Raw genomic sequence first — 72,089 nt, 5'->3', positions numbered from 1 at the left:
ATGCATGCATACATGAAATATGCGCACGCATGGATCAAACTAGAACGTGTTCATTGCCATTTTAGCCCTTCCTTGGATCAAAACTCATCCTAAACATGTTCCTACCCTTCCTAGAGCATTAGATTTTCATCTAAACCCATCCCATAGCAAAACCCTAGCATTTACAAGTCTAAAAATAGATTTGTACGTTTTTAGACCCCTTAAACACAAACAGATTAACCTAGTTATTTGGCCAAGTGATTAACTTAGATAAATTATTCAGTTCTAGGTTCACATAAATAAATCATATCATTGAAATAGTGCGGAAAATAAAGAACATAACAATATGATAATCTAGGAAATCCAAACCAGTAAAAAAACTGGGGAGGATTTAACCTATCTATCCTCAAGGTAAAACAGATTCACTATGAAAGAATTGAAGTTTTACAATAGCGACTTAGACCACTAATATCCTATTGCTACCTCAAGTAGAAAACATACTACCATGACCACGTGACAGCTCCGAGTCCACGGATTACTTCTTTCTTGGATTCACAGAAACTACAAGTACACCACTTGTGTTTTCTTTAAGCTCTTTATGCATCAATTGAAATGATTACCAAGTTCTTGACATCAATCTTGATCTTGATAACCCTAAGTATGTATGAAGGCAAACACCTTTAGATCTCACAAGAGATTCATACACAGCATAAACAACAACGAAAGGTGGCTAGGGTTTTTCCTTTTATACTTAAGGCAAAATATAAAACCCTACACGTCATATGGGCTTAGGCTGAGTTGGAAAATTTTGCAGAAAAACAATCTACATGAGCTTCAATCGATCGAGTCTAATTTTTGATCGATCAAGCTTTGCAAATTTACACAATAAATCCTACAGTACACTCGATTCCAACTTTACACAAAAACACACTTTCAGCAGCCTAAATCTAAACTAAATGTTTTGATCATGGTTTGCCAACATTACACATTGAAGTTCTAATACATTAGTTCCTAATTCCTTAGAACCTAATAAGATTAAAACTAAATATTAAAGAAAACTTGAAATGAGAAAAGTTTGAAAAACTTACCAATCCGAGACGTGCATTGTCCGAGAGATGTTCCGCTGACCTGTAAAGTAGTGAAGGAGACTTGTTCAACATTGTGACAATAATCCAGCATGTGAGGTTGAAGATGTCGCTAGAAATCATGTAAGAGGTCTTCTTGGTCTTGAGAGCCATTGGAGAAGAAGAGAAAATTTTGAGGGAGGGGGATTTGGGATTTGTGAGGGGATGAAGGAAAGACAAGGAGGTAGAGGTCTTGTAGCGGAAGAGAGGAAGTCATAGAGATAGAGAGAAAGTGAAGAAATGTGGAAGATGAAGGGAATATGAAAAAAAGAAACGGTTGGTAACCATTGGAAAAATGAAAAGGTAGGAAAGGCATTTGGTGGCTAAACTACGTGTAGTTTAGGCTACATTACTAAACTACGTATAGTTTAGTCAAAAAATAAATAATAAAAATTTCACAAAGACCTCCCAAGTGGACTCTCAAGAGACAAGAAAAATGGCAAAATTTTCAAAATTATCCTAGCGAACCAAGGAACATCAGAAATTACCAAATTGCTCTCAACTGAGAAAGATACCCCTCAGTGGGTCAAGAAAGGCCAAAGTTATATAAAAGATCCAAAGGGCCCAAGAATGTCAAGAAAGCTCCTTAGTGAGTCGTAGATCACCGTGTAAACTCCCAATGAGTCATAGAATCACCAAGAAAACTCCTCAGTGAGTCTTGAACCCAAAATCATGAAGAAAACTCCTTAGTAAGTCAAGAAATCCATAAACTACAAGAAATCCTCAGAATGTTTGGAAAATCCCGCGAGTGTGTTCTTCACCGAGATCATGAGAATATTGCCATCATCATAAGGAAACATCACGCTTTGTGCACATATCCTCCAAGAATTGAATATGCAGGCACAAGTCCTAAGAACAGTAGATATCAAAAATGAAGACAACAAAACTTAAGTATATATCCTACTTGGAATTGAACATGTACACCTAGATAGAGGAATGAACCACTTAGAATAGAAGAGATTGAGACAGAGGTATTAGCCACCTAGACCATAAGAGATCGAGATAGAGATAGAAGTCACCTAGAGGCGAGAGCCACCCAAAGAAGTTCGAGGCAAAAGCCACAGATAAACACCACAAATATGTATCTTTTGAGCTCATAAGAGCACCTTATTTTTTGGTTGATGGTTGAGGTTGTTGGCCATTTTTGTTTTTCTTTTTAAGTGACTCTAGGATAGTGAGTCACTCTCCTTTTGCTTGACAACTAGCAAACCAGGTTCTTGGATAGTGAACCTATCGTTGCTCATTTCTTGAGTAACACCACGGAACTTCAGACATACGAATCCCTTGCAACTCTTCAAAGTTGCACCTCACCCCATGTATACGTGTTGTTTGCCATGTGCATAGGTTGGGCTCGAGCCATACATCAAAACAAATTTTTTGTTTCATTTTCTTTTGATTCTATTAGTGAAGCTTATGAATCAAAAGAAAGGCAACTATAGACACCTCATTTTGTGCCCTTTACGACCCAACCCTCGGTTCCCCAATAACAACATCACTCTAAGGCCCATGGTTGATTTAGGGCCTGATCTCATAAAATCTTGACTAGAGAAGTTATTTTTGGAAAATAAAACTTGCTTTTGAGAAAGAAAAGATGCAGGAAACCCTAAGTGTGTGTATGCAGAAAAGATGCGCAATTGGTTAGTCACATACTGGGAGCCGTGCATTACAAGGAGAGATTGTCACTACAGAATAAGTCTAATTGGGTATTGGGGTAAGGGTTCAACTGTAGGTTGGTATAAGGTACTGGGATTCCTTTACTTGTAACCGCTTGTTGTGATAATAGTGGAATTTTGGGAGTGGTGACCTTAAAATCACCTGATGAGGTTTTTGCCATGTTGGTTTTCCCCATTCGTAAACAAATCACCGTGTCAATTTATTTTCCGCTGCACTTAGTTTAATTGGTGATTTTTTTGTGCTACCACGCATTTGCATGTTAATTTGATTAATTAATAAACTTGGCTAATTAATCAATTAATTCATCACAAGGGGTCAATTCATTTTTGGCCTATCAAGAAGTTATAGTTTTCATTTTAACATTTCTAAAGTCAATTTAACATCTAATTGGGCCCTAAATCAACCTTGGGTCTTAGAATTTCAACATCATTAGGGAACGGGGGCCTAAGTCATAAGGGGTACAAAATGTGATGTCTACAGATGCCCCTCTTTTGACTTATGAGCTCTGCTAATGGAATCAAAAGAATAAGAGACAAAAAATTTTGTTTCAACGTACGGCTTGGGCCCAACCCATGCACATGACACACATCACGCATACATGGGGTAGGGTGCAACTTCGAAGAGTTGTATGGGATTCATATGTCCGAATTCCCACATTTGTTTCTCCAAAAATGAGCAACGATAGGTTCGCTATCCTAGAACCTGTTTTACCAATCACAAGCAAAACGCAAGTAACTCACTATCCTAGAGTCACTAAAAAAGAAAATCAAACAAAGCCAACAACCACAACCACCAACCAAACAAACAAGGATGCTCTTACGAGCTTAAAAGGATATATATTTGTGGTGTCCATCGGGGGCTCTTGCGTCAAACTTCTCCTGGTGATACGAGTCTTCACTCTCCATCTCTACCTGTTCTAGTGAGGCTCTTGCCTCGGGGTGACCATGGTCTCTATCTCTACTTCTACCTTTTCCACTGTGCCTACATATTCAATTCTCAAAGGATATGTGCACAATTTTTGTATGGTGTTCCTGCATGTTCAATTCCCAAAGGATATGTGCATGAATTCTAATTTGTATACGATTTGTGCCTGCATGTTCAATTCTTGTAGCATATGTGCACAAGTTTTGTGTTGTACCTTTCTGATTTGTATGGGGTTTCGTTCCTGCATGTTCAATTCTTGTAGGATATGTGCACAAATTCTGTATTCTGACTTTCTTATTTGTATGGGACTTCGTACCTAAATGTTCGATTCCAATAGGATATGTGCACGAATTTTGTATTCTAACTTGCTTGACTATTTCTTGGATGAAAGATCCACTAGGCATGCTGAAAGGCTTACTGGGGAGTGTGATCTACTAAGAAGTGTATTGGTAATGATTCTATCCTATCATGAAGTCTTGATGGTGTGCGGTCCACTGGGAGGGAGTAGCTTACTAGAGATTTCCTGGTGGTGTGTTGCTCATTGGGGAAAGCTTTCCTCCACTGGGGAAAAACTACCTTCTTCTCTATTATAACTCACTGGGGATTCGATACTGATTCCACTCTCGGGTGGTTTTATCAACTCTATTGGGGAAATTTCATTTTACAACTCTCAAGAGGGCCACTTCTGTGTCTCGGGCCCACGAGGGAGTCCTTCTATGATACTAAAATTTGCTTGGGATTTGTTTGATGATCTTGACTCACGGAGGAGCATTCTTGATGATTTCTAATCCACTGAGGGATATTTTTAATGCTTTCAATCCATTTGGGATGCTTCTTAAAGGTCTTTGTGTTCTTCACCTACTAAAGGCATTTCTGTCTTTCTTAGATGTATTTTTGAATTTTCCTTTGCACTTCTAGTCTCCTGGAAACTTCCTAGGGATATTTTGAAAAAAAAAATTTGCTAAGGTACATGAAGTTTAGTGAGGAGGCCTAAACTACATGTAGGTTAGGCATCAAGTATGTTCCCGCTGTTGATACCGTATTTTATCTGCCCTTGATTTGCGTGCCAGACCCCGAAAAATCCAAAAATATTATTTTCTTTCCATGGGGCCACGAGAACATCCAGAATAACGTGGTGCAACTCGTTCGAACACCAGAGCACCCAAAGTGCCATTTTTAGCTAAAATAACCAAAATGCCCTTAGTCAACCCTGAGTTGACCAAAAGTCAAACAAAGTCAAAATCCCCTCAAAACATCACTTTTCATAGTTTTACATCAAACCTGAGCTTTTCAGAGATTTTTGGCAAGTTTGACCCGGAGTTGAGTCTTAGAAAGCCCCAGAAACCCTAATTTTGATCCAGTAGTCAAAACGAGTTGAAACCAATGCAATTGTGAATATTATCAAATTCTCAGTCCAACAACTATTCATGGGTCGAAATCAGAGTTAGAATGGCCAAAATATCACGAAAACCGCATTAACGCACTAATTGATGCACCACTAACTTCTGGGTGCCATCACTTTTGATCTAACCGTTGGATTTTCAAATTCCATACCTTTTTAGAAACAGGAAGTCAATATCTTTTCAGGGGTGTCAAGATCAACCCAATCTGAGACCATTTGAAGGTGGAGGCCCCACAAGGGCTACCGCCTCGTAAAGCATGTCGGGGCTATAAAAGGCCGCAAGCACCTTCAAACCCTAAATATATATATATATATATATATATATATACTTTTCTTGGTTTTTCTCTCTACCTAGACCTTTTCTGCATACTTCTCCTCTCTTCCAAAAAACACATCAAAACCTCTTGATTCCTCCTTCTTCACCAAAAATACAAGGTATTGTTCTTACACCTAATCTTCTTCTCCTTGGTTCTACACCTTGGATTTGGAGTTTAGGGGTATGGATGTAGCTTTTTAGCTACTATCCACACCCCTAACTTTCTAAAAAAAAATTAGCATTTATCTTGCTCTTTTTGCCTTAATAACATGATTTATTGCTTTCTTTAGGATGTTCCTTGCATTATTTGTGCTTATAGCTTAATTCTACATGTTTTATGCTTTATGCCATGCCTTAGATGCTTAGATCTATCTTTTCCTTGTATTGTTGTATAGATCTACATGCTTACATGCTTAATATCACATTTTTGGTCGTGCCTTGCTTAGATCTACATGTTTACATGCATGTTTCTATGCCTCTATGTCTAGATCTATGCTTTCACATGCTCGTATGCTTGGATTTGTGTTCTTCCATGCTTTTATGCTTACATCCACATGCTTAGATGTACATTCACATGCCTACATGCATATTCCCATGCTTATATGTGTAGATCAGTGTGTTTACATGCTTAGATCAATGTTCTCTACATGCTTTATGCCATCATTTATGTGCTTAGGCCTAGACCTTTTTTGTCATGCCATATGCTATTGTAGCCCTTTTGTTCCTTTTATCACATTTTCTTGTGTTTTGGTCTACTGGTTAGGACCCTATCTAGACCCTATGGTCTTTGTCATCATCTATACACCAAGGCACACATCAAAGGGTATAGATCATCATATTTGCATGTCTATGCTTGCTTTCTTCTATGCTTTACACTTGTGCTAGCCTCTCTTGTTCTAGGCTATGCCATGCTTGACGCCCTCCACGGGCTTGATCTTGTTTGGTTACATCCGATGCCCATAAGGCCCTGTTCAAATGTAACCATTTGGAAGGCATCTTCGGATGCCAAGTTGCTCCATTCGTACCCATCCCTTTTTCGCTTTGCGCAATGCTATGCTTACCATGCTTATTTATGCCACCTGTTGGCTTTCTATGCATCTTTACATGCTCGCTTACATGTTCGTGCATGAATCTTGCTTGCTAGTGTGTCTCTCATGCTTCAACACAATAAAGTTATGGACATTCGATCCAAACCTACATTTTTCCCTCGCGGACACCACCTTTTGTTTACTTTCTTGCTTGTTTGCCTTCTCGCTTGTTCGCTTGCTTTCTTGTTTCTTTGCTTGCCATGTCTATAATGGTTACCTGCTTTATGTCTCTTTCATATGCTCTTTGCATCTTTTGCTTCCATTTCTTGTCTATTGGTTTCTTGTCTTTGCCTTTGCATGTACACACATGGAGCGGGGACACATGGAGCTAGAGCACGGTTTCCCAGGCACAAGCAAAAAGGGCGAAGAGGGAAGCATGTAGATATAAGCCAAGCAGCAATGTTTAGTAGTTTTAGAAGTCTAGCCTCTCCCACTTTTTTATGTACTCTTTTAAAACCACTTCCTCCTTCCTTTCTCTCCTAGATGAGTTGTATTAGGTATATCATGCCATGTACCATTCGTCCTCATCTCTAGAGTATTGCGACCCCTGTTTACTTTCCTACACCTATATTAAATCTGGCGACATGTCACCTTACTTTCGCCATGGAAATCTGGTACTTTGCCTGAATGCCTTAGGAAAGCATAGATCGGGACCACACTTGTTCAAAAGCCAAACCTCAAAGCCCCATGCACGCAAAGCCCCGAAAGCCAATGCCAAAATCATGTTTTCACTGCCAATCTCCAAAAATTAAGATTTTATCAAAAAAAAGGACTATCCTTGGACAAGCGTTGTGGGGTGCCTAACACCTTCCCTACACATAACCAAACTTCCGGACTCAAGAATCAAGATTTTTTTCCATCCACATTAGATTAGGAAAAATGCCCTTTTTCTTAGCTTAGGATTGATAATAAAATCAACTAGAAACAAGTGACCAATCACACCTTAGAAAAACCCAATGATTGGTGGTGACTTCACTTACCTTTGGTAATTCCCTTAAAATTTTGCCAAGATTCCTACCACACCTCCAAAGGTAGACCTACACCACACAAACCACACGCACTAGTCAATTGAGAAGGGCCTTCAATGGGCATCATGCGCGCGGGAGTGTCACCACGGCGAGTGGTCGAACGAAGGCCCACGACGACGGTTTTCCATTCCAATCAAGGTTGGGCGTCGACACCCGCCTCTTCATTTTTTTCCCCAACAGTTTCCTTTTTTTTTTCTTTCATTCTTTTCATCTTCTTCTACCAAAACCCTCTGCCTTTCTCTCATTCTCTCACCATCTGACTCTCATTCCCTCTTCAATCTCAAACTCTCTCATCTCCTCCAATGGCACCCAAATCCAAGAAGAGTTCCTACATCCTCTCCATTGACGCATTTCATCTTACCTGTTGGAATGAAGTGATAAGGCTGGCTGTGGCTCCTTCCATAAGCTAAAGATTACAGCATCATCTTTCTAAAGGTGCAAGGGCCAGATCTGTGAGTTTTTTCCACTTTTTCCATTTTCAAGTTTTTCCTTTGATCTTCCATTTTGATCTGTTTTTAAAATTTTAAATGCTTGGGTTTTGTTGTGGGATGGGTTTAAATAAAAACCTAACACTTTAGAAAGGGTAGGAACATGTTTAGGATGAGTTTTGTTTAAGAAAACTTGAAAATTTCAAAGAACAACCTTCTGTATATGTTCTTGCATGTACAGGCATGTTCTTGCATGTGTAGCCTATACTTATGCGTATGCAGACTTGTTCTTGCACATGTGTGTCTATTCTTCAATTCATGCGCATGCAGGTTCCAACTTGCGCACGTGTACAGAATCCTACGCACACAACCTCACTCCTGTGCATGCATGGTGTCAGGCAAAAACCCTAGCTTGGGCATTTGAACTCCTTTTTCATCTATGCTTCATCTATTTGCAATCTTAACATCATTCCTCACCATTTTTTGCATCCAATTATATGACCCATGTCATATCTCATCCTATTATGAATCCAATATCACTTTCCTACTATTTTCTTCACCTAACGATGAATCTAATCTCACTCTCTTTTTGCAGGTTTTACCTCTATACTCTGGCAAAGGGAGTACTAGTCGGGCACTAGTGTGGTACAGCATCCTTACTGAGGATACTCAGGGTCACATTCATGCTGCAAGCTTTGAGCCCATCATCCATTTACTGCTTGAGAGGTCTACTAGTGCCATCTTGGTCTAGACTTTGGCTGAAAGGTGGTGGGACACTACTCACACCTTTCACATTGCTAATCAGGAGATGACTATCACTCCTCATGACTTCCAATGCATGACCAGCCTGCAATTCGATGGGGCCTCAATAAGTTTGGAGGGCAAGTCGGGCACTTGACTGGGTTTAGAGCTACTTAGGAGGAGGTATGCCACAGAAACAATCCACTACACTGACTTTGAGGTAGACTTCATGTGTCATCTATAGGGGACAGCTGAGGAGTGTGCGGGGATGGCCAGGGTCTTTTTACTATACCAATTAGGGGCATACTTGTTCGCCGATGAAGGATAGACAGTGTCCTTAGGGTGGCTGGCCCTTTTTCAAGACTTTGAGAGGGCTCAGAATTCCAACTATAGGTAAGCGTGCTTGGCCTACTTTTACTCTTCCTTGGACACTCATATTTGAGGGACTCTACGCCAGCTAGTAAGGCCTTGGAAGCTCCTCGAGGTTAGTTTCCTTCCCTTTTCTCTTGTAGCTCATGTATTCTCAACCCTTGTGATTACATATATCCCTATGCCATTTAGGTTAGGACTATGTATCATATTATTACTGACTGCATTCATATCCACATCTTGCAAACTGTTATCTTGCAAAATACCATCTTACAAACTGTCATATCTATACCTTTCAAACTATACCATAACCTTTTGCAAACTTTCATCTTGCAAACTGACATATCTATATCCTACAAACTGTCATGTTCTCTTACAAACTGTACCATAACCTCTTGCAAACTGTCATCTTACAAACTATTATATCTTTTCAGCACTGGGTTATGAAGTACGGTTTTATTGCTCAGGGAACTTCGGTGGATTTGAAGAGCGTCACCTCGATCCAAGCCCACCTCGACAAGCTTTCTCCTGACGATGTAAGTTAGGAATATATTGCTTCCCATTTTTTTCCTTGCATGCTTCTTAGGATTTTCTTTCTAACCCTATGTGTTGTCACATACTATATGGAGCCCTTGGGCTAGTGTTGATCTTGTCATGGACCCAAACTTGGAGGCAATTGCCATTGTTGCTTCTAGGATCACCCAACCCCTTAAGGGTGCCAGATTGAGGGTGATTTACTTGGCAGAGAGGGTATGCTACTAGCTAGCGGGTGACCATGCACCCTAGGTTCCAATTGACCCTCCTGAGTTCATGCTTGCCCCTTGCTTCATGACAACCGCAGAGTATAACTTGTAGGGCCTGGGCATCCCCTTCATTGAGTAAGTCATGGATGAGCTAGACTATAACAAGTTTAGTGAGACTCACCTTACTGCTGCGGTATGTGTTCTTACTTCTCTCATCTCTTTTCAACCATTCATCATTTGCATCCTTGTACATTGGTGATATTCAAAGGGAACACTTGTGTCAGGTAGGCCTTACTGCTAGTGCTCCTATCGACACTTCCCATCTTCCCTAGTCAATCTATGCTTATGGCCCTGACAACTTTACTCGGGAGTGTCCTATTGGCCACAATACAAATGTCACGGGTTACCTTTTTCCTAACAGTACACGGGCAGTGAGTTCTCTTTTATTCTTCCTTTACTTTTCTTGCATTTCTAAACCCTTGTCCTAACACTGTCCTCTTTCAATTCAGCCTACCCTGCAAGAACATGAGGAGCTCGTTTGGCTTACAGGGAACCTCAAGCTGGAGGTGACCGAATATTCCAAGCAGCTGTATCGTACTAGGGATGTTGGTGATGATGATGGTGGTGGTGGTGGTGGTGGTGGTGGTGGTGATGGCGGTGATAACGATGGAGGTTTAGAGTCGACTCCAAGCCATTAGCTGAGAAAAAGGTGCTTCTGGTGATCCTACAGATAGACAGATAAATAGACAAACACAGACATAGACAACATAACATAGCATATTTTCTTTTTTGTTTTTTTTTTTATTATCCTGTGCCTTTTAGCATACATTCCTACACTTTGGATTTGATTTGAGACATTGGGTTGTATTTAAGAACATCTTTCACATTTATGCTTTTATTTGGGATATGTACTTAACTTACAAACTTGTGGAAACTTTGTGCAATTATGCTATTCTTGATCTTTGATATTTGGAAATTCTGAGCTTGAATTGTGCCTTGGGTAGTTTTTTGTTTAGGCTGTAAGGCTCACAAGAGAAGCATTTAGGAGAAAACACACTCAAAACAAGAAAAAGATGTGTCTCTGCCTTCCTTCCTACGTGCGCAAACACAGGCCTACATGCGCAGGTCTTAACCATGCATGCACAGTCTTGACTCTACGTGTGTGTACTGAGGGCCAAAAACCCTAGTTACCTCTATTCAAGTCAAAAAGAACCATTGGGGCCACCACGCCTTCACCAAACACATTCTAAACTCAAAGAACACTTCTCAAATCTTTCCAAAGGAAGAACTCTCTCCTTTAGAGATCTTGTAATGGCTCAAGAAGCTTGGTCGTAGTTTCAAAAAGGCTTTCACTCCTTTTGGTCTTTCTTGCATCTTTCCCATACCATCAAGTCAAAGTGGATGAACCTCTCTCTATATCCCTAACTTTTGCCTAGGTCCTCAACCTAGTGGGATTCCTCTAACTTTTGCATGGATTACCTTTTGGTTTTCAACCCATCGAGGCTCCTTATATCATCTTTGAATTCATTACTTTTTTTCATTTGATCTCTTTTTCTTTTGCTCTTGCTTTCTCTCCTTTTTTCTTACCTTTACCAAATATGGCCATATGAGAGGCTCCAATTGTTTCAATCAATGACTTGGAGGCCATTTGAAGTGGGTTCAAATAGCTGAGAAATGTTACAAAAGTCCAATCAAAAGAAAGAAAGACTAACCAACCACCTTGATATGCCCCAAATTTTACTTTCTACACTTTATGATTCTCATGTCTTATTTTATGAATTTAATAAAGGATTGGAATGCTCCAAATCCCCTATGGAAACGGTTTATTATCTTTTAATTTGAGCAAAGAGAAAGCCATCCATTTATTATCTTTACTTATTATCATTTTTTTTTCTTTTTTTCTTTTTCTTTTCTTTTCTTTTTCTTTTCTTTTCTTTTTTCCATGCCATGTAATTTTTCCCATGACATCCTTTTAGGAATTTTCGCCATGCCCATGGTCTTTGCCCCTATCTTTTGCCTAGATCGCTTTCGGGTTTTCAACCTAGTAGGGTTCTTTTGCCTTAATTTTTGCCTAGGCTGCCCTTTCGAGTTTTCAACCTAGCAGGCTTTTTTCTTTTTCTTTCAAACGTTGTATTTTCTGAGCCTATCCATGTTGATTGGGTGAAGCATCTCTTCCCCATCCAAATTTGTAATTCTCGTGGAACCTCTTGACATGATCTTCTTAATAATAAAAGGCTTAGACCATCTTGGCTTCATCTTTCCTCTTGGATCAAAAATTTCATCTCTAAGCACTTTTAGGACCAAGTCCCCTTCTTTAAGGTTTCTAGGTTTTACATTTTTGTTAAATGCTCTATCAATCCTGTTTTGGTATCCTTGTGCATCGTATTATGCCCTAGATCTCTTCATCTATCAAAGCCAATCGCTCATATTTTTGTTTCATCCAATCCTCCTTTAGCACTCTCAAAGATTGTATTTCCACCTTAATGGGAAGTACCACTTCATTACCATAGACCAAAAAGTATGGGGTTGCCCTAGTCAATGCATGGATAGAAGTTTTGTAACTTCATAAGGCGAATAGGAGCTTCTCAACCCAATCCTTGTATGTTACTACCATCTTGGTTAGGATGTTCTTGATGTTCTTATTGGCTGCTTCTACGGCCCCATTGGTTTATGACTAATATGGTGAAGACTTGTGATGCTCAATGTTGTATAGTTCCATGATCTTTCTAACCTCTCCCTTAAAGTAGGAACCATTATCGGAGATAATCTCATGGGGTACCCCATACCAACAAATGATGTTATCCATACCGACAAATGATGTTATCCTCTATGAATCGAGCCACATGCTTGGCTTTTAACACCAAGTAGGAGGCCGCTTCCACCCACTTGGTGAAGTTGTTAATTGCCACTAGGATGTATTCATGTCCATTTAAGGCTTTAGGGGCTATTCTACCAATCACATATATGCCTCAAATTGAGAACAACCATGGGGAGGTCATGCTATATAGCTTACTAGGTGGCACATGATTCAAATTTGCAAGTGTTTGGCAATCGTGGCAACTCTTCACAAAGTCTACACAATTAGTCTCCATTGTGTTCCAATAGTACCCTATCCTTAAGATCTTTTTGGCCAACATTCTCCCATTCATATAAGGACCATAAATCCCTCGATGGATTTCTTCAATGACTTTCTCGGCTTCTTCTTTCTTTAGACAACAAAGATGTATACCATCATAGGATCTCCTATAGAGCTAACCTCCGCATAAGATGTATTACATTTCCACCATCCTAATAAAATGACACTTTCTTGTCAGCACCATCCTGATATTCCCCCAATTCCAAGAATTTCATGATGTCATAATACCAAGGAACCCCTTCCTCTACTATATAACCAAGAGTGAAGCTTCGCCCTCTATATGTGTACCAACCCATAACTTTGTTCAATCTCTAAAAGTCGTGTCCATACTCCTTTGAGTATTTCAACCATGGAAGCTAAAGTAGCCAAGGCATCTGCAAACTGATTCTGAGCTCTAGGGATAACCGTGTATTCAATCTTGTTAAAGGTTTTGGTCAAGTCTTCTAAATACTGCTGATAAGACCTTAAGTGCTCTTCCTCCACTTTCCATAACCTAGGTTCTTGAGCTATAACCAAAGTTGAATCTCCAAAGACTTCGGCCTCTTTTACCTTCAATTCTCGAAGAGCATCCATTCTGGCAATACAAGCCTCATATTCTGCCATGTTATTGGTTTCCTCGAAGTTTAACTTAACTACCAAAGGTATGTGAGATCCCTCTAGAGTGATCAAGGGTAATCTTATCCCATTCCCATATTGGTCCATGGCTCCATCGAAATACATCTTCCATACCCCTAGCTCAATGTCCAAAATTTTCTCATCCAAAAAATCTTCTCTACCATCCTCTCCTCCCACAAGGTTCTTGGCACAAAAATCGAACACGACACTCCCTTTGATAGTTTTTCTTGCCACATACTTCAAATTGAATTCTATTAATTGGATTAACCATCTCTACAATCTTCCACTCAAGGTGGGCTTCTCAAACAAGTACTTCAATGGATCCATTCATGCTACCAATATTTGAAAAGGTAGTATAATGTGCCTTAATTTCTGTACGGCCTATACGAGAACAAAGCATGATTTTTCTATGGGTGTGTATCTAGTCTCATAATCATGGAACCTTTTGCTCAAATAGTATATGCCTTTCTCATTCTTATCATTGTCTTCTTCTGCAAGCATACTTCCAACCACGTCTTCTATGATAGACAGATATAAGAGTAATGGCTTTCTGTGCATCGGGGATATCAAGATAGGTGGATGGAGGAGATATTCCTGAATGAGCTCAAAAGCTTTCTAACATTCATCACTCCATTCATGAGGTTCATTCTTTCTTAGGAGCTTGAAGATGGGCTCACAAGTGGAAGTGAGTTTGGCAATAAACTGGCTAATGTACTGTAATCAACCTAAGAATCCCCTTATCTCTTTCTCACTCTTGAGTGGAGGCATCTCTAATATAGCTTTGATCATTGATGGGTCAACTTCTATCCTTCTATCACTTACCTAAAAGCCTAGAAATTTCCCTGTGGTTACACCAAAGGTGCATTTTTACAGGTTCAATCTCAGTCTATACTCCTTGATCCTCACAAAGAACTTCCTCAATTTAATGATGTGACCTTCTCTCTATTTGGATTTCACAATCATATCATCAACATACACTTTCTACCTCATTGTGCATCATATCATGTAATAGGGTGGTGGCCATTCTTTGGAAGTTGCTCCTGCATTCTTAAGCCTAAATGGCATTACAGTGTAACAATAAATTCCGCATTCTATGGTGAAGGTAGTGTTGGTCATATCCCTAGGAGCCATCTTGATTTGGTTATATCCCAAGAAACCATCCATAAAAGACATCAAGGAACTACCAGCTATGTTTTCCACTAAAACATCTATGTGTGGAAGAGGGAAATCATCCTTAGGGCAAGCTTTGTTCAAATCCTTAAAATCCATGCACATTCTTACCTTCCCATCTTTCTTGGGTACAGGCACAACATTGGTTATCCACTTGACCTGGTGTACAGGTTTGATAAACCCTACCTTCAATTGCTTGGTGACCTCTTCTTTGATCTTTGGAAGTCATTCAGATCTCATAAATCTCAACTTTTGCTTGACGGGTACCATGTGAGCATGAGTATTAATCGGGATCAATACTGGGCATATCTTCATAGGACCATGAAAACACTTCTTGAAATTCTATAAGCAGCTCTTTGAGATCTTTTCTTTCTTTTTTATTTAGGGTTGAGCCAATTTTAATAAAGTGTGGATTCTCATCATTGCCCAAATTAAGAGTTTCAAAAGTTAGTTCCATAGGTTCAATTTTCTTTTCCAATTGTTTATTAATTTCATTTTCAACTTCATTAGAATCATTTAAGTGCAAAATTTTAACATTATGGGACACATCAAAATAAGCCAAATCAGAATTCATCTTATTAAAAATGTTGAAAAGGACATTGGGACTTGCATTACAAACTTTCTTTCCCACATTCTTAGAAAACCCAACCCAAGTCCAATTATTAAGTTGTCCCATAGTAGGCACGATAAAGGTAGAAAGATAACTTGGTTCCTCATTGGTGATGGTGAACACGTCCCCCTCCATCTTCAGCATTGTCTCTATTGCTTCGGCATCTGTGTAGTCCTCCCAGTTGACTTCCTCTTGAACTTCCTTGATCACCACAATAGGTTTCTCCTTGAAAGTAAGCTTCTCATTAAATAATATCTCCTAACCAAGATACATTTTTCCATCCATACCTATCCAAAGTTCAAGAAAGCCATAAAAAGGGAAGTCTCCCCCTTCTTACACAAAGTTTCCGTTAAGGGTGACAAGGTTCTTCTTGATTCCATTGTAGCCTTCAAAGAATCAAAAACCTTCCTTGGTCAGTTAAGTCTTAAAATTGGGGAATTCAGCCATGCCTTTTCCTTCTTTCACAAGACCCATACCAGACATATACCCTATGTTCTTTATCATCACAATCACCTCATGGCTACAATATGGGAGCAAATCTGTAGTATATTTTTCATCCTTCAATCCATAATCAGCCATGTTCACAAACTCAAAGCCGTTTATTTAGAGCTCACTTCCTCCTTCCTCAAGTCCACAAACCGGTGCTAGGATTTCACTATCACCAAGCACTATGGCAATCCCTTCCTTCCATAGGATCTTCATCCTTTGGTGTAGGGAAAAGGAAATAGCCCAATAGGATGAAGCCATGCCTTTCCAAATAGAAGGTTGTAGTTGTGAGTGATATCCATGACATGGAATTCCACAATTATCTCCAATGGACCAATCTTGCAAGGAGCTTTGAAAGTCCCCATAACCTTTCTTAAAGTATTGTCGTATGCCCTAATAGTCAAAAGAAAGGGTATGATTGTTTCCACATCTAGGCCAATGGCAAGAGTAGTCCTAAAAGGGCATACATTCAACGCGGATCCATTATCAATCAACTCCATAGGAACCTTGGCACCCATGCATTCGATAGTGATTTGCAAAGGTCTAGTATCAGTGGCTCCTTCGAGAGGAAGCTCCTCGTCGGTAAAAGCAAAAAAAAGGATAAGATTTGGCCTCAACTCCCGTGATAAATAGTACTTCTTGTGGTGCAGTTTCTATAGGTACCTCCTTCCCATTCAAAGCATCCAAGAGAGCACTACGTTGCTTGTGAGAAGCCATAAGCAAGCCCCATACCAATACATGAGCTTGAGTTTTCTTCAATTGACTTAAAACCCGATCTTCTTCCTCTTTCTCTTCTTTCCTTTTAGGTTTTGTTGGTTTATACACTTCTGCTATATCCCTACCAAGATGATCCTTCTCTAAAAAGGATGGTTTGTATTGTTTTCCACACTAGTAATGTTGTCAACATTGTCCTCCATGACTCTTTTCTTTAGCTTAGTCATTCCTTTAGGAAGTATCCCCTATACAACCATCGCATTCTTTAAAATCTCATCTTCTTCATACCATATTCCTTGGACTTCTATGGCATTAACCTCTACAGTTTCTATTAACTTTGAACAATCCCATTCGATCTCATCTATTTGCACCCAATTCTAATATGGAGGAGGAACTCAGTGAAAATCAAGAAAAGGGTCTTCCTAATGCCAGGTTTGGTGATGATTGGGGTTTTGGAGGGTTCCATTGTCTATGAGGTCTTGTATTTCATGTTTAAGGCAGAAGCAGTTGTCGGTTTTATGGTCAGATTTCCGATGGTAGTGACAATACTCATTAAGGTTCCAAGTAGGAGGTACAAGATTAGGCATAGGAGTGGGATCTAGAGATTTGATGAATCCTTTAGAGGTCAAAATTTCATACGCTTGGGCAAAGGTCATTCCTAGGTCAGAAAATTCTTGGCGGGCTTTCTTTGTGAAGCTTGAGTAGGCTAAGGTTTATTGAGGTATGATAGCACTTACATTCACAGGATTGGGTGCTTTAGAGGCATTTGCTCCTCCTCCATATGCCTTCTTGATTGGAGGTTTGCTCTCATCCTTCTCCAATTGTTCATTGTTGATGGCATCCTCTATCCTAGTTCCACAATCACACAACTCTCCAAAAGAACTAATAGGTGATGACAAGAGCCAACTATTATATGCCAGAAGAAAATTCTTGATAATCATGTTGATTTGGTCTTTCTCATTTGGCCTATTGACAATTATTGATGCCTTTCCCTTCCGCCTTGTCATGTATTTAGAGAATGTTTCCCCTACTCCTTGCTTAGTGGTCTCTAAATCTCTTAAAGTCACATCAATCATAGTATTGAAGATGAATTTAATCCACAAACAACTCCACTAGCTCATTCCATACCTTAGTCTTGCTAAGATCCAAGCTAGTACCACCTTGATGCACCTCCTATAAGTGAGAAAGGAAATGCATGCAACGTTTGCTTCTCATCCAACCCTTTCATTTTAGCAATGCTCAGGTACCACCTAACATATTGCTTTGGATCTCCAATTTCATGAAACTTTTGCACATCAAAAATCTTGAACTTTGGAGGTAGTGCAATGGGAGTTTTGGAGCTTATGCCCCCCATGTTATAGAGACAATCATCCATCCCTTAGACCTTGTGAAAGGCTAGTTGCATCTTCTCCATCTTCTCCCTTATGGCTATGGTTTTTACCGTGAGTTTCTCAAATTGCTTGTTCCTTTCATAATCAGCCATGTATCTTTCATCCCAACCTTCTTCTTCTTCAACATTAGGAATCTCTACAGGTGCGGCCTTTTTCAACTTGGCCTCTTCTAGCTTGGTGAGGCGACTTCCCATTTTTTTGAGGGTATCACCATGTTTGCCCAAAGCCTTTAGGATCTTTTGTGCCATTGTGTCATCAATTAGGGCAGCCATTGTTTCTTGAGATACTTCCTCCTCTACTTCCTCTTGATATGTGCCCTCAATCTTGACCAAACGCTTTCCGTACTTTTCTCAGATCCAAATTGGAGTGGGGACATGTTTTCTTGACCTTAGTGGTGCAATGATGCCTGAAAATAGGTCCCACTTTCATTAAGTCCATGCCCACTAAAAGTTTACTTTTAGATTTAGATGTTCTTAGAAAGTCTTTAAGTCCATTTTAATGAAGGCTCAATTACAAAACCACTCCCTTTCCTTTCATGAACATTTCCCCTTGTTTCCTTGGGCTTTAGTCCATTTACAAAAATGCTCTTATCTCATTCTCATGTGCTTTCATTAGAATATACTTAGAGATTTTCAACCCTTTGTCTTAAACATGGGCTTACAATGTATTCATCACCTTTGGGGTCTTCTCTTTCATTATTATCATTTATTTTTCTTGAAGTAGCCCTTTAGCTAGAATATGTTGTAGCCTTCCTCTCAAGGTCTATGAAGTTCTCATCATTTTAGGCCTAGGCATGTTAGGATATGTGCCCTTTAAATCCTATTGTATGATGCTATGTATGACATTATGTTGTGATTAATAAAGTTATTTTATCATTATCTAAAATAATGGTAACATGAATATTTACACATTATCATATAGTCCATGAGATGCATAGTATGTGATTTATGTAATTTAGTCACAAAATATATAAGTCACAAGTTCTTTGTAAACTCAGAATTTTAGTTCGTAGTTGGTGATGAAATTGGGCATTTCATCTACGAAGACTATAGCATATCAACTAAGAGGATTTGTCTTGTTCATGGAAGTGGAGACTTCTAGTTAATATGTTGATATGTTTTAAGTGTTAAAACATATTGAACTAGACCGCTATGAGATTTATTATTCTACTATTGACTATCAAATGAATAATAAATCTCACGACTTCTATTTACATCAACTCTTAATCCTGAGAGAATAATGAACCTAATCATGAAGTGTAGGTTGCTTTGATATATCAAAAGTGAGATCTAAAGTCACGATCAAAACCTCAGTATGTTGGGCAGCCACATTTAGTGTTGAAGGAACACATATTCTCAAGATGGAATTCATAATCTCTTAACGGAGATATAAAGTATTCCCTTGAGATAAGTTTAATGGATTTGGTTATTCAGAGTGTTAGGCCTAACCACTTTAGTAAGGAGTTACTAAAGTATATATTTATGAAATTGGATTTCATTAATATATGATGAATAACTTAAAGGATTAAACTAGGTACTCAAGGATTAAGATATAGTAATCTTCAAAGTGGCAGTCAACATTCATGACTTTGTATTACTACGAATATTTTAATGAAGGGGTTATATGTATAATAAAGTCTTGGGATATAATTTATTAATAAGGCCTAGAGTGCAATTATATTTATATAGTGGTATTAAATATAATTAATGGTAATTTTGGACTTGTCAAGAGTTAACATAAAGGCCCAAAACCCATTGGAGCTAGTGTCTTATTTGTCCCTTTTGGTCCTACTCCAAACCACATACTAAAGCCCAATTGAAATAGCCCAAAAGGCTAGCCTAATTAGATAATCAGTTATATATAAGGAGAGAAACACATAGAATTTTAATAGAATAAAATGGTGTGTATGTGAGTGTAAGCCACTCTCTTATTCTCCCTTGAACATATACATATAAATTGATTGAGAGACCACACTTCTTAGGCATAAATGGAATTGGAGTGAAGATTAAAAGTGTTCCCAAATACTTCTAATCTTTGATTTTGAATTTCACCACCCCAAGGTATGCTCTCTTGTTCTTAAATTCTGAAATTTACATAGTACATGTTATCAATTGCGAATGAAGTAGATTCATTAATTCCCACTGCGTATGTTTTGTATGTGACACAAACTATGTTTTTCCAACATGACTCGTGTACGTGAGACATTTGGCAGAAGCTCAACTTTGCCCTTTTTCACTTATTTTTCCTCTGTTTCACTTCCCATGTGCAATCCTAACACACCTTTTTATCATTTTTACATCCGCATATTACTACATCCTCTTTTTATCTTCATTCTTGCATTAAAACATCATATTTTCAAAATTCTACTTGAATCAGGAATCTAATGTCATCTTCTTTTTTTGTAGTCATCATCCCTTTATGCTAGTAGGGGAAGCACTAATAAGGTGGTGGAGTGGTACAACCTTCTTGTCCCTAAAACTAGGGGCTATATCCCGGAGGCGGGCTTTGAGCCTATCATTGGTGTTCTTCCAGAGAATTCTACAAGTGCTACCTTGGTATAGTACCTCATTAAAAGGTGGTGGGATACTACCCATACCTTTCATATTGCTAAGCGAGAGATCACGGTGACTCCCTACGACTTTTTCTGCATGACCGACCTTAGCTTCGAAGGGGCCATAATTAGTTTGGATGGTGTGTCAGGCATCCAGCCGGGTCTTGACATGTTGGGGAGGAAGTACTCCACTAAGGCCATCCGCTACTTTGACTTGGTGTCGGATTACATGTTCCTCCCACAGAGGACCATGGAGGAGTATGTCCATATGGCTAGGGCTTTCCTTCTCCACTTGTTAGGGGCTTATCTCTTTGCCAATGGTGGGCAAACAGTGTTGTTGAGGTGGTTAACCCTCTTTTAGGACTTTGGAGAGGTACGGAGGGCCAACTGGGGGCAGACATGTCTTACCTATCTTTACTCCACTCTTAATACTCTCAGCCAGGTCACCTTGCAATAGCTTGTGGGACCTTGGAAGCTCCTTGAGGTTAGTTATCTTTTCATTCTTTGCACTTTCACTTGTAGCTTGTAGCCTTGCAAACTGTGTTATCTTGAAAAATGTCATCTTGCATCTAACATGTGGTTTGTGCTTCTTTTTGCAGCGGTGGGTTGTTAGGTATGGTCTCATAACTCCAAGCACCGACCTAGTTCTAAAGGATTCTCCTCAAGTGAAGGCCCACCTTACTAGGTCAACTTCGGATGAGGTAAGTTTAAGAGTTCTAATTGTTCATGCTTCCTCATGTATTTCCTTTAGAATACTCTTCTTCTAACCTTGTGCCATTATAGGTAAACTAGGCCCCATAGGTCAGCCAGCCACTTCTTGCTACTCAAGACTTAGAGCCTGCCGCTTTCATTACTTCGGAGATTACCCGACCCCTTTAAGAGCGGGCTTGAGGGTGCTATATTTGGCGAAAAGGGTAAGGTGCCAGTTGGTGGGTAGAGATGACCCATAAATTTCGATGGCCCTCCTGAGTTCATGCTTGCCCCACACTCCATGACTAAGGTTGAATACAACTTATGGGAGAGTGGCATTTCCTATGCTGAGCGGCTTCTTGAGGGGTTGGACTATAAGGAGTTCAACATCACTCACCTCATGCCTTCCCTTACTATTCAGGTATATACTCAACCTCTTTTTCTTCTCTTTTCTTTTTTATTTGTCATGACAGAATGTGGGAAATTGTAACAGGGGGGACCTGTTGTTAATGAACCCATTAATCCTCCATACCTCCCTTGGATGGCTTTGCTCGGGAGGTGTCATGCCCTATAATCCTAATATCATGGGCTATCCTTTCCTTCCCAACACTCGAGCGGTGAGTTCTTTTTCTCTTTTGTCCTTTCTCTTGTTGCCAAATTTTTCTTTTTGTTTTAGTAACTAATCCTTCCTTCTTTGAACTGCATCCCACAATCCAAGAGCATGAAGAGTTGGTGTGGCTGGCTGTGAATCTCAAGTTGGAGGTGACCAACTATTCAAGGGAGCTATATGGTCTTGGAGGAGTGGCCCACCCAAGCGGTGATGGTGATGATGATGATGATGACAATGATGGTGGCGAGGAGGAGGACTCGGAGGTAACTCCTAGCTACCAACCGAGGAAGAGGCGGCATCGTTGATTACCTACAATCACAACACATATAGGCATACAACATACAACTTTTTTCCTTCTTCTTTTTTGCTTTTAGTGTTTTTCTTTCCCTTTTAGCAACATTTAAATTTAGTTTGTGACAAAGGATTGTATTAATAACATCTTTTTACATTTATGCTTTTGATTGGGAACTTAGACGTAATTTAAAAGATATATCATAAATTATATGTTTCTATACAACTTTTCTTCTTTGATGCTTGCAATCTTGAACTTGGAATGTGTCTTGAATAATTCTTTAGGTTATAGAAACCCTAGGAATGCTTTGGAGTGAAAAACTCTACTCAAAATAGGGGAACATGGGCTTCTGCCAAGCATCGTGCGTACGTGGAGATGATCCTGCGTACGCATCTTTGACTTTATGTACATAGGGTTGACTCTGCATACGTGGGCCATGAATCAAAAAAAACCCTAACTAACTTACTTAAGTATAAAAGTAGCTATTTGAGTCTAAAACCCTCACCGACATATTTCCAACCCAGGGAACACTTTTTTGAGGTCCCCCAATGGTAGAAAATTCTCCTCTTAATGTCTCCACTTGGATTAGGAAGCCTGGTCCTAATTTCAAGGATTCCATCGCTCCCTACAGTCTTTCTTGCATCTTCCCCTACCATCAAATTAGGGTGGATAAGCCTCCTTTTTGTGCTACTGACTATTAGGTTCCTTTTTGGCATGTATTCTACTTCAACGAAATAGAACTATGCCCCACTATCAAGGAATTTACTGCTATCATGGGTGAACCGGAGATTGGTGACCTCATCTTCCCTACCATGGGTGAGGATCTTCCTTCCTTGCTACGAGTTGGGTTGGGTGTCCCTGCTGCCATGGCAAATAGGTGATGCGTCCTTGGCAAACTCAATCTCAGGCTGGTCTTTGATTATTTTTCCAATTTGACCATTCCTGAGGGTGAGAGGCCACGATTGTACTTCCTTCGTGCCTTTTATTTATGTGCCCTTGCAAGATATTTCTTGGTCCAAAAGTCATATTGTGTGGATCTCCGAACGTGCGTGGTGGCTTATAACTAAGGAGAGGTAACTTGGTGGGCTTGATCTTGGGGGAAACCCTTAATGCTTTGGATGCCTTTCTTAGGAAGGAAGCAATATTTTTTGTGGGAAGCCCTCTTCTTTTTCAAGTATAATCCCTAACTTTTGCCTAGGTTCTCAACCTAGTGGGATTCCTCTAATTTTACATGGATTGCCTTTCGGTTTTCAACCCATCGAATCACCTTATATCGTCTTTCATCATTGTTTTTTTATTTTTTTTTCTCACTCATGCTTTCCATTTTTCCTTTTCTCTCTCTCTCTCTCTCTCTCTCTCTCTCTCTCTCTCTCTCTCTCTCTCTCTCTCTCTCTCTCTCTCTCTCTCTCTCAGATATGGCTACAAGAGAGGTTTTGGTTGCTTCAACCCCCTACTACACCCCTCAGTACTTACCTTCCTTGGCATCTTAGAGACCGCCAGCTTCATCAAATGACAATGAGCTTTGAGGCGTACATGGAGCTTATGGGTCACCTTAAGGAGACTGGCATTCAATGGGTCGTGGAATGGTGGCATATCTTAAGCATGGTTCATAATTGATGCAAGGACCACTATGTGACTTTAGTTGGACTTTGATGCTGCTCTTACTACTCCACTTATCGTATCTCAAGGCAATTTGGAGAGCATCAAGAAGCTCCTGATGATGAAGGTGCCTTCCACACTACCATGTTCACCAATAGGATCTTGGGTAGGATCAGTGAGGCCTGGCCACATCGTAGGGTGACGAAAGACATTATTCCTCCCAAATACATCTACCCCACTGCGAGGTACAAGCAATGGTTGGAGGATGACATGAAGTGGATTCTGAATGATGAGAAAGCTTATATAAAGACTAGCAAAAAAGTAAGCAAGACTGATTGACCACCTTAAGGGGCCCCATGTTTTCCTCTCTACACTTTTATGATTCTCGTGTTTTTCTTTCAAATTCAATAAAGGATTGGAATATTCCAAATCCCTTATGAAAACAATCTTATTATCCTTTAATTGGAGCAATGAGAGAATTTCCTTTTTATTATCTTTGCTTATTGTCATCTTATTTGTTCATTTTTTTTCTTTTCTTTTCTTTTTACTTTGCCATGTAATTTTTTCCTATGACATCCTTTCAAGAATTTTCGTCATGCCCATGGTCCTTTTCCCCTAGCTTTTGCCTAGACTGCCCTTTCAGGTTTTCAATCTAATAGGGTTCTTTTGCATTAATTTTTGCCTAGGCCGCCCTTTCAGGTTTTCAATCTAAGGTTTCTCAATTTCACCTTCTTGTTGAATGCCATAGCAATCCTTTTTTAGTACCCTTGTGCATGATATTGCACCCTAGCCCTCTTCCTATCTATCAAAGCCAGTTGTTCATATCTCTCCTTAACCCAATCCTCTTCTAGGACCTTGGTTTCCACCAATACCCTCAAAGATTGTATCTCCACCTCAATAGGAAGCACCGCCTCACTACCAAAAACCAAAGAGTGCCCCAATTGATGCACGGATAGAAGTTCTATAACCCCATAAGGCAAATGGAAGCTTCTCAGCCCAATCTTTGTATGTCAGTACCATCTTGGCTAGGATGTTCTTCACATTCTTATCAACTGCTTCTACAACCCCATTAGCTTGCAGTTGATACACTAAAGACTTGTGATGCTCAATGTTGTACAACTCCATGATCCTTCGAACCTCCCCCTCAAAGTGGGAACCGTTGTCAAAAATGATCTCTTAGGGCATCCCAAACTAGCATATGATGTTGTTTTCTAAGAACCAAGCCCCATGCTTAGCCTTTAATACAAAATAGGAGGCTGCCTCCACCCACTTGGTGAAATAGTCAATTGCCACCAAAATGTATTCATGCCCATTTAAAGCCTTAGAAGCTATCCTTCCAATCACATCTATGCCCCAAACCGAGAATTTCCATGGAGAAATCATGCTATACAACTCACTAGGCAGTACATGGTTCAAGTTGGCATGCATCTGACAATCATGGCAACTTTTCACATAGTCCACACAATCGGTCTCCATTGTATTCCACAAGTACCCCATCCTTAGGATTTTCTTGGCTAACATTCTTCCATTCATATGAGGGCCACAAATTCCTTGATGAACTTCTTCCACTACTCTCTTGGCTTCCTCCTTCTTTAAGCAACGAAGGTGTATACCATCATAGGATCTTCTATAAAGTTGTCCTCCATATAGGAAGTATTGTGTTGTCATCATCCTAATGGAAGGACGTTCTCTCTTGTCAACACTATCCGGATATGCCTCTAGTTCCAAGAACTTTATGATGTCATAGTACCACGAAACTTCCTCTTCCTCTATGGTCATTACTGAAGCTTCAACCTTCCCTTTATGCACTTCCTCATAGCTTTGCTCAATTTCCAAGGGTTATGTCCATACTCCCTCTGGTATTTCAACCATGGAGGCTAAGGTAGCTAAGGCATCTGCAAATTCATTTTAAGCTCTAGGAATGATTGTGTATTCAATTCTGTCAAAGGTCTTTTTCAGATCCTCTAAGTATTGTTGATAAGGCTTCAAATGTTCCTCCTTCACCTTCCACAACTTTTGTGCTTAGACTATAACCAAAGTTGAATCTCCAAAGACTTCGGCCTCCTTTATCCCTAATTCTCAAAGAGCTTCCATTCCGACAATACAAGCCTCATATTTAGCCATGTTATTAGTTGCTTCAAAGTTCAGCTTAATTGCCAAAGGTATGTGAGATCCCAAAAGAGTACATCTTCCATGTTCCTAACTCAACACCCAAAATGTCCTCATCTAGAAAGTCTTATTTACCATCTTCTCCCTCTATAGGATTCTCGACATAGAAATCTGACACGACGCTTCCTTTGATAGTTTTCCTAGACACATACTTCAAATTGAATTCTACCAACAAGATCAACCATCTTGACAATCTTCCACTTAAAGTGGGTTTCTTAAAGAGATACTTCAATAGGTCCATTCTTGCTACCACCCATATTTGGAAAGGTAAGATGATATGTCTCAATTTCTATACAACCCAAACAAGTGCAAAGCTTGACTTTTCTATTGGAGTATACCTAGTTTGATAATTGTGGAACCACTTGCTCAAATAATATATGGCCTTCTCATTCTTGTCATCGTCTTCTTGTGCAAGCATACTTCCAACCACATCCCATATGATGGAAAGGTATAGGAGTAAGGGTTTTCCATGTTGTGGAGGCACTAAGATAGGTGGGTGGAGGAGATATTCCTTGATAAGTTCAAAGGCTTTTTGTAACTCATCATTCCATGTATGTGGTTCATTCTTCCTTAGGATTTTGAAGATGGGCTCACAAGTAGAGGTGAGCTTGGCAATGAATCGACTAATGTATTGTAATCAACCCAAGAAGCCCCTTATTTCTTTCTCACTTTTGGGTGGAGGCATCTTTAATATGGCTTTGATCTTGGATGGGTCAACTTCTATCCCTTTATCACTCACTAAGAAGCCTAGCAATTTTCCGACGATTACTCCAAAGGTCCACTTTTGTGGGTTCAATCAAGTTTATGGTATGGCTACCTCTATCCTTGGATTTCACTATCATATCATCAACATACACCTCTACTTCATTATGCATCATATCATGTAGCAAGCCCATAGCCATCCTTTGGTATGTTACCCCAGCATTCTTGAGGCCAGAGAGCATTACTGTGTAACAATAGATTCCCCATTCAGTAGTGAAAGCGGTTTTGGTCATATCTTTGGGAGCCATCTCAATTTGGTTGTACCCTAAGAAATTGTCAATGAAAGACATCAAGGCACTTCCTACCATGTTATCCACTAAGACATTAATGTAAGGGAGGGAAAAGCCATCCTTAGGGCATGCCTTGTTTAAATCCCTAAAATCCATACACATCTTCACCTTCCCATCCTTCTTAGGTACAAGCATGACATTGGCTATCCATTCGGCTTGGTGTACAAGCTTGATGAACCCTACTTTTAATTGCTTAGTGACTTCCTTTTTTTTTTTTTAAGAGCCATTCAGTCCTCATTCTTCTCAACTTTTTCTTGACGGGTACTATATGATCATTAGTATCAATGTGATATTGAGCTATCTCGGGGTCAATTCTAGGCATATCTTCATAAGACCTTGCAAACACCTCTTGAAATTCCATGAGGAGTTCTTGAAGATCTTTTCTTTCTTCTTCATTTAGAGTTAAGCCAATTTTAATTAAGCGTGAATTCTTATCATTGCCCAAATTAATAGTTTCAAGAATTGGTTCCATAGGTTAAATTTTCTTTTCCAATTGTTTATTAATTTCATTTTTCAAATTCATTTGAATCATTTAAGTGCAGAAATTCAATATTATAGGACACATCAAAGTAAGCCAAATCAGAATTCATCTTATTGAAAATATTGAGAAGTACATTGGAACTTGCATTACAAAACTCTTTCCCCATGTTTTTTGAAAACCCAACCCAAGTCTAATTATTAACAGACCCCACAATAGGCATGATGAATTTGGAAGGATCACTTTGCTTTTCATTGGTGATGGCGAATACATCCCCACTTGTCTTCATCATGGTCTTCATTGCTTCAGTATCCATATAGTTCACCCAATTGACCTCTTCTTGTATCTCCTTGATTACCACAGTAGGCTTCTCCTTAAAGGTGAGCTTTTCATTAAAGAACATTTCCCATCCTAGATACACATTTCCATCCTTGCCTACCCAAGGTTCGAGGAAGCCACAATAAAGGAAGCTTACCCCTTCCTTCATGAAGTTCCCATTAAGAATGCCAAGGTTTTTCTTGATTCCATCATAGCCTCCAAAGAATCATAAACCTTCCCTTGTCACTTGATTCTTGACGTTGGGGAACTTAACTACCAATTTTCCTTCTTTTCCAAGGCCCATACCAAGCGTGAATCTCATATTCTTCATCATTGCAATCACCTCATGACTACAATATGGGAACTAGTCAGTAGCATACCTTTCATCCTTTAACCCATAGTCAATCATATTCACGAACTTAAAGCCACTCATTTGAAGCTCGCTTCCTCCTTCCTCGAGCCCACAAACCAGTGCTAGAATCTCACCATCTCCAATCACTATGGCAATCTCTCCTTTCCATGGGATCTTCATCTTTTTGTGTAGCAAGGAAGGGATTTCCCCATTGGGGTGAAGCCAAGCCCTTCCCTAGAGAAAGTTGTAATTTGGGGTGATGTCCATGATATGAAATTCCACAATGGTTTCCATTGGCCCAATCTTGCAAGGAGCCTTGAAAGTACCCATGACCTTCCTTGAAGTGTTGTCATATACCCTTACAGTCAAGGGAGAAGGAATGATAGTCTCCTTATCTAGGCCAATAGTAAGGGCAGTCCTAAAGGGACAAACATTCAAGGCAAACCCATTGTCAACAAGCACCATTAGAAACTTGTCACCCATGCATTCAATGGAGATTTGCAAGGGTCTAGTGTAAGTAGTTCCTTCGAGAGGGAGATCTTCATCGGAAAAAGCAAAGAGAGGGTGTGAGGAACCCTCAACTCCCACAAGAGACAAAACTTCTTGTGGTGTAGTTTCTATAGGTACTTCTTTCCCATTCAAGGTGTCCAAGAGAGCCTTACAATGCTTTTGAAAGGCCATGAGCAAGCCCCATACAGACAAATGAGCTTAGGTCTTTCTTAATTGCATTAAGACCCTATCTTCTTCTTCTTTATCTTTTTTTCCTCTAGGTTCCGTGGGCTTGGACCCTTCCCCTAAATCTCTACCAAAATGATCCTTTTCCAAAAATGATGGCTTGTAGTGCTTCCCACTTCTAGTGATATTTGCTACATTGTCCTCCAAAACCCTCTTCTTCAATTTCGTCACTCCTTTGGGAAGTATTCCTCATATTGCTATCGCTCCCTTTAAGACTTCATCTTCTTCATCCCATATTCCTTGGACTTTCACGGCATTAATATTGGCATTTGTATTGACATTTGAGCAATCCCATTCAATCTCATCTACTTGCACCCAATTTTGATATAGAGGAGGAGCCCTATGGTAATCAGGCAAAGGGTTCTTTCTAATATTCGGATTGTTGATGATGTTGGGATTTAGAAGGGTTCCATTGTCTATGAGGTCTTGTATCTCATGTTTGAGGCCGAAGCAATTGTCGATTTTGTGGCCAGATTTTTTGTGGTAGTGGCAATATTCATTAAGGTTCCAAGTGGGAGGTATGGGATTAGGTATGGGTGTGGGGTCTAAAGGCTTCATGAATCCTTTAGAGGATAGGTTTTCATATGCTTGGGTGAGGGTCATTCCTAGGTTGGAGAATTATTGACAAGCTTTCTTTGGGTAGGCTAGTGTTTGTTGAGGTATGATGGCACTCACATTTACGGGATTGGGTGCTTTGCTAGTGGTTGCTCCCCCTCCATATGTTTTCTTGGTTAGAGGCTTACTTTCACCCTTCTCTAATTGTCCATTGTTTATAGCATCTTCAATTCTTGTCTAACAATCACATAGTTCTCCAAATGAGCTAATAGGTGATGACAAAAGCCTACTATTATAAGTCAGAAGCAAGTTCTTGATGATCGTGTTGATTTGGTCTTTCTCATTTGACCTATTGACCATTTTAGATGCCTTAGTCTTCCATTATATATTTGTAACATGTCTCCCCTACACCCTATTTAGTAGTCTCCAAATCCCTTAGAGTCACATCAATCATGGTGTTGAAGATGAATTGGTTCACAAACAACTCAAATGTTCATTCCACACCTTAGTTTTGCTTAGATCAAGGCTATAGTACCACCTCAATGCACCTCCCATGACTGAGAAAGGAAATGTATGCAAAGTTTTCTTCTCATCTAACCCATTCATTTTCGCAATGCTTAGGTATTTCCTCACATGTTGCTTCGGATCTCCAGTCCCATCAAACTTTTCCGCATCAGAAATCTTAAACTTGGGAGGCAATGCAATAGGAGCCTTTAAACTCATTCCTCCTATGTTATAGAGGAAATCATCCATCCCTTGCGCCTTGCGAAAGGCGAGTTGTATTTTCTCTATCTTTTCTCTCATAGCCATGGTTTCTGCAATGACCTTCTCAAATTGCTTGTTCCTTTCATACTCCACTTTGTTCCTTTCATGGATTTCTACATGTGGAGGCTTCTTGAGCTTAGACTCTTCCAACCTAGTGAGACGCCCTCCCATTCTCTTGAAGGCCTCTCCATGTTCATCCAAAGCCTTAAGGATCTTTTATGTCATTGGGTCTTTCATGGAGGTAGTCATTGTTTCTTGGGAGGTCTCTTCTTCTTGGTGTGTGTCCTAAATCTTGATCTAGCTCCTTCCTTTCTCTCGAATCCAAATGGGAATGGGGACATGTTTTCTTGACTTTGGCAGTGCAATGATGCCTAAAAAGAAGCCCCATTTTCATTAAGTTCACGTCCTAATTAAAAGGTTCCTTTTAATTTTAGATGTTCTTAGAAAATTCTTAAGTTCATTTTAATGGAGACCCAATTACAATGTCACCACCTTCCCCCTCATTGATTTTTGCCCCCTGTTTCATTGGGATTTGGTCCATTTACAATAAAGCTCTCATCTTACTCTCATGGGCTTTCATTAGAATGCACTTAGAAGTTTTCAACCCTTTGTCTCAAACATGGGCTTACAATGTATTTATCACTTTTGGGCTTTTCATTTTTATTCATTATTTCACCTTTTTTTCTTTCTTGAAACAGCCCTCTAGCTAGAATACATTGTAGCCTTCCTCTCAAAGTCTATGAAATTCTCATCATTTTGGGCCTAGGCATGCGACAAAGAGACCCAAAATTACGGAGTTCATTTTGGCTTTGAAGGATGTTGGATATTAAGTCCATAGTGTATTTGTTATCTTAGGCCCAAAGTCCTCTTTTTCAAAAGGGTTTTTTCCACTTGGGCCTATGATAGCAATTAAGCTATGGTCTTATAAACCTTTCAAGTTAAGATATGCCTTTGGATTTAGGGACAAGTCTCTTATATGTGAGAACTTTTTTTCTTTTATCCCATAACATCTTTGGGTATACCATAACTTTAGGGCCATCCCTTCCATTCTTATACCTTTTATTTGTCCTTTAGAATTAGGTGAACACATGGTATATGGTTGAGCAAACAAGAGATATATAAAAGGTATCATTTATGATGGGTCTAAGATCTCTCTAGTGTGGGTAGGGTCCCTAAGGCTAAAGGGATAGATAAGTAGGTCACCCATAACTAGGTGGGCTATGATTCCAACCAAAGGCCTAAGTAGCCCCATAGTGGATTGGTAGCAAACCTTCAACATACTCAAAGCCCATTATAGGCAATGGCACCAATTGTGATTTGGTAGGATGAACTTCGGAAAATTTAGGCTCGAATGGAGCCTTCCATTTTCCCACTCATCACCAACCAAGGATAAGGGACAAAAGAGAACAACTGATGTGTGTGCAAAAAAAGTATTGAAATAATTTTTATTAAGGTTAAGAAACAAGACACATAGGAATTAAACTCTCAGTCCCCAGCGGAGTCGCCACTATAGGAATAAAGGGGGAGTCGCCACATAGTTTTGCAATGGTCTAGGAACCATATATATAGTTGTAATACCCGGTTCCAAAAAAATAAATAAATAAATAAAAAGGAGATTTATTTTTAGGGGTAATTTAGTAATTTCTAATATTGAAGTTAGCAATATTTATACCCTAATTCTATCATGTAAACCCTAGCCACCCTAAGGATTTTGCTTTTTACGCCTAAAGATTTTCTAAGAGGAGTTGCCGTCCACCCCCCCCCCCCCCCTCCTCATCTTTTCTCCTATCTAAGAAGCCAACCAGTATATTTCCAATTAAGCAAAATTTCACCACCAAAAGCACGTCACTTTTATTCCATGATTCTTATTGAGGGCAACGTAACTAGATGTGTGTTGGCCACTATGGGCAATACTAATTTTTCATTAAGGTTCCTTATTGATAGATAAAGGATGAAGCCAATACCAATTATTTGAAGGTTTCCAAGGATTTAGTCTTTTCACATGTAAAGCATCTTTGCCTTGTTGTCTTTATGGTGTTGGGTGGAATTGAGATTTGAGGTCCAAGGATCTAAGTAACAAACTTGTTTGGAGTAAATTCTTTATTTAGTTTGCTAAAAGGTTTACATTGGATTGGTCTTGGGAAAATGCAAGGATTTTTGAATAGGCTTTGGATTGAGGTAAGTAACCTTATCCTAATTGGTTTTATTTTGTGTAATTTTAACTACTGAAAATTGTTTACAGTTGTTACAATTTTATTTCTATTGTATTATTGATTTCAAGTAAAGAATTATCACAAATATATCTGATTACTGAATATATGATGTATTTTATTTAACTGTTTTTAACTATACTGATTCAAAGTAAAGAATAAAGAATTTTCACAAATATATATGAGCATTGAATATAAGATTTATTTTAGTTAACTACTTTTTTAGCTATATTGATTTAAAGTAAAGAATATAGAAATATCACAAATATATTTGAATATTGAATATATGATTATATATATATGTATTTGAATAAGATATATTTTTGTTAGAAACTATGATTTCATATATATGATTATGGACAACCTGACTATGAATTAATTTTGATACCCAAACCAATGGGGGTTAGTCATTGGTATTCTGATATCCAAACCAATGGGGATTATTCATTGGTACTCTAATGCCCAGTCACGAGGATATAGCGTGACCATAGTCATAAGATTGTTAAGAATATGAATTTCATTTGAACATTTGAACTATTTTGAGTCCTTAAAACTACATATGTGATTTTGAAAATGTTTGAGTATTTGAACTATTTTGAGTCATTAAAATTGCTTATGTATTTTTAGAACCTATTGTAAGTTATAACTTTTGATATTTGAAAAACTGACTACTTTCTAAACCATCTATGATATATTTATAAGGTTAAAGTATGTGATCTATTTGCAACTTATTATTTTAAGACTATGAAACTTCATTAGTTATTTTTGAAAACCCATAGCATATTATGACTTTTGAAGGCTCATATTACATCTTATTACTTTACAGATCTATTGCTTGATAGAACTTATTAGGATTTTGGTTACTTATTGAGTTGTCAGCTCACCCCCCCTTTTTCCCTTCCAATTTCAGATTATGAAGAATAACAAGTTTTGGGAGTTTTGATGATTGTGTTGTGAGCGGGAAAAGAAGCTTAGTGATTTTGGGATTGGATGGTCTTCTAATAGTTTTATATTTATTGGCCAATTGGCATTATGTACATAAGGTTTGCATTTTATTCCTATTAAATTATTGGAGATCTATTCATAAAGAAATTGTTGAGGTATTTTGGATTTAATTGATTTATTTTTTTGAGGATAAATTTTAGTTGCTAAGAAGGCCTTGCACACTTGTAGGGTGCTTACTTTATAAGTGTGCGGCAATGGTCACATGCCTATCTTTATAGTTGGGTTCGGGACGTGACAATAGTGTCCCTTTGAGGAAGGACCTTTTGATCTTACTACCAGAGATATGGGTTTGGAGTTTAGGTATGCTCTTGGAAAGGTATTAGGCACCCAAGATCACCCAACCCTAAGGTTGGCCTCCCATCATTATGGCTTATACCTTAACCCTATTGAAAACTAACTCAACACTTATGTCCTAGACTCACACACATGCTAACATGCATCTAGCATACAATATGGCATATTTAATCCCAAACAAACATACTTATCTATCCACCAAACAAAAGAGAGCCAAACATACAAAAGAAACCCTAGCATTCATCTAAGACAAGGCAGCAAGCAGATCATCGAAAGCAAGCAAGTCATTTTATGAACAAGGCATTAACTTCATATCTCAAAGAAGGATTGAACAAACAACATGCATGTTCATGTGAATGCATGACTTACCTTACTTACCTCTCAGGAACACTGCACCTATGGCATTGATGAATAGGCATGTGAATGAATGGCATGGTATCAAAGCTAAGATAAACCCTAATCTAAACATGTGATAGCAAACAAGCATGTGAAAGAGGTAAACAAGAACCTATAAAGCCTAAAACATATAAAAAAGGGGGGGGCTAAAGAGAACAAACATGTGAAGGCAGAGACAAAACAAACAAACAAAAATTTAAGGTTTCTGGGCAACGGCATCACGCATGCTAGAACAGGCTTGTGTGCACATAATCAAGCTTGAGTGCACAGGCAAGATTATGCGTACGCAAGTCATTGCCCATAAAACCTAAAAATGCAAAGATAGAGCAGAACTTTAAAACGAAAATCTAACAACCTAACGTGCACAAAACATGAAAAGAACTGAGAAACTAACTTAAACAGACATACATAAACATAAACTACGTATAAAACAAGATTAAAATGTAGAAAGAAAAGTAGAAAAGAAAAAGAAATAAAGAGAAAGGGTAGACCCAATGCCTTAAACAAAAGCTTTCCAAGCTTGATTTTGACCGTTCCCCTCAGTCAAGTCTATTCACAAACCAATAAGAAAGTGATTAGCAACGTTAAACTACAAGGATTTGGGTCAGAATAGGTCACAATCAAATAAAATTGACTTGAGGGTGTTTTGTGAAAAACTCCCATTTAATTCACTAGTTTCTAGTGAATCTTGGGGCATATTTGGTAACTGTTTTCGTTTTCTATTTTTATTTTCTTGTTTTCAAAGGGAAAAAATTTTTCTATTTTCAAAATGAAAAACACATTTGGTTAGTTGTTTTGAAAAACACATTTTCCAAAAACAAAATTTAGGAAATTTGTTTGGTAGTTGTTTTTGAAAAATTTGAATTTTGTTTTCTTTGGTTAATTTTTTTTTTTAAATTATATTTTTTCTAATATAAAAACATTTTTGCTCCAAAGTATTTAAAATCCTTACACCTACTGAAATTATAAATCAGTTGTTTTGTATATAACATTCAAGAAGCCTAAAACTTTAATCGTATAAGTAAGATTGAAACTATAACAATTATCAAGTGTTATAAAAGATAATCAATAACTAAAAAGTTTACTACATGGCATCAATGCTAGGGAATCAATTTCATCCAAAATAAATAAATAAATAAATAACGTGGCATCAATGATGCCTATTATTTGCCAACATCAATCCTGCGATCTAATCCCTATAAGCTACCATAACTTCAGCGGCCTGATCAGTTAAGTCAATAGTGTGCGATGGCTCACCCGAATTATCCCTACCTTCACCTTCAACAGTAAGGTTATCAACATTGAATTGAGTAAACAAGTGATCATTTCTTGTTGCCATTCGAATGAAGTTATTAATTGTGCAACAAGCTCTCATCACATTCCCTTGTCGACATGGTTTATAACGAGGCATCATTTTTAAAACTAGAAATCGTGCCTTTAAAACACCAAAACAACTTTCAATTACATTACGAAGAGAGGAATGTCTATAATTGAATAGCTCTTTAGCACCTTCAGGACGATTCCCACCTCGAAAGTCTCGTAGATGGTATCTCTCAGTATGGTACGGAGGTAGAAACCCCAAGGTGCATGGATAACCAGGATCCACTAAATAATAGCCACCTAACAAACAAAATAATAAGATAGAGAGAAGTATGACACGGTGAATGGATTAAACTTGAAAATTGTAAATATGTAAGTGAGGCAACAATATATCTTACCAGATAGAGGCCATGGGAAATTATTTTCTAGCCTTTGAAGTGCATCTAAGAATACTCGTGAGTCATTGGCTGTACCCTCCCAACCCATGTAAACAAATGTAAACTTCATATCAAAATCACATGCACACATTATATTATGGGTGATTGTGGCCTTTCTATTCCTATAGCTGACTAGCTTTGATGTTGGAGCCCATGCACTGATATATGTTCCATCAATTGCGCCTATACATTTCTAGAAAAAATATAAACACAAGTATTAACATACACGAGCAAATAATATTTGTATGATAAAATGATCAGTAACTTGGGATTACCATGAAATATGGAAAGAATTTGGTATTGTTAGCAATACGTGGATGCACTTCATTGCTTTGAGAACCATGTATAATGAATTTTCCCATGGGGCATATTGCTCTTACAATTTCCTTAAATTGCCTGTCCACTGTCTCAGTTAAGTGTTGAAAACGATCTACTATTACCCTTATCCTCACATTATGTCCCACCATTAATAGGAACATACCAATTGCCTCCTCCATCGTGATCCAACATGAGTTTGTTAAGAACTTATGTGTTCTCAAATAGTTACAAAGACTTGTAAATGTTGGCCTATCCATGCAGAATAACTCATAACATGTTCGAGTATTGCCATTCAATATCTCTTTTATAAATGCATCACCAGTCAACATAGAGATACGTTAAGGCTCCTTAGGAATATTTTGTTTTTATTCTCAACAAACATTAGTAGGAAGAACATATCATCGTCCTCTTCCTCATTTGAAGAGGATGAACTGCTATAATAATTTGGTTCAACATTCATCCTGGAGAATTAAACAGCAAATTTGTTCTCAAATAGTGCTTTTTATTAAAATAAATAAAACATTACCAACATAAATAAATAAATAAAAGATTACCATAAAATAATAATAAACCATCATTTAACAACATTAAATAACAATAGAATAGTACCAAATCATAGTTCAAAGACATTAAAATAAACATAATCTAATAGGAAATTATTGTTTTGACATAATCCCCTACAACCTATCCAACCAAACCATCCTCCTGGCGAAACTCATGTTAACAAAGATCTCTCTATCATTAGGATCCTACTTAAACTCCTCAACAGCCTTCATAAATATTTCATCATTGACTTCTTCCATGGTCTCAAGGATATTAATGCACTTGCCTAAGGAGAAGTCATTTGTAGGCTCAATACTACTACTAACTTCATCAATGGTATACCTCTTATACCTCTTAGCCTTTGCTTTAGATGCCTCTGTCCTAGCCTTAGTGGCCTCAGCCATTGATTGTAAGGCATCATTCATTTGGGAGCTCATTAACTCTCGCTTACTCTTACTAGGACGCTCGTCACAACTATCACTAGGACGCTTGGAAGATCAGGTTGTAAAGTTAGACTCAATAATTGCCATGACAGGGTCTTGGGTAGGACTTTCTAAATTAACATGAACTCCCCCATGAATGAGTCATTCTTCCAATGCATTCTCTTCATCTGAATTAGGAGGGTCTTTGGTGGATGCACAGTGTAGGACCCTAGTAGTTGTAGACTTATTGAATATAAGTCCAAGCAAATTATAATTTGAAAGTCCTTTGGATCGAAACAACTTTGCCTTGGGATATGCCTATAAATATAAAGACATCTAGTAAGAAAAAACAAATGATGGGGGATAATGTTTCAAAATAAAACATTGTATTGTATTCAACAATATTTACCCGACAATAACTTTGCCATGACTCCTCAAGTGCATGAACAGTGTTGGTTTCAACATCCCAACCAAAACTAGTTTGATTTATGAGTGTAGAAAACCCAGGTGTAGTAAACGCATCCTATTAAACTTCCCTTTGAATTGAGTCATTGTAAAACTCCGTTTACCTAATTCATTCAATGTAGCTAACATTTTCTTCCAAGTATCGGAACTGAATTGCCCATCTGACATATTTCCCTTATTCATCTCTTTCAGCATTATATCAATAAATAATTTCTCAAGTTGTGGTGTCCAAAGGCTATCTTCATCAATTGAACTGTTTCCTTTCATCTATTATAATACAATGAAACATGAAAACAACTAAGGAACAACCTTTATATACACAACCATAAAATACAACTAAGAAATAGCTTCCAAGCTTCAAACAAACACAACTTCTAATTAATAGTGCATTTTGATCACCATGAAACCCAGCCTATCCAAAATACCATTCTCCTTATTATTAGCTAAATGGTTTACTTAATTAAGGGAATACATTCTCTGCTATATACTACAAACACAAAACAGCAACAATTGACAAGAACTATGTCGAGTGCAAGATGGAAAGATTCTAAGATGATAAACTACCACAATTCAATGCTTTTATGAAATTCTAATGCACTTGAGGTACAATATACTGGCTTGCCTTAGACTTTCAATCATATGTGTAACTTAAGACATCCTCTGCCATTTACTTAGAAGGTCTTTGGCATTGCTACAATGATACAGCTATTTAGCTCATAATCTTCAAATTATTAGAAATACAAATTGAGTGCTAGAATTCTTGTTGAATGACAAGTTCATTAAACTTGCATCTCCTTACAACAAAGTAACCACCTCAGACTATTTGACTTGCAAGTTATTATATTTTTTCTTACAAATTACATCTCTAACAATCTAATGTCCAACAATGCAAGATCCTTTTATTTTTCTTTCTCCAAAACTCCAGAAACAGAACCCAAAAGTTTGTTCTTTTTCAGCTATCAACAGATCATAGAAAATACCCACAAGCATACATGATATGGCATATGACAGTAAAAAAATTAATAAAAGATGATAAGGTTGGAAGTTGTACATAAAAAATAGATTTAATTGGATATATAAACTTGACATAATACTGAATTTAGGTAGAACCATCAGTCACAGGCTCACAGCAATGTTGCGATAATGTATTAAATTGAATATCATCATCAATCTATCTAAAATTTATTCTCTATGCAAGAAAAATAAGGATAAAGGAAATGGAAAAAGAAATCTAGTAATTTAAGGACATATTGATCTAAGAAAATTTTGTTCCACTGAATTAAAACGTTGGAATCCAATTCAAGTACTGAATCATATTGAACCAAAATGCATTGTGTAAACTCTTTATCATGAATGACCTATTGTACCATAGAGATACCTAGATTCACCAAAGAAAAAAGGAAAAGACCCATACCTTTGAGTGATTGGGTCCCTAAAATTATGAAATACTTCCCCAAATCTGAGATTGCACCGACCTGCTACATCACGCGCACACACACACACACACACACACACACACAAAAGAGAGAGAGGGAGAGAGAGAGGAGAGTGAGATAATGAATAGAAAAGGGATAGTAGAATCTAATGAAAAACAAGATGCAATCATGAAGGACAATCTGGTGAAGAACATACACTTACCTTACAAGTGGTTCTCTCAATCGAGGTTTTCATTGAGCAATATGGAGGTAGTGGAGGCACAAAGGAAAAGATATAGAGGGTATCAGATACTAGGCGCTAAAATATTGAGTGAAAAAAAAAAAAAAAAAAAAAAAAAAATAGGAAGCACAGGAAAAACATTTTGTCAGTCTTGTGGGTCGAACCAAGGCACTGGTTCATTAATTGGCTATGGTTCAACGTGTTTTACCTCGTTTTCTCCGTGTTTTCTAAAGTGAGGGAAAACTGAAAAATAAAAACAGCTCAAGACCTGTTTTCAATTTCCTTCACAATATGAAAATTGAAAATAGTTTTTGATCTTTGAATAAAAATGTTACCAAACAAGTTTTTTGCCTTAGGAAACAAAAAATTATTTTGAAAATAGAAAACTGAGGAAAAAAAATAGTTACCAAACATACCCTTATATTTTCCCCATGGGATTTTTGTGTCTCCTTTAAAAATGTACCATGTAAGGCTTTTTATAGTTGAAAAAATGGGATTTGGAACGACTCCCGGACGATGTGGGATTCATTCCAAACCTCAGTCATTATTGTAGAAAACTTGTCTTTCTTATGCTTCTAAAACCCTAATTGCGTACGCAGGAATGTGCCTGCGTATGCATGCTTTGGCCCGTGTACGCAAGCCGTGACCCACGTACACAGGCTAAGGGCCACTTTGGTCATTTTTTTTCCAAAAATAGATTCTTGCTCATTTAAAAGGTTATATTTTCCATTTAACACTCCTCAAGTCAATTTAATAGCTAATTGGGCTCTAAACTGGCCTTAGGCCTTAGAGTTCGAGCATCATTGGGGAACAGGGACCCTAGTCGTAAAGGGTACAAAATGCGATGTCTACAAGCTCTAGCTCCAATAGGCCTCAGACTTATCTGTTAACTCTTGACAAGCCCAAAGTTACCATTAATTATATAACAAGTACCACTATAGAAATATAATTGCACTCTAGGTCTTATCTCTCTCTCTCTCTATATATATATATATATATATATATATAACCGAAGCCTTTGCTGGCACCACAATTTTCCACGTCAGCACAGTATTTAAAAAATAAAAAATAAAAAAATTATAACTCCTCAAAACCCTAGCAACCTTACCCCTCTCTCAAGTTAAGAAATATAAAGCCACGGTTTCTGCAAACTCTCTCTCTCTCCAGACGTTCTGATTCTGAGTCTAGGGAAATACTGGGGGTGGACCTATCATGAAAGCATCTGGAGTGTGTCCACCTCTTTTAGGTCTGCGAAACCTTTTCTGTTGTAGGTGGTCCGCCAAATTTTATAGTTAATTAAGGTGGATCTCCAGTATCCGGTTTTTATATATTTTTTGAGGGTTTTCAAGATATACTATTGGTAGTCTTCCTGACAGTTGTAGGGGAAGAACAAGAGAAATACATTTTGATAGGGTCCTAAGTGTCATTGTTTTTATGTTGGTATGCTCTGCATAATTAATTTGTGGAATATGTTCTTTCAAACATTATGGTATGCTTGATTTCATGCTTCATTCTGTTATCTTTTTCTATCACTTGAAGTCCACGGCAATGATTTTGTTGACTTTCTTGTGGATATTTATTCTTGTAAGATTTGCTATGCAAGATTGTCAATCATTATTTTTATTTTATATTTGATAAGTAATCTTTATTCCTTTGGTGCTAAAAAGTTCAGGTTCTGCGTAGTGCAACTGTAATGAGTTGTTGGATCTGGCACGGTATAGATTTTAGCTTATAAAGTTCAGCTTTTGTAAGATTAGTTTTGTTTATATATTAATTAATACATAGTACTTTGTTCACCATTGAATACTCATATAATCAATTTCCAATTCAGTGTTCAAGAATTAAACAAAAATTCTAACTGCACTATCATAAAATATTATTATTAGTATGAATTTTATGGAGTTGCGGTGTTCAGGAATTAAACCAAAACTCTTTTAAATTATCTATAATATTTTGTCCTCCGAAAATTTTCTCTCTTTAATTTTATATTGTGTTTCTTAAGCTATAGAGAGATTTTCTTTGGTTTCTGCAAACTCTCTCTCTCTCCAGATGTAGGAAGCCCTAAACGCACAGTATAGCATTCAAGATCTACAACTCACGATATAGATTTTAGCTTATAAAGTTCAGCTTTTGTAAGGTTAGTTTGTTTATATATTTTGATAGAGAAACATGTTCAATGCGGTACGGCTTAATAATCGCATTAATAGCCAATAGTTAATACCATTTGCAAATTCAATTCATGGAGTTGCAATTTTCATTAAATCGTTCTATGGCTTGAAGCACTTGCATTTTACCAAATTGGACATGCCTTTAAAGTCCTTTTATTTCTTTGGGGAAAAAAAAAGGAGAGGATATGTTAAAACTTGGCATCATCAACTTATAAGAGAGGATATGTTCTTAGATGGTAGGAATAGGACAAAATGGTTACACGTTTGTTACGCCTGACTGCCAAAAATTGCTCATAATGATGTATGCACATGATCTACTTCCCTTTGCTTTTAGTGAAAGATTAAATGCACGCCAATAAATTGGAGTTTAGGGCATAAACCCTAACAATCTCCCACTTACCCTCAAAGACAATTTTGCATATATCTAACACTTATTTCCCTTTAGAGTAACTCATATTCACTCTAAGGCAAGGTCTAGAAAAAAGTTTCAGCCAAATTTATTGCATAAATTATCTTTTTTACTACTACATCCCACGCTCTAGTATCTCTCTAATGAGATAATACTTACGCTTAATGTGTATCTTCACCACCTAGAGTGAACACATATCCTGAAGTCAAACTTCATGAATCACAATCAAACTACAAGTCAGTGTTGTGTAACCAGTAACTATAAAATCCTCACTTTGGTGGACAAGCATATAATCTCCTGTTCTCCTAAGATACTTGAGTATATGCTTTATTCCCACTAAGTTAAGTAATCCTGGATTTTAATTGATATTTGACTACCATGCCCACTACAAAATAGATATTTGACCTAGTATATAGCATAGCATAATTGAGACTTCCTTTTAACATGGTATAAGGAACCTTCTTCATATGCTCTTCCTTTTAACATGGTATCACATGCTATACTTGCCAAGAATCTAATCTATTTAAGCAGTTTGAGATAGACCCAACGTCCTAATTTTTGAATCTTACCAAAGTTTAATTCTTAGGATGTGACTAATCTTGCCCAAGTACTTCATATCAAACTGGTCTTGACAACAAAAACTCTACTGATGACAATATCTATACATCATTCTAAATGATTAGAATGTCAATCAACATACATTAAGAGATTTCTTACTCTATATAGCTTTTACACACATAAGGCTTATCACTACTTGATCAAAATCAAACAATTTGATTGCTTAATCAAAAATGATATTTTGTATGATCTAGATGCTTGATTTAGTCCATAAATGGATTTTAAGCAACTTGCATACTAACCACAACTAGTTCTTTGCTATGAACTAGTTTAGTTACATCATTATCACTACTTAATCAAAATCAAACAATTTGATGCTTGATCAAAGATGATATTTTCGCCACTAGTCTTGTCCTTGAAGGTTTACCCTTCTAATCTATCAATCTCATTTTCTTGTATACCTATCTGAAAACAATAGGCTTAATGCCATTAGGCGCCTCTATGAGTTCTAGACTTTAAATAGAATCTAATTCTATTTACATAACTTTGATTCAATAATCCACATTCATATCATCTGTTGCCTCTACATAGGACCGAGGATCAAATTCATATCCTTATGGGATGACTTCACAAGTTTATCCCAAAAGTACGAATTTCTCAAGTAATCTGATAATCCTCCCACTATGATATTGTACCAATGTACTAGCTATCCATAGAATTATGTCTTATGGTGTATATAATACAACCATCTCATTTCTAAATGTATTTTATAGTTGTCCTACAACAAATTCTAACATTTTTCTTCTAGAACAATTCTACGTTTGGCTTTAAGATTATTCACATAGTCATTCTCTAGAAACTTTGTATTTGCACCTTACAAACACCTTGTTATCTTTATGAATACTAAAATAATCTTCCTCGATCCCTTTTGGATACCCAACATAAACATACATTTTTCTACCTTTTGATTTCAATTTGTCAAACTTCCTTTCTAGCACCAGTGTTAGACATCTCCAAAAGTGGAAGTATCTTATACTAGGTTTTCACCCAATCCACAATTTGACAAATGTTCTAAGAACAAACATTTGGAATCAATTTTAGAAAATTTATAGTAATAATTACAGTATATCTCCAAAAGAAATAAGTAAATAGAAATACTTATCATGTACTTTACCATTTCTAAAAGAGTCATATTCCTCCTTCATGTATGCATTGACTTAAAGAAGTCATTGGAACTATATTCCTTTACAATAAAGGAGTCCTAGGTCATATTATCCTCTAAATAGAATTCGTAGACTAGGAATATAACAAAAAACTAATGGTTCTAAAAGCCCATTGTGAGAGACTGGGGAAACTCGGGTGCTCTCAAAAAAGAGATTTGGGTACTTTAAAGCACCTCTCTTTTTGGGTAAGTGGTGTGGAGTCACCACTTATTTTTATACAATAAAATAAGAAAAAATAAAATCAATTACATATTCAAAATATGTTAAATGTCATTGATTGAATAAAAAAAGTACAATTTGGTATATTCACCTTACAAGGCCTTGATCCTAGTTGAAATCTATGCAAAAAAAATACAAAATTTTGGTCCTAGTTACATTCTACCAAAATTAAAGACAAAAACTAGTCTACCTATCCAACATCCTATGTGCAGGGGCTAGGTTACAGAATGGGAAGGTATTAGGCAACCATTTCGCCCAAACAGAGTCTGGTCTTCTAGACTCTAATGACTATTATATACCCTTTTGTATTGATGTTGAATGATATGTTATAATACACATGAAAAACACTTGACAAAGTTAATTCACACAAATTTATCTTATGAACATGCCCTCTTTTAAAAGAAAAATCAAATCTGTTTCATAAATTAAAAAATAAGATTTGATCTATAAAAATCAGATTGTTTTTGCAAAGGGTAAAAAGAAAGATTTGATTGGCAAAAATCTAATTTGTTTTGGAAAAAAAAAATTAAGGTTTGATTTGTAAAGAAAATCACATTTGTTTTTAAAAGTTTTTTTAAAAAAAATAAAATGAGATTTGGTTTGTAAAAATCAAATCTATTTTTAAAAGTTTAAAAAAATGAGATTTTTAAAAGATGATTCGCATTCATGAGACAAACTTACTATGCATGCATCACATATTAAAAGGAAAGACTTTAACCTAACTCTTAATTTCTTCTTTGAAATTTCAAAATCTGTAATTTTATAAAAAATAAAACTTTTTTCAGAAAAAAAAAATTCAAATCTATATTTAATGAAAATACAGATCAATTTTATATGTTTGAAAAAAATTCAGATCTGCATCTAAGGAAGATACAGATCTTTTTTGTGTTTGAAAAAAATTTAGATTTGCAACTATGGAAGATACGGATCTATTTTGTGCTTAAAAAATTTCAAATCTGCATCTAAGGAAGATACAGGTCTGTTTTGTGTTTTAAAAAAAGGGTTTTGATGATCACTAACAGATTTTGAAATCAAAGAAAAAATTAAAACAGACAATCAACTAAAGAACAAGTCAAAGAAAATTTCAACTAAATATCTAAGTATAGCAAATATAAATTAAGAATAAGGCATAATATAATCAAACATGTTAATCAAATTCATGCAATGAACAACCATGATATATTAACTAATAGAAAAGAAAAACAAGTAGAAGAATGTAACTAAATTCCTCTTGCATGAGCATGCTCTTTAGTAGAAAAATATTTTAGAAATCAAAGAAGTTTTCACCTCTTTGATGGCTAAAATACATTACTTACAAAAAAGAAGTCCTTAAAGAAAAAGTCTCTAGAATGTCTGTAACATAAGGGGAGCAAAGATGTTAGAAAAGAAGAGCCCTTAATTCTGATTTTTTTTTCCTCTATTTATAGAGGTTGGGATGCTTAAAAAATAAGCTGAATGAGATCAATACAAATTGGAACATGTCCTTATCTCTAAAAAGTTGAAAAAGATAGGCTTTATCTCAATCAGGGGGTCCTCGGGCCGAGCCAAGTGTTTGGGCCAATCGGCACTCCAAGAGTGCCGATAAGCCCTCTTGGGTGCCAAGCCTGCGTTTGAGTTTTGGTCCGATTTGGACTCCTTTTTTGAGGATTTTTTAGCCAAAAATTACACATAACGCGTTTTTAATCCATATTCTAAAAATTAATCTTTTTTTCTTAATATTCAAGTCTTTAAAGTGATAATTATCTTGTAGATAAATATTCTAAAAGACTTGATTATCCACAACTTCTTTGTTATCTAATTACCCACTTCACTCCCATGCAAGCAAGCCTATTTTTGACACTAACCAACAACCAATCACAAAATTATTTAATTAATTTTAATTGTTCAACCAATTAGAATTAATTTAAATTAATCACACGTGGTTGGTTCCACCCAAACAAAATGCATGTAATGCAACTCTAAATTTTGGGTATATGAATGGTCGCTTTAACCATCTTTCAAGAATAAATTATGGGTGCAAAATCGAGTGTCCACACCCATTTTTCACCAATCTAGAATATCATTTAGATTAACAAGAAATAGACTTAAGTTCCAAAACATACATTACTGAAGGATGGAAACATGCTCTTTAGAAGTAAAACATGTAAATTTCCATCTAGATTACAATTATGGACAATGCTTAGTTTTACCATAATGGAAACACTTTCCTTTAGGTCATGCTTTTGAGTCTAATTTCCTTTTTTGGCAACTCCTAGGATAACTAGAATGCCCAACTTTTTGGTATTATTATTCTTCTACTTACCCTTACCTTTTGATTAAGGCTTAGAATTTGAATTAAGTCATATTGATCCTAGCCTTAGCTTTTAGGATGTCTTCCATTGCATAGAACGCACTCATCAACTCTAGATTATATAAAAAGAATTTATTTATTTTCAAAACAATCTAAATTGATCAAATGATTCTAACAAGGACTTGTGGATCATATCCATATGAGATTAACGATTAATCTCTACATCCAAGGATTCCAATTCATTTTAAAAAGAAAATATTTTCATAAAATGACATTGAATTGGAACTCCTTAAGCCTTTCTTAGCACTCAATATGATTTATATCGACTATTGCCTAGTAGCATGATATTCCGTACCAAACATCTCATTTAGACTTAATATAAAGTCTAAACCTAGTGCTAACTTTTGCATTTCATGCTGTAGCACAATTGAGATAGAAGCTAATATAACATTTTAGCATCTCAATAAGACTATGATTACATCATAAGCTTATCTTCCAAAAATGCATCATGGAAAGGAAAATTATGACAATGCTGAATCAAAACATATTTATGTACTTCAGCTCCTTTAAGCACAATGTCCAAAATTATTTATTAGTCAATGTGATTGAATTAAAACAATAGCTAGAGAACAAAAATTTATGGCAACTTTAACTTGAGACTATGAACATAATTACAAGAACATTATGATTTTGCATCCATAACCATATAATTTGGAACCCATAAAACCATATAATATTAGGTGCAACGACAACCTAATCCCGCAATTGATATCCCTCATCATAGAGTGAATACCGATCACTATGATAAGGCAATAACTATTCTCATTATTAATGCTGTAAGGTTGAATTTAATCAACCATTTTTTTGGCTTTATTCTGTGCCAATTTGCTTGTAATTCAGCATTTAGAAACCATGTATTTAGGTGGGAATCATGTAAGGGTAGCGTGTGAGAGAGTATGAAGAAAAGCTCAAGATTGTGCACTCAGCATTTAGAAACCATGTATTTAGGTGGGAATCATGTAAGGGTAGCGTGTGAGAGAGTATGAAGAAAAGCTCAAGATTGTGCACTCAGCAAGGGACTCGTGACTGGAGCTCGCAGTTTTCAAGTCGCCAAAGGATGCACACACGAGTGAAGCATGCAAAGGAGATGAACAATCATGCCAAGTGGAGCACTACAGGATAAAAAGTCCAGTCTGGCCATTCAATTAGCTCACGGCTTGGACTCGCGACTCAGTTAAGTCGCGAGGCCAAGTCGCCAATCCACTCTGTTTGCGAAAAACTGACTCTTCACATTCCAAACACACACCAGTATAAATACTCCTTATACCCATGAAAAGTAGAAAGCTTCCAGAGAGAATTTTGAGAGAGAAACCCTAGATAAAAACAAGATTGACTCATCCATAATCTTTACATTTTGATTTTCCAAATTCCTCTACTCTCACCCTCTCCATTGTTACATCCTTGAGAGGTTCATTAACCAAATCCTTTTCTCACCACACCCATATCTGTGAGAAGGCTTTTTGGTGCTTGGGAAGCAGTTAGGAAGGAACCTATTGATATTGGTTGATGCTATGGGTTATAGCAGAATTCGGTAAGCTAGAGAAGATAAAGGTTCGGCGTAACTTTGTTGGAGTAGGAGCTTGGAGGGCTTAGGTACACTAGGTAGATTAGGCTTGAAGAGTCTTCTGCTATTCATATATCTCAACTTGATTCTCTAGTGGATTATTGACTGCTTGGAGGGCGGCAGAGAGGCTTTACGCCGAGGGCTTCGGTTTCCTATTCGATAACACATCGTTGTGTTGTCCTTGTGTTTGCATCTCTCTTCCCTTAATCTTTGCCATTTAATTTCTACTGTGGATGTGATTTTATTTGGTTTAGATTGTTTATCAATTATGTTCTAAGCTTATATTCATATTCCGCACATACATTGTTTGATAATAAGCTTGAATTGGTTATTTGTAATTTGGAGGTCTAAACGTTTATACTGTTTTATACACTATTTGGACAGTCAAATGCTATCATGGTAACTCTTAACAAACAAAAATAATTTGCCACTGTTCCCTTAGCCTCTAAGTAATAATAGTAAGAACTCAACATAGAGGATACTATCAAACTTAGTCTAAAGTACACCATTGCCTGGACTCATGTGTAGCCACATAACTATACCCTTGTAAGGCTTAATCTTGTAGTACTATGATGCAAAACACCCTCCACATGGAACGCAAAGCTTGAGGCTAAGACGAGGTGTTTGCCCACACCACTATAAGCTAGGAAGTTCAATCTTGTAGTACCATGAAATAAACACCCTCCACATGGAACACAAGGCTCGAGGTCAAAACAAGATGTTTACCCCACACCACTATGAACCGACAATGGAGGCCGTGAGACAAAACCCTTGAATCTCTCTCCCACTAGAAATTTTAAAACAAGTGGATTGTCTTGAAATAATTGCAATCTTATCACAACTTTAACCCTACACATCAGATGTGTTTAATTGTTTAAATTCGATGTGATCTAACTAAGTCACGTCACAATAGCGTAACGAATATTCGCGTATTCACAAAGAAGTTTAATCGTGTAATCCATGAAGTAAATACCCTCCACATGGAATGCAAGGCTCAAGGCCAAGACAAGGTACCTACTCACATTACAATAAACTTAACAAAGGGGTTATTTTAAATCCGACACTCCCACCAGTTATGTGGGTTTTCTTTAGACTATTGTGATCTCATCACAATTTATAACCTTGCACTTGTTAAAGACTCTAATCTCATTAGAATCACTAACTAAAATGGAAGTCCTAAACTATTTATGTTCCATATACTCTAATGGATCAAAAATTAGTTATAAAGAACTCTATCCTTAACTTACTTGATAAAGAATTCTAATCTCATTAGAATCTATATAACTTTTAATTAGAGCTTTAATCTCATTAAAAACTCCTAATTAAAATAAATCAAGAACTTTTAATCATACAACAATTCCAATCTCATTAGAATGTCTCTTAAAAGACAAGTCCTAAACAATTTAGGACTAAGAGTTCTATTTAACTAATATTTTTTAAATCTCATTAGGCCTCTTAGTTAGACAATGATTAATAAATGTCCTTAACTTTTAAGGACTATAAAAAATTAATCACTTTATATAGAATCATGTGTAATCTCATCACACAAAGCCTTGCTTTTTATCAAAGTTTTAACACTTAGTCAAAAGCAAGTGAAAATTCAAAATTCAGTACCTTCGATTGGTCAAACCTTTTTCTCAATCGATCGAAAAAGTGAAGAAATTCATCACAAAACCACTGTCACATTCAATCAATTCTCGATTCCCATTCGATCAATCGAATAAAAACATTCGATTGATCGAAGGGAATTCTCGATCAATCAAGATGCATAAAACTGAATTTTTTCAGACTTTTCTGGTAACCGTTTTTTTTTTTTTTTTTTACGTTTTTATTATTTTCCATCAAAAAAACACCTTTTGATTTTATAAATGAAGATTTATAGATCAAACATTAAGGGTTTCAAGATCAAAAACAAGAACCCTAAAATATATGACAAGACAAGCAACAATACACGTTCATCATACCTATCTTAATATATATAAACGTGAACGAATATCGACAAGCCAAAACACGGTTTGTACATCCGCACATTAAAATATATTAATCAATCCAAGGATATAAGCTCATCCAAATGAGTAATTCTTATCTATCATAATAGATGCTCATATCAAAAACAAGTAATACTTCATTACTGGTAGCTGTAATCTTTAAAAAATAATACCCATCAGATCTAGTTTATAAACTATCTCAATAAACCCACTTGCAAGATTGTAGATGGTGTCCAACTCTAATACAAACACCAAAAACACATGGCACAAAACAAAAGCTACAGCCATGGCCTCAAGGAACAATTAATATATCTCATATATTAATCACAACACACGGGTTTATAAAGGTTATAGAACAAAAACATTATGCAGAAAAAACTACTGCAGAAATTTGAAACAACAAGAAAATGGTTTTCTTTAATTCTAAAACTCAAATCATATGTTATACAAGTATGATATTGAAGTTTGCTCTGATACCAATTGTTGGAAAAAATGGCTTTGCATCTCATACAAAACCCATGGCGGAAGTAACACAAGGATCTACTTCATTCATAAGAGAGAACATATAATCTTGAATTCTAGAACAAAGAAGAGAAAGCATACCTTGATGCAATAAAATTCAAAAATAAGACTTGAGAATACCTTCAATCTTCATCTCAATTCCACATGGTGCCCAAGATGAGTGGTCTCTCAATCGGTTCTTAAGTACGTTGATTTTCCAAAAAGAAAAATGTTCTCAAAAGATGCTATAGAGAAAAACTATTATTTTTTCTCTTCTTTTTAATCATACGTACCTTTTAATTGTCCGGGCAGTCACTTTTTTTAATAACTCTTATTAAATAAATAACTGAATATCTAATTGGGTTAGCCTTTTGGGCCAACCCAATTAGGCTTTAAGTGTGTGGCTTGGGATGGGACCAAAGGGACAAAAAAGGCTCTACCTCCAAAGGGCCTCGGACTTATCTGTCAACTCTTGACAAGCCCAAAGTTACCATTAATTATATAACAAATAACACTATGGAAATATAATTGCACTCTAGGCCTCATTAATAGACTATTTCCCAAGAAGACTCTAGTATGATATCATTTGACCCCTCCATGAAATATCCATAGTGAACAAAGTCATAATAAACTGTCACTTTGTAAACAACTGTTTTATTCCTTGAGTACCCAATTTAATCTTTTAGTTATTCATATTTATGAAATCTAATTTCAATAAATGGAAACTTTAGTAACTCTTTACTAAAATGGCCGTCCCTAAATAATCAGTTCCCATTAAACTTATTTCTAGGGGATTTTCGTGTCTTGATAGAAAGAGATTATGGATTCTATCTTGAGAATATGTGTTCCCTTAACACTACATGCGGTTACCCAACATGCTTAGGTTTTGACCATTAAATTAGATCTCATTATTGATATATCAAAGTAACCTACATTTCATGATCGAGTTCACTATCCTCTCAAGATTAAGAGTCTATGAAATTAGAAGTCGTGAGATTAATTATTCAAGTGATAGTTGTTAATTGAATAATTAATCTCACAACGGTCCAGTTTAGTCTGTCTTACACACTTAAGGCATATCAACACATCAACTAGAAGTCTCCACTTCCATGATCAAGACAAATCATCTTAGTTGATGTGTTATAGTCTTCAAAAATGAAATGCCCAATTTCATCACCGACTACGAACTATATTTTGAGTTTACAAGGAACTTGTAATTTATTGCTTCTGTAACTAATCACATACAATGCATCTCTAAGACTATGATAATGTCCAATTAGTTCATTTACAAATAATCTCATTTAATTAAAAAGTTTAATTATTTATAACATGCCAATAAATTGGATTTTATAGCATAAACCCTAACAATGTCTTCATTTTCGCTCTATATGTATATGTATTGTGCATACTATGAATGTTGTAAAGGTAGCCATGCACTTTGGATGATGGACATACGTGGTTAGGAAGGCAACCCCTCCCTAATCATGGATGCTCTTAACCTTGGAGTGTGGGTATGCATTCAAGGCTTATGCTGTAAATGTATATTCATGCTTCACTGGGTGCATGACCTACCATGTGTGTGATCGCCTTTATCCATGTTGGCTAGTGACATCGGTTTCCCCATGTATATGACAAGCATCATGTGTTCAATACTTTTTTGAGCCTCGACATAGTCTGAGCATATTGATGCATATCGTATATATAGGCATTAAACCCTACCAGTGTGCCGTAGTGCACCAAACGCAAAACTCTACCAAATTGTCACCATGAAAATGTGGCATCTTCTTGCCATATTCTCACCATGAAAGCTTGGTGAGAATAGTGTTTTGTGTGCTATGACGCACTTGACCCAAAATGCTGCCGAAATTTCACCACGAAAATAAGGCGAAATGCTACCAGATTTTCATCATGGAAATTTGGTAGTAATTCAAATGTGCTAGCAAAGCATTGACAAAGGCCACAAACCTTTCCCAAATCAAACCTCAAATCTCAATTCTTTTAAAGTCCCAAAAGCTAATGCCAGTAGCTTGTTTTCATCTACCAATGACCAAAAATTAAGATTTTACCAAAACAAAGGACTATCTCACGACAAGTGTTGAGGGGTGCCTAACACCTTCCCCATATGTAACCAAAATTTTGAATCCAAGAATCAAAATATTTTATCATCCATTTAGTTAGGAAAAAACAGATTTTTCTTTTTAACCTTTAATTGGTAATAAAATCAACATAGAGTCAGGCGACCAATTACACCTTAGAAAAATCTCAATGATTGGTAGCGACTTCACAACCTTCCTATAAAAATAGCTCACACACCCAAGCTATGTACCACCCTCTAAGGAGGGGTTCGTGCATCGCCTTTTTCAGGTGGTCATAACTACAAGGTATCAACAATTGTATATGTTGAACAAGTAGAATTGTGCACATTTTTCATAACATCATGTACTTCGAATGTACAAAATTATGTAAAAATGTTGAGTAATAGTATTCGTCGAAAGTGCATAATTTTCAACATTAAAAAAAAATAATAATAAAAAATTGTTTATGTTGAACGTGCAAAATTGTTTAAGTTTTCCTAAAAATTATTTACTTCGAACGTACAAAATTATATAAGTAGTTTAAGTAATAGTGTTCGTTGAATGCAATTTACAATATTTTTTGAAAAATTACGAACTTATAATGTACAAAATTATGTAAATTCTTTGAGTAATAGTATTCGTTGAATGTGTGGAATTTTCAACATTCATTAAAAATTTGTGTATGTTGAAACCTGCCGAATTGTGTACATTTTTCATAAAAGCGTACTTCGAAAGTACAAAATTATGTAAATTCTTTGACTAGTAGTGTTCATTGAAAGCCCAAAATTTCTAACATTCTTTGAATATTTGTGTAGGTTAAATGTGCAAAATTTTGAGCGTTTTTTGAAAAAATGTGTACTTCAAACCTACAAAACTATGTAAATTCTTTGAGTAATAGTGTTCGTTGAGTGTGCAATCTCTGCCATATCATTATTTGTGGCAGTATGAAGTGTTATTTAAAATATATGATCAGTAATACCCCCATATTGAAGTTCCTCACTAACGAGCTTTGCAATGTTATATCCTGAGTGTGGAGATTCCACTATTTTAAATAATATTATTCTTTTATTTAAATTCCAATTAGAATCAATATGATGAATAGTTAAAAAGTGAAAACCTAATTTATTTCTTTATGTCCACATGTTAGATGTTAAACAAAATCTTCCACTATGTGCATGCAAAATACTTTAAATTTCTCTTTTTTGAAATTTAGAAGTCTTCATAATATCTCTCTCTACTTATTTATTTATTTTTATTTATAAATGAAATAATCTATTTTTATTAAAAAAAAATGAAACAACAAATTTTTTTGAGAAAAGAATCAAAGAATTTATAACTTATTCTTTTTTAGGTCAAAACCTTTTTTTTTTTTTTCATAAAGATTTTAAATAGCTTTTTTTCTTTTTCTATCCTTCAATTAAAAAATGTCCAGTGGTTTTTTTTACAAAAAAATCAAAGCTACAAGATTAATAACAAAATATATATATTAGTAAGTATAATTTATAACAATCACTCCAAAGTATTTAGTGGTAAGGTGTGCCGTTTTAAATTGTTTATCATGTCTAAAGTCTGATCCCTCACCCCTCTAAATTATTTTGTTATGAATTTTAGGCCATTGGTTGGGCTAATGGGCGAACACTAGGCCAAGCTACTCATTAGCCCAGTGGAATAGAGGGCTATTAGGCTAGCCCATCGATCATGGACTATTTGGTGACACTTGGTCAAAAGAGAATTTGGACTATTCATAGTAGTGGATAGGGGTGTCCACGAGTCGGGTCGGGTTGGGTCGGTTCTGGGTTGAAGGACGGCGAACCTGCCGCCAATCGCAAAAAACTACCGATCGAGTCAGATCGAGCTCGAGTGGACGGCAGTTGGACCCAACTCGACCAAAAGATTGAAAACAAAGACGAAACTTGTTACAAATTTCACAAATCTTAAGAACAAATCTACAAACCCAAATATCAATAACCACAAATCCGAAGAACCTAGACAGAAATAGAGAGAAATAATAGCATATCTAAACTTGCATGAGACTAAAACGAAGAAATAAAGAGAGTTACTTGTAGATCGGCGATGGTGCGATGAAGGAGATTCGTAGCTCAAGCAATGGTAGAGGTTCGAAGATCTAAAGATTCAGATCAGCGACGGTGCGATGAAGGAGAATCATAACTGAGCGATGGTGGAGGTTCGAAGATCTAAAGATTCAGATCGGCGATGGTGCGATGAAGGAGATTCATAGCTCAATGATGGTGGAGGTTCGAAGATCTAAAGATTTAGATCGGTGATGGTGCGATAAAGGAGAATCGTAGCTCAACGATGGTGGAGGTTCAAAGATCCAAAGATTTAGATCGGTGATGGTGTTGGCTGGCAATGGTGTTGGCTGTTAAGCATGAGAGAGATCAAGAGCGTGAGACTTTGAGGCGACACTAAGAGAGTGAGTGGAACTGAGTGTGAGTGAGCCAGTGATGGTCTAAATTGGAGTGGAGAATATAAAATGACTAAGAACTGGGTTATATACACGATCGGGTCAGGTGGATCTGATTTTATAAGGGAAGACCTGCCATCTGACCCACCAGAATCGGTTTGGGATGGTAAGGACCCACCACCGACCGCGAGGTAGTCAGGTTGGGCGGTTGTCGGTTCAAGTCTGGTCAGTTTTGCCAGGTGGATCAGGTAGGGTTGACCCGCAAAAAACACAGGTCGGGTCATGAGTCAACCCGTTTTTGCTTCGAGTTAAAAAAATCGACTTCGGATCAGGTATTTTTTGGGTCGAGTCAAAAAATTATGGCCCGTTTTGCCATGTCTAGTTGCCAACCCTTTTAGATGATATTATTGGATATTGGACCTAAAACTTTGAGATTGGGACCATTCATTTGGTGATTTTTCCTCTTATATATAAACTTTCAAACTTTCAAATGGGACGAAATTTAAGGTGCAATTGCAGTTAACCCATCTATGATAATGCCTATTTTAATAGTGCCTACTCATGGATTAAAGTGTCACTTAACCCACTTAAAGTGTCCTCCTTTAAAAAACGAGTAAAAATGTCTTTTCAATAATCTTTTTATCCCTCTTCATCTTCACCCTTTGGATTAGGAACTCCAAAAAAGCCTAAAATAAAAAATTTCACAAGTGTGAAAATAGTGAAGTCTAAGTACCAAATTAACATAAATTATGAATATTTAGACATTTTTTTTAACAATTTATGTCCAAAATAAATGACTTTTTAAAATAAATTATGATATTTTCTAGAGTGTATATTGCTTAACAATGATATGATAAGCATAAAAGAGACCACGTATAAATAAGTAAACAATCAAACTTTAATATATATCTCAAATTGAAATAGAGTGGCAACCACAATTAACAATAGATTATAAAATTAATTTTCAAGATTATAAATTTCTTATACGTTTTTATTTTTTGTCAAATGAATTATCCAATAAGTCATTTGTAATTTTGTTTTATATTTTGGAATGGTTAATATTGTATAGAAATAAAATTTGTGTATTTGTTTTACTTATCTTTGTGTTATTTTGTTTTAAATATCAATATTAGGATTTATATAATTTTAAAATTATTGAATAAATATTAATAAGTATAATTCATTTTTGATATAAGTAGTAAATTCAAAATAATGTATTTTACATCAAGTAATTTGTTGCATGACTTTCTAAATGGCAAATACATGTTTAAAAATAAAAAATAAAAATTCATATGAAAAATACAAGTCAACCCGACCCAACCCGCAACCCGATTGACTCAAACCCGTTTTTAACCCGCTTAAAATGACCATTTTTGACCCACAACCCGATTGATCCACAACCCGATTGACCCAACCCGCCCCGCCCGTTTTGCCATGTCTAGAGGCAACAGAGTCAGTGGGCTAGGGGAAACTCCGGGAGTTGCATCTTCTCAATCCAGGGCAGCAAAGGACATTGCTGAAAATCAGGCCAAAATGATAGCATCCATGTAAGTTACAAGAGTGTTGTAAACTTGTAACACAGAATTTTATGTATATTTATAAAATGAGACTGAAACTTCGACAACATACATCATATAAAAACGGGGAAACCTAAAATCGGATACATCTACAAGATAAAACAAACATGAACTTCTACATGAGATCTGAATCATGTAACAAAAAAGCCACAAACAAAAAATAACAAGGTATGTTAACCATGGGGAAAGTGAGGGATCACAACATTATATATTCTGCTGGAGTTATGATTCAAATCTATCTTTCTTTCTGCATCCTTTTATCCCTTATGGGCAGCTCAATGGGCCTCTGGGCCTCATGTGGATGATCCGGGCCCTTGTAAACCTTCAGGTGATTGAATAATGCTCTGCCAAGCTGCACAAAAAGAACACACTTTAAAAGCAGCTAAGCAATAGACAATTATAGACATTTCACAAAAATAGAAGATCTGTATAGAGAATTGACAAAATTTGATTCCTTTTTTCCTTCAAGGATACACACTCAGTTATAGCATTGTCAAAAAAACCTGAGTTGAACATCACACAGATGACCGCCCCAAAGTATCAAACCCCATTCTTTTCTTTTCTGCTCTTTTCCTTTTTTCGGTACTCCTCAAATTCCAATTTTTACTTAACAAGTTGGACTCTCTCTATCAGCTACAGGCTTCCACAGATTTCCCCAGACAACTTAGTACTATGTGATAATTCACATCATAGATGAAGGCCAATTGCCTCAATCTATAATCTTATCTTTCAAAAGTTTCTTACTATGTTCAAGAACAAGATTTGTGGTTACAGTCATCTCTCATACAAATCCCCGGCCGTTCATGGTTAGAAGTCCCATACCATGCCTCCCACGATAAATGTATAGCCTTTCATGCCAAAGAATCCCTTAGAATTTTCACTCTCCAATGACAGAATTTTATTTCATTTATGACTTCAAATAAAACACACACACACACATTATTATGAAGACAAATTAATAAAGGGATGAGGGAAAGGTTGTGGGTTCAAAACCCACTATGTCTGTGTGAAACTTACAAATAAAAAAATAAAAAAGACTGTTACAAAATTAAATGTCAATTAGTTATTTCACTTTTATGACACTTAAGATGCTCCAGCTTTGACAGAATTTTGAATTTGGATGCCTTTGTGCTTCCTCTCTAACTCTTGCACCCACTCAGTGTGACTTAGTTCAACACTACTGAGAAGGTAAGTCAAACTAGGGAAAACATTTTTCTTGTTGACCCCTAATAACAAGAAGGGGTGTCTGAAAAGCCCATCTAGAAGAAATAAAGTGCTCAGTAACTTGGAGTGTGCCCACCTAACAGAGTGACATGAATGCAGGTATATTATGGCTAAACTATATGGCAGACCCATTCCCAACCTTGCACCAATTGTGCAGCACTGATATCATAAGCCAACTAACCAAGCAATATCTCCAACAGCTCCAACACACTTCACCAGGGCGGCCAACTTTGTATGTAGCAAAACACATACTACTGGTAAAAATAAGTACTTAAATCAAATCCAGAGTACTACAATAAATAGCAGAAAAAAAATTGGCATACAATAAAAATTCCAAGTCAGAGAACCTAGTAGCATAAACAAGAAAAAACTTGGGCACAAAATGGACATTCAAATAATGCCCAATTATCAGAGAACCTAGTAGTATCCATCGTTAACATAAAATTATAGAGAATACCTATTATAAATGAATTCAATAGAATAGTTTGTAACCCCGAATCAATTGGTGCCATTTGAGTAGATGTTTTTTTTTATAGGTAATAAAAACTTTATTGATAAGAAAAGTACAATGAGTTTACGATAGTAAACTTAATGCAAAAAAACGGATACAAACAGATCAAAGGGAAAAGCAAACAGAATTAATGAAATCAATGCGTCCACGGCTCTTTCAGTGTCCTCAAATATTCGGGCATTGGTTCCTTCCAAGTTAACCACATAAGACACACCGGTACCATATTCCAAACATTGGAAGAATGAATGCCCAACCAATTCCACCATGAAGAAAGTAGAGACTACTGTCTTCGGCATCACCCACTAAACCCCAAACAAGTAGAAGACTTCACTCCACAAGGTATGCACAAACTTGCAATGTAGTAATAAATGATCCACGGTTTCCTCCTCACACCAACATAGGTAACACCAATTAACAAGAGGCAAGTTCTTAACAAGGTATCTATTGTGAAAATCGCACCCCTAGCAGCTCTCCATAAGAAAAAAGACCCCCTTCTAGGAACCTTAACACTCCAAATGCATTGCCAAGGTAAAAAAACAGACGGAGCTTTCAATAATGATTTATAAAAAGAACGCACATCAAAGACACCACTATGATTCAATTGCCCAACCATGGTATCATCACCCCCCACAGGTATTTTGGATGAGATATGCGTAATGAAAGCATAAAACCTTGTTGTCTCCCAATCTTGAAACACACGGTGGAAGAGTAAGTTCCAACTTCTATCACCCCCATCAGGTGCAATGTCAACCATATCAGAAATCCTAGCTTCTTTATCCATAGCACAAGCAAACTATTCCGGATATAATTCTTTCAAAGAAGTAGGACTACTCCAAGAATCATTCCAAAACTAAATATGAAAACCCTCTCCTGCCGCTTACAACACATGACCAAAGAAACTCTCCACCCCCTTCCTAATGCTCTTCCACATCCCATAGCCATGCGTTCCTCTAACAGCTCTAGTGCACCAGCCACCACTACCTTCCCCATATTTGGAGGCTATGACCTGACACCATAAGTGTGTGGCCTCCTTCCCAAAGCGCCAAAGCCACTTCCCTAGTAAAGCTTGGTTAAACAACCCAATCCTCCGGATCCCCAAACCACCTACCTCCATTGGCCACACAACCTTTTCCCAAGCAACAAGTGAATATTTAAATACATCAATAGATCTCGCCCATAGGAAATTCCTCTGGATCCTCTCTAATCTATTCGCCACATGTTGTGGTATGGTAAACAAAGATAAATAATAAGTGGGAAAGCTTGATAAAGTACTCTTCAATAAATTAAGCCTACCCCCTTCTGACAAATATAACCGCTTCCAACCTGAGAGCTTTTTCTCCATCCTTTCTATAACAGGGCTCCAAATCAAAGAATCCTTATAATGAGCCCCAAAAGGCATACCCAAGTAGGTCATGGGCAAAAAGCCAACCTTCTAACATAAAATGCGGGCCAAAGCATCCAAATTCCCAACCTCACCAACTAGCACAATCTCACTCTTACCAACATTTACTTTCAAGCCTATCTTTGCTAGTTCAAGGGTCCACCAAGGAAACACCACCTTTCACAATCTCGTCCATGTACCCATTGGACCTTGGGGGCACTCCACCCATCTCGCCGGTGCTCAGAGGCACCATCAGAGTCTTCTCGGCTGAACCATGGGACCCTAACCCTTCTCCCACCTCCCATGAGCTTTGTTCAGTCAACTTCACCAAGTTTTGAATGAATTCATTTTGGGCTTTAACGGGTTTGGCCGAGTTGCTTGGTCATTTAAAGCCATGGGCTCTAACAAAACTAGGCCCAATTTTGATGTTCCTTTCGGATGGACAAAGTTACTCTATTGGACCTTACGTTGAGCAACCCCATCAAAAGCAACGGTAATTTTTAAAGAGAAATGGGCCTAAGTCCATTTAGCAGAAGGGCCACACAAAGGCCTGCTACATTTTAAATGAGTTGGATTATTTGATTTTTCAAAAAAGTCAAATCCCCCATATCTCTCCTTCTAATTTATAGTCCCAGAAATATTTGGCACCTTTGTTACTTCATTACGAGTTTGGCTTAGCATTACGGGGCCGTGTATTTAGTCTCTTTGGAGTTAATTGGGTTATGTTTTGTAGAGTAGTTGACATAATGGTTGGTTGGTAGAATTGGTTGGTAAATGCTTGTCAGCTGTGTAGAATTTAGCTCCCTTTTATCTAATGTGAATTTTGTGACGGGAGTGAAATTCCCATACTTAAGAAGTTTGGAAGTGTCCAAAGTACAAGTGAGACTTCCTTTTCTTAGATATTACTCTATGAATGACCAACTATCTTGGGCCTACTTGTGATACAATCACTGCATTCACTAATTTGATATCCTTTAATTATAATTCTTTGGCTAAAATTCTTTAACTATCTTAGAGCATTTGCAGCAATGGAGGTATAATGCTATAATGCTAAATTTTAGCTCCACAAACATTAAAATGATGCTCCAGCAGTGGAGCTAAATCTATTTTTTTTAGCTCCATTACTACAATGCACATCTATAGATAAATGTGCACTGTTCATGAGAGCTAAAAAAAATATATATTATTTTATTCAAGGCCGGTGATTAAAATAATAAAAATTCCTCTATCTCTCTCTCAGACTCTCAGTCACTCTCACCTCTCTCTCTCTTAGTCACTCTCTCGATCACTCCGTGCTCAACGTCTCCGCCGGCCTCAACGTCACTGGCCCAAGCCGCCCAGGACCCACGCCTCCGCCGGCCTCAACGTCACCGGCCCAAGCCAACCCAAGCCTCCGCCAACACACGATCCACGCCTCCGATCCACCGGCCCACGCCTCCCAAGCTGTCGATCCACCGCTGCAACCCATCTCTCTAATCTCTTTGCTGTGATTGAGTTTTTTTTTTTTTTTTAATGTATTTTCATCTGGATTTGGTGGCTGTGGTGGTGGTGGATGATTTTGACAGTGGGTTTGTGGATTTTGGTTGTGGTGGTGGTGGATGATTTTGGCTTTGGCAGTGGGTTTTGTGGATTTTGGCTATGAGTTTTGTGGTTTATGGTTGTGGTTGTGGTTGTGGCAGTGGGTTGTGGTTGTGGTTGTGGTTGTCACGGCTGGTGGTTTGTGGTGACTGGTGGTGATGGGGTTGTGATTGTGATTGCGGTTTTGTTTTTGTTTTTTTTTTTTCTATGTTGTTTTGTGGTTGCCAAAATAGAGTGGTGGTTGTGGCTGTGGTTGTGGCTGTGACTAATGGTAGAAGTGGTTGTGGTTGGTGCTGTGGGTGTTTTTTAGGTAGTGGGATATATTATTTTATTGTAGAGGATATATTATTTTATTGTGATGTTTATATTATTTTATTGTGTTGAAAGCTAAAATAGATCCACTGCTGCAGCATGCGTATAGGTAAAATAGATAAAGTAACTTTGGTAGAGCTAAAAAGCTAAATTTTTAGCTCCATTGCTGTGGATGCTCTTATGCTTTGTATTGTTCATGAGGGAGATCTTTTAAATTAAAATTATTTATTTATCAAAAAAGACAATGTAGCAACTTTTTTGGGGGGGAAAAGTAAAATACACATATACTTCAACTCATTTAGAACAAGAACTCACCCTTCCTTTGGGAAGCATACCCCGAACAGCATGTTCAATAATTCTCTCTGGAATTCTCTGCTGTAGTTGGTCAAAAGTTTCCACTTTCATACCACCTGGTCGCCCTGAATGCCTCCTGTAGAGCTTCTGGGTCCTTTTCTTGCCGGACACAGCTACTTTTTCTGCATTTACCTTTTAAGTTCAAGTGCAATAAAATTTTTAGGATTTGTACAACAACCATGTAAACTAATAATAATAATAATAAGTTGTCTACGTCACACATCAGTATGTGAGAAAAACTAGACAAGTGATATCTAAGTTGACTCCAAAACCTTGATGGCTAGGTTTAAATCACATAAAAGAAAATCATCAGAAATAAATAAGATCTGCTAACCCCAATTTTGTAAGCATGCAAAAATTGAGAAGTAAATTACCTATTCATGGACGCAAACATAAGAGAGAGAGAGAGAGAGGCCTATACTATGTATGAAGAAGTGTTTTGTACAGAACGTTTCACTAAAGTTAAAGAACCACGCAATGCCAATTTTTAATGCAACAAGCTCATTGAGCAAATTAAGTTAGTAGACAATTATCAACTTCATATTTATTAATACAAAAAGGTTATTTTCATGCCTTCCCTTTAGAAACATGAACTCTTAACTCTTTGCAAAATGCTTGAGGAAAAGATGAAGGAACAACACAATGCCCGCGCTTACATATTAAATTAAGTCAGAAGATATTTATCAACATTATACTCATTGATACACTCACGCGCAAACTCCTGAATGCCAATGCACTGGCATATTGACACTTGCATGTATCAAACATTAAACAAATGAGATACAAGATAATCTTCAAATCGTAACTTTTTTGAAAAGTAATCTCCATATTATAACTAATCACACACAATCCCTAACATGCTTCAATTACCATTTAATGAAATCAATTGTCACAACATGTTGTTGACACGAAGATTGTCAACCAACGATCCATAGGAAGATAAGAAAGTGTAAGACAACTATGTCAATCACATGATGACCCAAAAATGAATATGTGAGATAGATTAGTTTCACCCAAACTGTTGCCAATGGGAACTAAACCCTTGCCAATCCTAAGTGCATCAAAAGTATAATTATGTAGAAGTTTATATTCCCCTCTATCATAATGAAGAGAAATTTATGCATAACTAGAGAAACTACATACCACAATCACGAATGCCCCCATGTCCACGCTGGGAGTATAGGTAGCCAGATTTTTCCCACGGATGTAAATAGCAATCGTTGATGCTAGTCTTCCAAGAATTTTGTCTGTAGCATCAACTACATACCATGGCTTATCTGTGTTCACATGATCAGCAGCTTTGGGATACCATGTCTTATTCCAAATATCCTGAAAAAACCCAAAAAAAAAAAAAAAAAAAAAAAAAAAAGACCACTCACGAACATCACAATTGAGCAATCAAACAGGAAGGTGCATTATCCCAATTTTACAAGGAAAGTAAGAATATGTATGAGAAGTTGCAATAAATTCAACTAATTAAAAAAATAAATGAAAGGGAACTTAAAACAAATTCAACATGAGCATTCCATGTGAGACATTATTAGTGAATTCTGTACCGGAAAAGGATAAGTACAAGGAAGACTATTCGCATATTTAGATGGCCAGATAAGGCAGAAACCTTGAAAATAATAGTGAAATTTTCAAATATGCAGCTTGAGAATTGAAACTCAAAAACAGTTACATAAATCATTAAAAATAATAATAAGCAACGCAATTAGAGAATCACAAAAGATCATTGTTGATGTTTTCTCACCTGCATAGGGATATTTATTCATGCTTTAAGAATGTATACTGAAAGTATCGCACAAGTTTTGTAAATCAAAGTCAGTGAGAGAAGAGATAGGTTATCAAATTCATACTAAAACAAGTGATAGAGTGAGTTGTCAAAAATAGGATAAGTGAATGCAAATATCCGTGCCATATTTAATCCCTTGCTTGAAATCAGGATATATTCGACTAAAGTGGAAACATAAAAATAGTATCCATCTTTATAAATGTTTTAAGAAATTCAGAAAAATCATATATTTCTGTACCAAAACAGTAATCTTTAAAATTCCATTATTTTTTTTCACATTAAACAAACAGCAGACTAAGATAGATAGAAATAATTAAGGGGAGTTTATCGTTTAATAGAGAACAAAACTATGAAAATTAACATAAAAACCATAGAACCCTCCCAGTCCCACATCACAAATATTCTCTCTATCTAATCTTCCCACATTTTATCGGAAAACGAAGAGAGCCCACAAGAAAGAAAGCAAAAATAAATAACCAAAAAACACTTTCCATATTCAAGACATAACCCACTTATTTTATTTTTCTTGGCAACCAAACAACATTTAAAAATTTATTAAAAAAAAACCCAAAGAGAGATAGATAGTTTTAGACATAGTTACAGGGCCGTTGGCTTCGGAGTCTTCAAACATCCAGCGTTGATCTTTGGGGATGAGAGAAAGGTCCTGGCATCGAACCTGGAAACGAGGAAACGAAATTCTTCGAATCGATGGCTTTGATAATGACAAGGGAAAACCAACAAATGGGTTTTTGATAATGCCACTGCTACTGTTCATGTGGGAAGAATAAGAACGAGAAGAAGCAGATGAAGAAGCGAACGTGACCGAAGATGAAACGCAGAGTATCACCATCTCTCTCTCTCACTTTCTCTTGGGTTCTCTCTGTTTCGATAAATGGATAAGCCATGAGCGTAAATAGCAAAAAAAAAGTTTTTTTTTTTTTGGGTGAAACAAACACAGAAAGGGTTGCAACACAAAATTACACAACTCCACTCAAAAGTTACCACAATTCTATCCAAAAATTATAGTAACTTTTAAGAGAAGGTGTGGTAAGTTATATTACACATAATACACTCTCTTAAATAATATGGGACAATTATCCATTCTTTTTTTTTTTTAAAATAAACACACATACAAGGAAAAAGGAAAGGGGTTCTAACACAAAGATATATCACAACTAAGGGTAATTATCAATGATGTTTTATTTGTTGCCTAAACTTCAAATTTAATAATTACTAGTCACTGACCCATGCGATGCACAGAAAAATTATTGACTTTGGAAAAAAAAAACTAATAATGAGTAAATAGACATTTTGCTAGATAGTATTTTTTTTTTTTAAATGAAAAAATATTTAACTTCTATACTTTTTCATAGTTTAGAAGTGTTGTCTAATATTGAATGTTATTGAGTTGCAAGTGCATAGTTACCGAAACCTATAAAATAATTTACAATTCTTAAATTAATAAAGCAAAACACTCAATATACACACACTCAAAACTAATATAAACTGCAAACATATAAACAAAGACCATAATATGAGGAAGACACACTAAATTTCAAATTTAAGTAGCAATATGACTTTCTCATAGTAATAACAATATAAACAATTCAAAACATGGAACAATATCAAAATTATAATACCTTATTCTATTATCTTTTATGTTAAATCCAAACAAATAATTAATTGAAATTAATCCAAACAAATAATTAATCAACCAAAAATCATAGCTTTTAATAGGAAAACAAAAAATCACATAAACCTAAATAAAAAGCATTTAAGGTGAAGAATTAAGATCAAACTTCAAAATTTATAGAATCCCCAAATTCTACTTCAAAAACAAACCAAATTCAACAAATTTATATATAACATACCAAATAAAAATTTATCGTTCCCTAAACTGGAAGACAGGTTGCAGCTTTGATTTTTCTCCAAAAAGTAGAGATGTTTTATCTGCCATGTACAATAAAAGAAAAAATAATTAGTAGAAATTTCAATCCAAAAACCAAACCCACGAAAACAATGTTAATATAAATATGGAGATTAATCCAAATACTCAAAAGAAAATCAATTTTAAACATAACAAAAGAATAAGATAGAAAGAAAATCTTAGATATAAACAAATATCCACGTATGTTGAATTGAAATTTTATTAATATAACAATATAAAAAAAATCGACATAAAATTCATTAATCAAAGAAGAAATTTGAATTAGATTGCTTGCATTTTTTTTTTTTATGTTAGTCTCTGTTTTTTGCTTCGATTTTATATAAATATATATATATAGAGAGAGAGAGAGAGATTATCAACATTTGAGATTTTCTCCTTGTTAAGTTTGGATTAAAAAAATAATTTTGTTTAAAAAAAATGGTAATAATGAATTTGAGTTTAAGTTGACTTGTTAGAGAGACAGAGTTTTACTCCTTTTTAAAATTGGACTAAACAGAAATAATTTTATTTAAATATTGTGCTATCGTGGAAAATTATGTGAGTTTCAAAGGTTTTGGTTATATATATATATATATATATATATAGACTAGGCGCTAACTATGCGACGCACGGGATAGTTTATATCATATCATATATCATATCATCATATATACTATATACTAATATAATAAAAGTTGGGATTAAAAGTCGTGATTGCGCCGAATGGCTATACCAAATTGTAGAAATTTTTTTAGATTTAAAAAAAAATAAATATAATTTTTTTTGTTCTTATCTTCTTCTTCTATAATTTCTAAGTTGATAAAAATATTAATTTAATTACAATCGAAACTCTTCATCTAATCTTTTTTTTTATTTAAATTAAATTATCACGTGTAACAAAAAACAACATAGTACACGTAAAATTTAAAAAAAATATATGCAATAATCTTTATCTAATCCTTTATTTTTATTTGAATTATATTACTACGTGTAAAAAAATAAAAATAAAAATAAAAACAAAAAATAAAAAAAAACATAGCACACAATTTAAAAATAAAAAGCAATGTATTCAACTACATATTCAATGTATTCAACCAATATGACACTTTTGCTTTTTTTTTTTTTTTTTTTTTACATAATTACTTCTAATTTTTTTCATTCAATCTATATGACTTTTTTTTTTTTTTTTTTGATAAACATACATCCTAAGTTAATTCTTCTTCTCTTATAATTCCTAGAATGATTAGAAATCTAAATTCTTCACAATTGAAAATTCTCTCTCTCGCTCTCTCTCTCCACCAAATTGCAAAAATTTTGTTAATTTTTTTAAAAAAACATAATTTTTTTGTTCTTATCTTCTCATCCTATAATTTCTAAGTTGATAATTTAATTACAATCCAAATTTTTCATCTAATCATTTTCTTATTATAATTTATAAGTTGATAAATAATATCAATTTGATTACTGTAGGACCAAATTTGATATCCTAGCCCAACACGTGGATGGACTTAAGCCCAAAAAGCCCAAAACAACGAATTTGTAGAGAATGGGTTAGAAAATTTGGCTTGGGTTGATCGAACAATGAGTTAAATAGGTTTGATGACAAAAAGATGAAAATAGACAACTGTAATATGAAGAAAAAAAACGTCCTCGACGAAGCCCGAGGACTCTGGTTCTTATGTATAGTTCTTAGGTAATGTTACAAGTTTGATTGCAGATTGATACAATGTTTATTTCCTGAATTTTTCGATCCCCTTATCTTACTCCTTCTTTCTCCTTTTATATTGTTTTCTCCTTCCATTTCCAACTTCCACGTGCACTCTAGACGGTTCATCTGGATACTTGTCCCATCTGCACTTCCTATAAGTCCTCATGTAGTAGCTGTAAAGCTGAAAACCACTGTTCAGACATCACCTCCACATTAATGTGGCCAAAAAGTTAGTTGTAGTACATTTAATGCGAAGGCAGCAGCTTTCTTCTAAGATATTTCGAGACTCCTCCTTATCTGATGTCTTTGCAATGCCTGTCTGCTCTAACTGAATTTTTGGGATGCTAATAAACCATCTTATAGGTCCTCGACTTTGTCTAGCTGAGGACCCTTTCATCCTTGGCGAGCTCTTTTGAGCTATCATGACCAAACCCCACATTTTATTCATCAACGCAGTCTCTTCTAACGAAGACTTCTCCTCCTCAGGCAGATCCTTGTTCTCGGCTTGGGCCATAAGCCCAATATATGGATAAATAATGAACTTCTAGGCCCAAAGGCCCTACAATAGCCCCTCGAGATTCTCCTTTCTGGCTCCTCGGGAAAAAAGGAGGATTTCGATGTCCCTAAATTAGGTCCATGCCCATTTCACCCTTCCTCTGCTTATGAAGATGCCCTTTTGTCTGCCCAAGACACGCTCCTAGCGTTGCAACATTCAAAACGCATCCTCATTAAATTCTAGCAATTCTTTGTCCCCCACGTTCTACGACATGATGCGAATCCTAAGGTTGAGGGCTTCGTTGGGAATTGAGAAACTTTCCCACTCTCTGCTCTCTCCTTGGTATAAATATCTCTTAAATCAACTTCTTTTCTCACTTTAGCATTCACTTCATTCTAGCGCACATACCTTGAACCTGCACACACCTTTTCAACTCACCTAAGCCCTTACAAATACTAAAGACTTGTCTAAGGACACCTTTATTCTTTCCGTAAGTCTTCTTGAACTTTTACTCTTTAATTTTCTACACATTCCTCTTTTCTTCACGTTCTTTCTTTTTCTCCTCAGTTCTAACTCTTTTCTCAATCTCTTTAGTTTTCCCAGCCTTTTCTAAAAATGGGTAGATTTAAGAGCTTAGTAAATTCCAAGGAGGGGATAGAAAACTTTAGGGCTCGTTATAAGATCCCTCCAAGAGTAGGCATTAGCTACTGTAGTGAGGGTCAATGGCACGAGGATAGGCAAGTCGGGGAGGTAGTAATCCTGATGATTGCCTTCATAAAAGAAGGGATGAAAATCTCCATGGGTGGAGTCACTAGAGACTACCTTAGAGCTCATAGGTTGGCTCTCACTTAGTGTGCCCCTAATATGTTTAGGATCTTAGGCTCCGTGGATACCCTCAATGAAAAAATGGGTTTAGGTCTAACCCACCACGATATCAATTAGGTCTATAACCTTCACCATCTAAAGAGGCAGGGGTACTACTTGAAATCAAGGCATCCCGAGGTTAAGCTCATCCAATGCCTTCTCGAATCCATCAAGGGGCTGAACAAATATTTCCTGATCTTGTCAGGGGAGTGGAGTGATGGTCTCCTTTGCCCAACGAGAGACGGAGAACTAGGTGGGGTACTAGGTCTAGGGTACTCATTTATAAGTCATTTCTTTGATTCGCTATATTTTCATATCTGATAAAATTCTATTTCCCTGATGGATTTGCAGACAAACGCACTACTGAACCGAATTTTAGCTTGGTCAACAAGGAAAGCTTAGATAAAATACTCCGCGCTGAGGTCTTTGTACTCGACGACGGCCAATTACGAGCGGCTCACATAATCCTAGGGTATAAGCCGATCTCGTCCAGCTTTCAGGCACCGAAGTGCGTGATCAGAGCCAGAGACCCCCATCTTCACCGCATCAGTGTAGCTGTCCCCAGCTTTCTCCTTCCTGAGGGTGTCCCCGTTCCAGAAGGCACCTTCTCAACCCAAATCGTCCAAGAAAGTGATCTTCTCATTCAATCGATCCCGGAGGGTATTCCTAGAGCAGATCTCCCCTTCCAACACACAACTGGTGCATCTAGTACTTCTAAACCTACCGATAAAGAAGAAGTAGTTAAAGTATTAGAGTTCGAGGACGAATTTGAGGCCTTCAACTGACCTTTGTCCCCAGAAGCTTTAACCCCTGATCTCGACCCACCATTCTCACCACTACTTAACAAAATAGGGATACAACGAAAACCCAAGTCCAGCTTAATGGACTTGATAGAGTCCCAATCGGGGAGGAATGCACCGGTGAAGACTGCCTAGACTAAGTGCCCCACTCCTCCACCTGCTTTGCCCCTCCCACTTGGACCAGCTGGCCTGAAGAGGAAAAGGGAGAGTAAAGGCAAGGAGGTGGTGGATACTAGTAAATCCCTCCCCCCTCAAGAGGACGAGGCTCAAAGGGTGGCCAAGCAAGCCAAAGTGGGGTAGAGCGGTGCTGAAAGGAGAGGTGACATCCAGGCTGAGCCCTCAGCTTGGCTTCTCACACCAATGCTAGATGGGGCCCCTCTATTAGCCAACGCCTCCATTAGGGACTTCCAAGGAGGAAAAGCTGGTTATGTGGCCGATGCTGTGGAGCACGCTTTACTGCTCCCTAGGGACATGGCCGAGCTGTGGTCCATGAGGAGGCATAAGGTTTTCCTCAGTCTCAAGAGATACCTGGCCATGTTATGATCTCTTCTTTTCTTTTCCCTCTTAGTTTACTTCCTTAACTTTCCTTTTCCAAATATCATTTCTCTCTTTGGCAAGTTGTTCAAGCCTCCTTCCGAGCAAAAGAAATGACCAACTATTGTTATCTGCAGATGAAGGAAGAGGAAGGAAGGCGTATCGCCGCTATGAAGGCCTTTCAGGTGGCCGACAAAAGCCTCTAAGAGCACAAGAAGATGCTATAGGAGGAGCAAAAGGAAAGAAAATACGTAACAGCCGCCCTTCAAAATGTTGAAAAGCAAGCTGAGAGCCAAAGGCAGCTGCTGCGCAATGCCAAAGAACAGCTGACCTCCTCTAAGAACCAAATTGCCGCATTGAAAAAGAAATTGGAGGAGGTTGAGAAAGCTAAGGCTTTAGCAGAGAAAGATAGGGATGAGGCAAAGAAAGCCTAGGATGAAGTTGAGCAGCATGAGTACAACGTCGAGGTGGCAGAGACTGAGGAAGCCCTTAGGGCCAAGGTCCCTGCGGTATGTAGGACGTACTGTACCCTAGTATGGGACAAAGCCCTCAATCAAGCTGGGGTTGAGGTTTCTTCTGTACTTAGGAAAGTAGAAAACATCTACTACCCCCCAGCTATACGCCCTGTAGGCTCTTCAGATTCCAAGGTTGACCCAGTATCTTCGGAGGCTGGCGAAAATCAAGGTAGCCCATCCAAAGCTCCTTCTATAGTCAACCTTTCCTCAAAGGGGGCATAGCCGGCCGAGGACACCACAAGAGCAGAGGATGCCCACAAAGAAACAACCCAAAACACCGAACTGCCTCCACCTGTTCCAAAGGATCCCTCCCAGGAAAAAGGAACTTCTCAGAATATGGAATTGGTATTGGCGACTCTTGCCATACCTCCAAAAGAAGATCCCAAGGACAAGGCCCATGAGCCTACCACAGCAGCAGATACTCAACTTCCTAAGGATGCAAAAGAAAAACTTGTAATAAAAATGAAAAAATAGATTACCTTTCTTTTTTTTTGTAAGCAACTTGCCTTTTTGTACTTGATCTGCCTTGATTTAAGGCTATTATTAATGAAAATTATGGGCGCTTTCTTTCTTTTTCGCTGTGGCTTATATATTGAAGTTAGCATGATTTTTTTTTTTTATCTAACATTTAACGAAAGTAGTGATAAAATAGAACTTCCCTCATTAATCTACTCGAGTGACAGAAAATTTCTCCTATTTCACATGATCTACAGCAATAATAAGTAAAATTTACTAAGTCCACACCTCGATAAGGGGTAATTCCAATTTCAAGAACATACTCCACCGCAATACTTGCATATAGTTTCAAATATGATCTGTTCCCTACTTATTGGTAATTTTAAAGGAGCAAAAGGATAATTATCTCTTGAAAAAATATAAGTAATCCTGTAAATGCTTTAAGTGATGCTCATGAGTGTTTCATTATGACTCTTGTTGTAGTGAAGATCATTACTGTTTGAAGTGGTTTTACTTGACATAGAAGTCTTCAATAAGGGATTTACCTTAACTTTGTAATCCAAGAAGTCTTCAATAACTAAGGCTTAACTCTGACCCTTAGCAATTTGATAGAAAACATTGATCCAACCAAAGTATGTGGTCCAAGGATCCAGGCACAAGCAAGGTCTAGTTCAATACTTAGAACAATGATTAAAATTTATCAATTTTCCCAAGGCACGTGGTCCGAGGAGCCAGGCATGGCCAAGATTCAGTTTGATACTTAGATAGATACCAAGGAGTATTAATTTTCCTAAAGCAGATGGTCCGAGGAATCAGGCATAGTTAAGATTTTGTTTAATACTTAAAATAATGACTAAAAGTTATCAATTTTCCCAAAGCATGTGGTCCGAGGAGCCAAGCATGGCCAAGGTTCAGTTTGATACTTAGATAGACGCCAAGAAGTATTAATTTTCCCCAAGGCATGTGGTCTAAGGAGCCAGGCATGGCCAAGGTTCAGTTTGATACTTAGATAGATACCAAGGAGTATTAATTTTCCCAAAGCAGGTGGTCCGAGGAACCAGGCATAGCTAAGGTTCTGTTTAATACTTAAAATAATGACTAAAAGTTATCAATTTTCTCAAGGCATGTGGTCCGAGGAGCCAGGCATGGCCAAGGTTCAATTTGATACTTAGATTGATGTTAATAACATATGACACATAATACAACAAACTCAAATAGGGTGAAGGAAGTCTTTATTAATAGTAATACCTATTAAGGTTATTTACATTCCAAGAATGTGATACAGCTTTTTCCTCTAAATCCTCCTGATAATTGGCACCTATTCCGGTCGTCAATGTGATACGATATGGTCCTTCTCAGTTGGGTCCCAACTTTCCCCATGCTGGATTCTCTGCCGTTCCTAAGGCT

The 72,089-nt window shown here is 36.8% G+C and overlaps 2 protein-coding genes across 2 annotated transcripts; both read right to left on the bottom strand.

Moving 5' to 3' along the window:
• Positions 1-35,198: 35,198 nt before the first annotated feature.
• Positions 35,199-36,263, bottom strand: LOC115956650 (putative nuclease HARBI1). The gene is made up of 3 exons (XM_031074963.1): positions 36,042-36,263; positions 35,728-35,959; positions 35,199-35,629 (listed from the first exon to the last, which is right to left on the bottom strand). The coding sequence occupies exons 1-3, from the start codon at positions 36,261-36,263 to the stop codon at positions 35,199-35,201; spliced, it is 885 nt and encodes a 294-aa protein (XP_030930823.1).
• Positions 36,264-56,213: 19,950 nt separating this feature from the next.
• On the bottom strand, positions 56,214-64,282 carry LOC115956460 (50S ribosomal protein L13, chloroplastic). The gene is made up of 4 exons (XM_031074832.1): positions 63,984-64,282; positions 62,731-62,916; positions 61,549-61,719; positions 56,214-56,579 (listed from the first exon to the last, which is right to left on the bottom strand). Exons 1-4 carry the CDS (start codon positions 64,230-64,232, stop codon positions 56,463-56,465), a joined length of 723 nt encoding a protein of 240 aa, XP_030930692.1. The 5' UTR covers positions 64,233-64,282; the 3' UTR covers positions 56,214-56,462.
• Between the last annotated feature and the right edge of the window lie 7,807 nt (positions 64,283-72,089).

Source organism: Quercus lobata, chromosome 8 (genome assembly GCF_001633185.2).
Source record: "Quercus lobata isolate SW786 chromosome 8, ValleyOak3.0 Primary Assembly, whole genome shotgun sequence".
Classification (NCBI taxonomy): domain Eukaryota; kingdom Viridiplantae; phylum Streptophyta; class Magnoliopsida; order Fagales; family Fagaceae; genus Quercus; species Quercus lobata.
Note: the sequence above shows the minus strand (reverse complement) of the source record. Positions and strands in the feature narration are given on the sequence as shown.

Bases quoted from the DNA above. Each gene is read 5' to 3' on its own strand.
- LOC115956650 (XM_031074963.1), bottom strand. From the start codon at position 36,263: ATGGAGGAGGCAATTGGTATGTTCCTATTAATGGTGGGACATAATGTG. The intron at 35,960-36,041 runs GTAATCCCAAGT...TATTTTTTCTAG, and splicing joins AATTCTTTCCATATTTCATG to AAATGTATAGGCGCAATTGA. The intron at 35,630-35,727 runs GTAAGATATATT...TTTGTTTGTTAG, and splicing joins TTTCCCATGGCCTCTATCTG to GTGGCTATTATTTAGTGGAT.
- LOC115956460 (XM_031074832.1), bottom strand. From the start codon at position 64,232: ATGGTGATACTCTGCGTTTCATCTTCGGTCACGTTCGCTTCTTCATCT. The intron at 62,917-63,983 runs GTAACTATGTCT...GGGTTTTTTCAG, and splicing joins ACTCCGAAGCCAACGGCCCT to GATATTTGGAATAAGACATG. The intron at 56,580-61,548 runs GTGAGTTCTTGT...CTTTTTGTGCAG, and splicing joins GTATGCTTCCCAAAGGAAGG to CTTGGCAGAGCATTATTCAA.